Source organism: Macaca mulatta, chromosome 14, assembly GCF_049350105.2.
Source record: "Macaca mulatta isolate MMU2019108-1 chromosome 14, T2T-MMU8v2.0, whole genome shotgun sequence".
Taxonomy (NCBI): domain Eukaryota; kingdom Metazoa; phylum Chordata; class Mammalia; order Primates; family Cercopithecidae; genus Macaca; species Macaca mulatta.
This window is the reverse complement of record NC_133419.1, coordinates 105,750,114-105,805,285: the sequence shown is the minus strand read 5'-3', so window position 1 is coordinate 105,805,285 and position 55,172 is coordinate 105,750,114. Positions and strand designations below refer to the sequence as shown.

The 55,172-nt window shown below is 37.3% G+C and overlaps 1 protein-coding gene across 3 annotated transcripts; it reads left to right on the top strand.

Moving 5' to 3' along the window:
* Positions 1 to 7,463: 7,463 nt before the first annotated feature.
* On the top strand, positions 7,464 to 33,376 carry CASP4 (caspase 4). 3 transcript variants are annotated; one of them, XM_028832625.2, is made up of 10 exons: positions 7,464 to 7,539; positions 18,954 to 18,979; positions 20,985 to 21,239; positions 24,000 to 24,109; positions 24,908 to 25,081; positions 26,217 to 26,451; positions 27,312 to 27,455; positions 28,995 to 29,104; positions 31,390 to 31,493; positions 33,273 to 33,376. In XM_028832625.2, exons 3-9 carry the CDS (start codon positions 21,014 to 21,016, stop codon positions 31,486 to 31,488), a joined length of 1,098 nt encoding a protein of 365 aa, XP_028688458.1. In that variant the 5' UTR covers positions 7,464 to 7,539; positions 18,954 to 18,979; positions 20,985 to 21,013; the 3' UTR covers positions 31,489 to 31,493; positions 33,273 to 33,376.
* Positions 33,377 to 55,172: the final 21,796 nt, after the last annotated feature.

Here is a 55,172-nt window from a genome sequence, read left to right as displayed (position 1 = left end):
CTTCACATTGTCCTACATTTCCAGACCAAATGAATGTAATTATTACATATACTGATTGATGTCTCACGTCTCCCTAAAATGTATAAAACTAAACTGTTCCTCGACCACATTGAGGACATATCATCAGGACTTCCTGAGGCTCTGTCATGGGTGTAAGCATCCTCAATTTTGGCAAAATAAACTTTCTAAATTAACTGAGACCTGTCTCAAATTTGGGGATTTCACAAAGCCAAATCTTTTCTTTCCAGATAACCATGGGTTTGTATGGTTACAAGATTCATTACAGGCCTCTGGAAATACATGCTGACCAAATCCAAAAGACTTTCAAGATGATGCTATTAAGAAAGCCTAGCTGGAGAAGCATTCTGTTGATTTCTGCTCTTTCATATTAGAAAATGTGATTCCACACAGGATATCTTTGTTTGGGCTATCGATGCAGAACCTCACATCAACCCACTAGAGCATGGATACCTGTGTTGAACTTCAGATATGATTTTTGAAGAACGACTAAAGCTTTCCTCCAACTTATACACTCAATTCCCTTTATTAGTGGAGACCACATTTATATACATATTCACTGAAGTAGTAATGATTTATCTCTTCTATGGTGCAAAATACTTTCCGGGAACTGTGAGCCATAACAGAGAATTCAATGGAAAATGATCTATGCTGGAGTACATTAGAATCTGACTCCACACAGAAAAGGTCTGCAATGGTGGGATCATTCAGCAGTGCAATTTGCCCAGACATCAAGTATTTATAGAATAGTAGGAGCAGAGGACAGAGAAGCAGAAAAGCAAGCAAGGCACATTTGGGTCCTACCTTAAAGTGGGTTTTTCCTAGAAGTATGAAGTATATAAAACAATATGTCTGAATAATTCTAAATGTAAGGTTTGGTGTAAGAACCTTGCTTTTATAGACTACACAGCCATTCAGTATTTGGTAAATTCATTTCGCTTATTTAACTTCTCTGGGCTTTCTTTGAGTTCCTTACTAATATATGTAAATATAAATATCATTGTTCTAAGGATTGAATGAGTTAATATATGCAAAATATTTAGCATGACCCAAAGTAAAGAAGGCACTAAATAACTGCTATCATTAAAGATGTTTCTACTTTGTAACTTAACTCAGTTACTTTCCTTATCAATATTTAAATGAAAGCCATTGGAATCTTTTCATCTACCATGTTTGGCAATTTTCTAAGGACTTGCACTCTCATGGTCACCTTGGTCTGAAGGTCTTGGCTCTGCTTAAATAGTTAAATTACATATTGTCTATAATGAGATGCCCTCCCTCAGGAGACAGACTGGTTCCACATTGTGCCGACCATATCCTAAGGTAGAATTTATTTTTTCCATGATAAAAAAACAATACCACACTAAAATCCCATACATTTCCAGCTTGAGTGAATTAATAGGCTGTAATATTAGATGGAACTGTTATTTAAAATCCTTTGAGCCCAGCCTTCCATATGACATTTGTCTATGTCACTATAGCCCATTGTAGGTCACTGATTTCTCAACACCAATCTTGGTGATTTCTGTCTCTTTCTTTTCTTTCACTTTCCTTATCCCACATTTCCAGATGACTATCAGAAACACCAATTTAGTTATCAATAACTCCCATATTACACCTAACTCCATGTTCCACTGCATAAATTCCAAGCACATCATCGTGCTCTCAAGAAAAATAACCATCTATTCCCTCAGTCTCACAAAACATTTGTAGAGACACCTGTCTCTATCCTATCTCTTACCTACTTCCTTTAATTGGAACAAGACTTAGTTAAAGACTTTCTTTAACTGAGATAGCTAAGGTTCTAAATATAATTTTAATTTATTATTCAATATATTTTATTACTGTCACCTTTGACTAAAAGATTGGATTAAACAAAGTGTTCATGATTATATACAAAGCTATTGCTACTGCTTTTCTCTTACACCTTCCTTTGTATAATATTTATATGTCTTCATTAAAACTGTGTTAACTATGTAATAATTAATCTTTCTTCTTTAATATTTCTTTTCTCCATAAGAACTCCTTTCCCCTAATATCATGCAATTTTTTTCCTTATCAATCTATTCTAGATTTGTACTTTCATTCTGTTGTACCATTTTTGTATTTAGTTAACATTTTGTGTAAATACTTTAGGTGAATATTATTTAATTCTAAGTAAAATTATTTTTGAAGTATATAAATTGAGAAGCTATTAATAGAATTACTGTGTAGAGATTGAATCTTACATGTCCTCTATTATCCCATGCACTTTTGGGCTTCAGATATATTTTGTGTATAAATTGTTATCCTCCCCTGTATAGATAAGGCCATTGCATTTCAGAGACCATAATTAACTTAAATCACAGTCCTTAAATACCACTCTTGAGATGCACATTTAAGTATTTCTTTTCCAATGCCCAGTCACTCCCCCTACCCCATTTTTACCTTTCTCTTACTCTCTATGGAAGGTGTACAGGGGATACTGAAAGAACACCTTCCTTCTGGTCAGTGCAGAGTACATTGCTCTTCCCTCAAAGTTCTTTGCTTAAACCACTCCTTTCGAGGGTCAGTTGATGTTGATTTCTGAGGTGGTAATAAGATTACAAATGCTCACTTATAGGTGTTTCTCTCTCATTTCAGCAGGGGAATATCTAGATACAGCATGGGCTCTTTTGTTTTCAGAATGTGTATAGTCCCATTGGTGGTATGATACTATAACTTGCATATGTTTTCATGGAACTTTTCAAAGTGTTTGCTTTATTTCTTTTTCCCACAGGAAGCCAGGGATTCTCTCATTATGCATCTAATTTCTGAGTCATGTCTGTTGAAAAACATATTGTTCCTTAAGCATTCCAATAAGTCTGATATAAAAATGAAGGACTGTCCTATGATTTTTTACCACACTGGAAAAAAAAAAAAGAAGATGAAACTTAGAGCATGTAATGGATTTAGAATCTTTATACTTGATTCATAAGACCTGAACTGGCTAACAGCACCATTTTTTCCTTCAGAAAACCATTTTCAGAGCTTTCTGCTTTAGGAATACAGATACAAATTATAGAAAGTATGTAACTTTAAAGAATTTAGAACTCAGTAGAAGAGGTGGGGAGAAGAAAGACAGTTCTGATAGTGAGAGCATGATGTGAAAAGGGACTTTTTTCCAAATCCTAGAGTTTACAATTGACAAATCCATGAAGGGAACCTGCATATTTCTAACCTATGCTAAGAGTGTTGAGAAATACAAAGTAAATTTTAATTCAAGCATTGATCCCTAATATTTCACAGCCTCCTTAAGAATGTATAACAGTCAACAACATAAACGTAATAGCAGACAGAGTATGAGACTCTGAAGAAACACTACAGTTCATTGAATGCAAAATGATGCACCTGCATTGTGCAGGAGAAATAGTTTGGGGTTCAATCAGTCACTCAGTGATGTGAAGCTTTTGAGAACTGGAAGAACTACAAATTCAGTTGCAATCATGATCCTTTTCAAATCCCAAACTCATTAAAAGTGAAGACGAATTTCTTACCTCTTGCAGTCATTCAATGTTGAACTTCATACTGCCATTTTAATTAAAAAAATTTTTTTAAGTCCTGGAATACATGTGCAGGATGTACGGGTTTGTTACATAGGTAAACGTGTGCCATGGTGGTTTGCTGCACAGACCAACCCATCACCTAGTTATTAAGCCAAGCAGGCATTGTCTCTTTTCTCTAACGCTCTCCGCCATCCCCCATCCTCGTATCTGGCCCCCATGTGTGTTGTTCCCATCCCTGAGTCCATGTGTTCTTATCTCTCAGCTCCCACTTGTAAGTGAGAACAGGCAGGGTTTGGTTTTCTGTTCCTGCATTAGACTGCTGAGGATAATGGCTTCCAGCTTCATCCTTGTCCTTGCAAAGGACATGATCTCATTCGTTTTTATGGCTGCATTGTATTCCATGGTGTATACGTGTCACATTTTCTCTATCCAGCATATCATTGATGGGCATTTTGGTTGATTTCATGTCTTTGCTATTGTGAATAGTGCTGCAATGAACATATGCATACATGTAATGTATCTTTATAATAGAATGATTTATACTCCTCTGTGTATATACCCAGTAATGGTATTTCTTGGTCAAATGGTATTTTTGTTCTAAATCTTTGATGAATCACCATACACTCTTCCACAATCATTGACCTAATTTACATTCTCACCAACAGTGTCTATTAAATACAGCACACTGATGAGTCCTGTCTTTTTGTCCAGCTTGCCATTCTGTGTCTTTTGATTGGGGCAGTTAGCCCATTTATTTTATGGTTAATATTGGTATGTGTGAATTTGATCCTGTCATCATGATGTTGCCTGGTTAATTTTGCAGACTTTTTAATGTAGTTGCTTCATAGTGTCATTGGCCTGTGTATTTTAGTGTGTTTTTATAGTGGCTGCTAACAGATTTTCCTTTCGATGACTATTGTTTCCTGCAGGACCTCTTTCAAGGAAAGCCTGGTGGTGACAAAATCCCTCAGCATTTGCTTGTCTGAAAAGGATTTTATTTCTCCTTCACTTATGAAACTTAGTTTGGCCAGATATGAAATTCTGGGTTGGAAATTATTTTCTTTGTGAATGTTGAATATCGGTCCCCAGTCTTTTCTGGCTTGTAAGGTTTCTGCTGAGAAGTCCACTGCTAGTCTGATGGGCTTCCCTCTGTAGGTGACCTGGCCTCTCTCTCTGGATGCCTTAACATTTTTTCCCTTCATTTCAACCTTGGAGAATCTGATGATTATGTTTCTTGGGATTGATCTTCTTGTGGAGTATCTTACTGCGGTTTTCTAAAATTCCTGAATTTGAATGTTGACCTGTCTTGCTAGGTTGGGGATGTTCTCCTGGATGATATCCTGAAGTGTTTTTTGATTTGGTTCCATTCTCCCCATCTCTTTCAGGTACTTCAATCAGTCATACGTTTGGTCTTTTTACATAGTCCCATAGTTCTTGAAGGTTTTGTTCAAGCTTTTTATTTTTTTCTCTAGTCTTTTCTACCTGCCTTATTTTAGCAAGATAGTCTTCAAGCTCTTATACTCTTTCTTCTGCCTGGTTGATTTGGCTATTGATACTTGTGTTTGCGTCATGAAGCTCTCATGCTGTGTTTCTCAGCTCCATCAGGTCAATTGCATTCCTCTCTAAACTGGTTATTCTAATTAACAGTTCCTGTAATCTTTTATCATGGTTCTTAACTTCTTCCTCTTGGGCTAGAACATAATCCTTTAGCTCTGCAAAGTTCGTTATTACCCACTTTCTGATGTCTACTTCTGTGAGTTCACCCATCTCAGCTTCAGTCCTATTCTGTGCCCTTGCTGGAGAAGTGTTGAAATCATTTGAGGAGAAAAGGCATTCCAGCTTTTGCAATTTTCAATGGTTTTGCATTGATTTTTCATCATCTTTGTGGATTTATCTACCTTTAATCTTTGAAGCTGTTGACCTTTGGATGGGACTTTTGTAGGGTCTTTTTTGTTGATGTTGTGTTATTGTTGCTTTCTGATTTTTGTTTTTCCTCTAACATTCAGGCCCCTCTTCTGCAGGTCTGCTGCAGTGTGCTGAGGGTCCACTCCAGACACCGTTCACCTGGGTATCACCAATGGAGGCTGCAGAACAGCAAAGAGTGCTGCCTGCTCCTTCCTCTGGAAGCTTCTTCCCAGAGGGGCACTAACCTGATGCCAGTTGGAACTCTCCTGTATGAGGTGCCTGGCAACCCCTGTTGAAAGGTCTAACCCAGTCAGGAGGTCCGGGATCAGGAACCCACTTAAGGAAGCAGTCTGGCTATCCTTTAGCAGAGCTAGTGCACTAGGCTGGGGGAATCCCCCTTGTCTGGATCACTGATACTCTTCAGAGCCAGCAGGCAGGAAGATTGAGTTGGCTGAACCTGAGACCACAGTAACCCCTATCTGCAGGTGCTCTGTCCGAGGGAAATGAGAGCTCTGTCTGTAAACTCCTGGCTGGAGTTTCTGGAATTCCTGCAACGATTTCTTTCTGGGCGAGGAGGGATGGATCTCGGTCCCACCTAAAGAAGCAGTCTGGCCATAATCTGCCACAGTGGCTGTGCTGCACTGTGAAGACTTTTGCCCAATCCAATCTGCCCAGCCTCCATAGCACTGGTAGGGGAAAACCGCTGACAAGAGCTGCAGTAATGGCAGTCGCCCCTCCCCTGTGGAACTCGGTCATCTTTGGCCCACTCCAGGCTGCTCTGCTGGCTAGAGGGGATGCTAATCCAGTGGATCTAAGCTTGCAGGCTTCTGTGAGAGTGGATCTGCTGAGCGAGGCCATTTTGCTCCCTGCCTTCAGCCCCCTTTCCATGGGAGTGGATGGGACTCTGCCTCACTAGAGTTCTGGGAGCTGCTGGACTATGTAAAAACTCCTGCAGCTCAGTCAGTGCCTGCCCAAACAGCCGCCAACCAGAACAGCAGACCTGGGTCTGCCCAGTTTTGTGCTGAGACCAAAGGCCCTGATAGTGTGCACTCACGTGAGGAACTCCTGAACCCTGGATTGCAAAATCCTGGAAAACACAGTAGCCCGGGAGGGCAACACAGTTCCTCACTGTCTCCCTTGCCTGAGGGAAGGAAGTCCCTTTGTCCCATGTAGCTCCTGGGTGAACTGCCACCCCACCCTGCTTTTCTTTGCTTTCTGTGGGTTGCACCAACTGCCTAGATAGTCCCAATGAGAGGACTTGGGTACCTCAGTTTAAAATGCAAACATCACTCGCCTTGTGTGTTTTTCTGTGGGAGCTGCAGACTGGAGCTGTTTCTACTTGGCCATCCTCGCCTTTTTCTTTCTCCTTTTGCTAACTGTTCTTCCAGACATATCACCTTTGTAAAATCAAACATTAATTCTACTATAGCCTGAGCTTCCTTCTACAAGCAGCTTTCATTGAGGGGATATCAAAAAGCAAAGGTGAACTTCCACCCTCAGTAAAAATTAAATGTTATGGCCATCTCAGGTAGTAAAGGAAAGCATGCCGGGGAGTAGAGCACAGGGTTCTTGCAGCACTATCTCCAACAAAAGGTTAAGACCACAGGGAGACAGAGAGGGGAAGACATCGTGACGATTCATCAACACAGTTTAAGCAGGAAATATGAACTATTTGGTTAATTCTTATGAGGAAATGAAAGGAGACTTGTTATATTAAACTCCTTCAGGATTTGTGGTTTTATGTGATCAGAGAAAGAAAAACTGATAGATCAGGAAGAGAAGAGACAGTTGGATAGAAGAAGTTAGAGTGGCCACAGGAAACAAGAAACAGGCTAAGGTGTCAAACCACAGGACAATGTTTTATCATTTTTTTTTCACCACGTCAGAAACTAAATTCCAGTAATTGCATGCCAATTTGCTGACGACAAGGCACTCCCTGATAATGAGCCTGGAAGTCTGAACGGCAGTTTCACAATCTGTAATTACATGTTTCCGCCCTTTACAATAAGGAAAGACATAGTTTACTTTCATTTTTGAGTCTGAGGCTCTTTTCAACGCTGTAGAAAAGGACAGAAGCTGTTAACTATGGCGGGTGAGTCCTTTTCTGACTAGCAGCTTGGGAGTAGGATCTTAGAAAACACTTGATTTATTGCTCTGTAATAAACACAAGAAAGGAAGTGAGCCACTAGCACACATTCTGAATTCCTTTTCTTACTGATTGTGTGTAGTTTGAATCATGGGATCTGTTGTTAGAGAGATCATATGTTTTCCAGATGTCTTCTAGCCAGAAAGAAGTTAATTCTTTTCTTTTAGTTTCTGGTAATCATTCTTTTCTTTTAGTTTCTGGTAATCAAAGGGAGGGTAAAGAAAGCCAGAGGAAGTTATTTGCGTGTTCTAGAAGTTTCAAAATGCATTCTGAAATATTTCTTTTGATTCCAAATTAATTGCCCATATCATAAACCTTTCTCCCAGAATCAGATCTGAGAGCCTCTGAAGTGTTACCCTCTTTGACATCTCTTATTGTGAATTACATTTTTTCTCTGTTTAAAGTGATTCAATTTTTCCCCTTTCTCTTTGTTCCTGGTACTGACTACTTTAATGTAATATTTCATGGATTAATATCACTGTTGTTTTGTTTTGCTGTTGTTGTCGTTTTTAACTGATCTCCTTCTCTCCAGGACTTAACTCTCCAATCCATTCTGCACACAACTTTCAGGTCATCTGTCTTATACACAGAAGCTGAAAAAGCCTAAGGGATAGAGTCATGAGTTACTTAGGCAGCTAGTATTGCAGCAGGTAATATGCTTCCTTGGCTTCATTCTCCTCGTAGGCAAAGGGAGAGATTGGACTAGATCAGTGGATTCTAAACCTTCTAACATATCACAGTAATCTGTAGTCATATAAAAAAGTCAGATGACTACCCCCTTTCTCACCGTGAATAGCTCAATCTTAAATACCCTGCAGGCATTTATTACCTTTGAAGATTGTCACATAATTCTTATGAAACTGACTTGACATAGGTTTGTGTACAGATTAGTGTTATTAGGAAAGTTGACCAGTTAGTTAACACTCTCTGCTTACCTGTTAGTGATCTATTAATGTAATTAATTAACTTTGCTCAGGGACATACAGTGGCTCCCTATTGCCTTTTTAAAAAAATATTTGAACTTTCAGACAAGTTCTTCTACCTTTTGAAACATGTGTATCCATTTTTTCCACTAATCTTTGTAAAGCATGATTTCAGCTTCATAAAAAAATACTGTATTTACTTCACTTATATTACCTTGTTGTTGAGTTTCTTTACTCCTTTGATTCTCCCTGTAGAACAATTCTCTCCGAGGTTTATGTCTCACTTCACAACATTTAACTTAAGCTCCGGAATCAAGGGATCATTAGATAAAGATAGGGGAAATTGAAAGCCACTAGTCAAAAACAAGTCGTGGTTTGATAATTATAAACAACCAAATGTAGTCAGTTATTGCTACCTTAAACTCCTGAGGAATTGTATCCTATAATATGTTTAAGTATTACTTCACTTACCTGGAACCAAAACTGTGGTACTGATGAGTTTTTCCCTCTAATTGATTCCTTCCATTTTTATTATCACTGCTGCTTTCATTCAGTGATTATAATAACAAAAAAAAAATTCTATAGTAACCGTCTCTTTAAAAAATACTTAGCGTATGATAGCTATTTCATGCACTCTCTCTGATTTAATATTTAAAATCAATGAACACAGTTTGCTATTATTGCCATATTATAGTTGAAGGGGATACTTAGAGAATGCCTTCAAAATATGCTTTAGGTCAAAAGTCTGTTAGGAGGAGTGGTCTCAGGTGGGCATGACTCTCAAACTCTGCTATTACTCTACCTTTCTGCAAACATCTTCAAATACTTGCCCTGTCTCTGATCACTGCCACTTCAGTCCTGGCTTCATATTTCTATTTTTTCTAAAGCCCAGCTCTTCCAGTTTTCTGGTTACACCAGATACCCGCACGTCTTTGTGCTTCTTTCTTCACTGCTCTCTGCCAAGAGACCAGCCCCTAGTTTTCCAAGGGCCAAATTCCTACCAGTCCTTCAGGTCTCAGTGCCAAACCCTGCCTTCTCTGGAAAGCTATCTTCTACCTGAGTCACACTTTGCTTATGCTTTTCTTGAGCTTCTGCTAATGATTTACATTCTTATAATATTTTTCATTTTACTTATTTGCATATCTATTTTCCCACTTGACTGCAAACGTTAAAGTGTACAAACATGCTTCAAAAGTGGTACCCCCAATACTAGCAGAGTTAGTTTCAAGAATTTATGCTGATTAAATGTACCTGAATGGACAGGGGAATGAACACGCCTTCCTTCTGCTGAAACGTCCAATATGCAACTATCGTCTGTTAAATGAAATCAAACTTACCTGATTTGCTATTAAGAATTTGTAATCGCCAGGCGGGTTCACCTTGCCCACTGCTTAGACAGAGCCAATTTATAAAGACAGGGGAATTGCAATGGTGTAAGAATAATTCACACAGAGTCGGCTGTTCAGGAGACGGAAGTGTTATTATTACTTAAATCAGTCTCCCTGAGCATTCAGAAATCACAGTGTTTAAAGATAATTTGGCAGGTAGGGGCTTGCGAAGTAGGGATTATTGATTAGAATCATAGGGTATCAAAGTGAGGTTTTCTTGCTGTCTTCTCTTCCTGGGTATGATGGCAGAACTGGTTGGGTTAGATTACTGCTCTGGGTGGTGTCAGCTGATCCACTGAGTAGTGTCTGCAAAATATATTAAGTGCTGATACTAGGTTTTAAAAAGTGATATTATCCCTGGGAGCACAAGGGGGACGTTCCGACTCTAGGAGCCAGAGGCTGCATGACCCTTAAATAGTAATTTTTAATCTTGTAGCTAATTTGTTAGTCCTGCAAAGGGAGACTGGACCCCAGACAAGAAGAGTGTTTTCGAGAAAAGGCTGTTATCAGTTTTGTTTCAGTCAAACCATGAACTGAATGTTCGGCCTATACCCAGGAATGAATAAGAACAGCTTAAGGGATAGAAGCAAGATAGAGTCGGTTAGGTCTTATTTCTTCACTGTTGCAATTACCTCAGTTATAATTTTGCAAAGGCATTTTCAATCCCTCCATTTGGGTTTTCTAATAGCTTAATCTGAAGGTGTAGGCTATGAAGATGGGAAAAGGCCATCGATCACTCTGGCTTCTTCCTGCTGACAGGGGACATGGTGGAAATTAGAGTGAACCTCAAGGTGAGAAGAATGGAACCACTTTGCAATTGTATGAGCACACTCATGCAGGACTGACTGGGTTTCCAATGCTTGCAATGCAAAAACATTAGTACGCTCCTCTGTAGTTTTACTGTGATATTTAACCCAATAGCCTCCTGTAAGGTAAATAACAAATCCTAGGATGAAGAGGACAATTCTCAATTTTAAAAGCAAAGATTTGAAAGCATTAATTTGGGGACTTCTAATCCACAAAGAATTTAGGATTTAGTCCAAACTGTAGAAAAAACTCAAGGACAACTAACAACAGATGTATTTATATGTTTTCTTTTGAAGCATAATTTTTCTCTCCAGATCCCATTTTTATTAAAAATAAATTATGATAGAACAAATGTGTTTACCAAAATAAGTTTTAGTCTTATTGTACTTGGCCTGACTATTTGCATAAAGTGCAGTAAGAATAATTATTTTTTATTTAAGCTGTTCATTGTTTAAATTGGCTTTAATGGAACTCTGTTTCATGAGGAATCTCAGATAAGACTTTTTAAGAGCCGATCCCAGCCACACATTTGTACCCTTAAATACCTATGGGTTGGGTAAATTCCTTTTCTCTCAAGGTCCCAAGATAACCTGGAGCTCATGAACCTGTTAGAAAGTGATATTCTTTACTTACTACAGATCAAAAACCTTGTACAATGACTCTGTGTAGACAAGGTATGAGGCCAGATTCCCCAAAGGGCTTTTATTGACTGTATAAATCAACTTTGATTCTTTAAGGGAAGTGTGACATTCCAGTCAAAGCCTTGGTAAAATAACCAATTTTTCCAATTGTGTCGTGTTACAAAAGAAAACAGATTTTTATTGTACTTACGGAATTAACCATGTTGCCATAAATTGAGAATACTTACAAAGAGTTTCCAAATTCTGGAGAAATCAGGTAGAGAGAAACAAATATGCTTCAAAATTTTTTCACAGGAGTGTATTTTACCTACTTGTTAAAAGTTGCAAATATCTCTAAAGAAATAAGTTATCTTGACTCTGAAAACAAAAGGATTGGTAACTTTTAAGACATCAGCTCTCTGTAAGAGTCCTGGAAGTTTCATTTTTTTCCTCTATTCCAATAGCACAATTTTTTAAAGTTATCTGAGACCTGCACTCAGAGTCCTATATCTGATTATTTACTGCCTTTTGAAAAGGACCAAAGCAAGACAAAATGTCTGTGGATGACAAAAGTCTATAGACCCTATTAAAGCCATAATCAACTAGGAATTTTGCTTACTTCTGTGGCATCCAACAATTTTTACATAACAATAATTACCAATAATGTACACTAAATAATATCAGAATTATAGAAGTTAATATAAATATACAGAAGACAGAAAATTCAGTACTTCAAAGATTTTTTATTTGCCAGTTGTTAACCGGATTACTGGCTTCAGAGGGGAGCCCTCGGAGGAACGGGGCCAGAAAAGCATGCATTTTTTTCCGAGCCAAATAAGCAGCCACGGCTGAAGGCAAAAACAGATCTCCAAAATGAAGGGTGCCATTTTATACTGGACCCTTGATCCCCCAAAGGAGGGAAATATTACTGGAGAAGAGAGAACAGTGCTTCTAACCTGCATTTTATTGCAAGGCAACCTAAAGCCAATCAGCCCATTTTGAAATCAGGCCATCCCCCAAGGAAGTCTCATCTCTCAGTCAGTTATGGGGATGTTTCCACATCTTCCAGGTGGCCTGGAGCATGCTTCTCTAATTCAAGTGTGCAAAGAGCCAAGTATCCCTCTGAAAATACTATTAGCCATCCCTTAAAGTATATTTCCTACCTAGTTATTACATACCAAAGCCCTCTCATAATGCAAAGTAATTTCTGATATCCTCAAAACTCAAACTGTCAGACAACACAATGCAAAACAGAACAGAGCCTTTGATTTTGAGAGGGATCTATCTACTTTTAATTCCTTGGGTGTCATGAAGAAAACAGAGGGTTTTTTGTTTGTTTTTTTGTTGTTTGTTTTTGCCGAAATGGGGTCTGTGGTGCCTCCTCTGTTTTTTCCAAGGAGTCCCAGGCTATCAGAAGTTATCTTAGGGCCTCTCATGTGTGCATTAAGAGTGGCAAGACAAAAAAAATGGAGAAAAATAATTCAGTTGACTAAGAAGAAAAAAACATTTTATGGCTAAATGAGATCCAAGAAGAGAAAAACATTAAAGCCTTTTAAAATTATCCATAACTTGTTTATTCACTTTTAATTAAGCTGACTTTTAACCATAGTGCTCTTAAAAAAATCCTTTTAAATTTCTTATTACCCAACTTTAGCCATGCAGGCAATATTTCTGGCTTTTGAACTTTACCAAAAGTAACCTCCCAGGTGCTTCAAAGACATGGTAAGCAGTTTCTTTTTACAAGATTTAGAATTTCCCCAAGGTAGTTCAGAGAAAGGAAAATTCAAGAGAGGAAATCAGAAGCTATCCATGGAGTTTTGGGGGAACCTCATTAAATGGCAAAGTTATGCAAATAGTAAGCCAGAAAGAAATCATTCCAGAAGTCAAGAATAGAACCTGGGCAGCTATTGTCAAAAGGCAAAGTCTTAGCTACTGAGTTACAGTCTTGAGAAGTTTCCATTGCTATTCCAAGAAGGATACTAGAGAAGCCATTTTTAACGTTACCAAGGTTTTTAACTGCTCAAGAAAAATTTTTAGGGCTGGATGGTGTAAACCAAAAGAAAGTATCCACATTTGGTCACAAGATTAAGATCTTAAGGAGACCAAACAAGACAGAAATTCCATACAGTATTGGTTTCAGGGACCCATAGCAAAGTTTATAATTGTCCAGCCTGCTGAGCTGGCTTGAAAAGCAGGTTTAAAGGGGTCCTAAACCCATATTATATCCTGCAATACCCCTCTTTCTGTTACAGAACACTGAAAGACAAATTCTTAGCAGAAAATACACCAGATTTGCTACAGGCTAGGACTAGTCTTGCAAATTCTTTTTTCTATTAATCAAACCCTTACAGAGAGACAAAGAGTGGTATTTACTGTTTACACAGATGGAGAAAGAGAGTGAGACCAGAAACCTAGCTTGTAAGAATGTCTTACTCTTTTTGCTGGCATACCAGATTTCTGGGTTCCCTTCCTCTGCAACTTCCAGAAGAATGGAATGCCTTCTGATCACCCTGCTCACCTCACGATGGTTGTGGGATTCAAGCCACTTTACAAGAAAAAATCACCATTTTCTATCGTATGGAACCATAGGCAAGATTCTTAAAATGCAAGATACTGCCCAACCGGCTGCATGGGGAACTGTTTAACATTTTCCATCCCAGCAGAATTCACATAACAAAACAGACACTAGTCACCTCGTTCAGCACCCAATACCAACCTGGCAAAGGTCAAACTTTTTCCTGTTGGTCCCTGTTGTCTTTGATCCACTCCAGATGGGGAGGGATGACCTCAGAACAGTAATTCACAATGGAGTATCTGGGTAAGGCAAAGAGCAGATAGTCACCATGAGACAGGCCTGTTGAGCTTTCTCCAGGGCTCATCAAATGTAACAGGTAAGAAGAGTTCTCTGAGTTAGGTCTGCTGGACTTCCTCCAGCAATTCCATCTGAGATTCCCTCCACATATACAAACACGCACAAAGATGGGACAGACAGGGGGCCTTCCAAATCAGATGATCCCTAACCAGGAACTCTAAGAGTATCCCTTCCAAACTATCCTCCTGTTCTCTGTCTGAGAAATCTCAAAATCTTCCTGATTGAGGAGAAGTCTCCTGAACCAAGACTCTTCCTACTAGTTAGAGCCAACTGAGATCCCAGTGGAGCCATACATATACCCCGTGGTGGAGCGACAAAAGATACCCTGCAATGGGGCTACAGACACCTCATCATATAGCTACAGACCAGTCAAGAGAAGGAAGGAGGCATTAGCAATGCCTAGTATATTCACCAGTTCTGACACCCTGCAATGGGGCTACAGACAGACACCCCACTATGGTGTCACAGAACCAGTAAGGAGAAGGAAGGAGGCATTGGCGCACCTAGATTACTCACCAGTCCAGACACCCTGCAATGTGACTACAGACAGAAACCCTGTGATAGGGCTACAGTTAGAGGACATCTATCCAGGATTATTTCTCCACTGCAATTAAATGCATGCACACTGGGTTGGCAGTGCCTGCCAGTGGAGATAGTACCAGAGCCAGCCCCCAGTCCAAGAGAACTAGGCGGCAACTTGGGCTAGCTTCTGGATCCATCGCTGGACAGAAGGCACCAAACCGCAGACAGGTAGCCACAAAGGCTTTCCCAGTCTGATTTCTTTCACTGTTGTAATTTCCTCCGTTATAATTTTGCAAAAGTGGTTTTCATATTCTTCAAGAGTTGAACCATACTTAAATTTTATTCATTTGTTCCTACATTGCCTTGACTACTGATTCAGTAAATAATTAATAAATATCCCCTGAATGCCAAAAATAGTGCAGGTGTATTTCATGGCCCCTGTCCTCACAGAGCATAAAATCTAACAGTGGGTAGTGATAAGTAGGCTGGAAATCACAATTAAATGGAGAAATGAAAAAAAAAAAGTCTGGACGTGGTGGCTCACACCTGTAATCCAATGCCAGCAATTTGGGAGGCCAAGATGGGTGGATCACCTGAGGTCAGGAGTTCGAGATCAGCCTGGCCAACATGGTGAAACCCCATCTCTACTAAAAATACAAAAATTAGCCAGGCGTGGTTGCATGCACCTGTAGTCCTAGCTACTCAGAAGGCTGAGGCAGGAGAATTGCTTGAATCCGGGAGGCAAAGGTTGCAGTGAGCCGAGATAGCACCACTGCACTTCAGCCTGGGTGACAGAGTGAGACTGTCTCACAAAAATATATAAATACATAAATAAATAAATGGAAAAAAATATGCTACTCTAAGGAGTTACAAGGCGCCCTAGGGGCATATACCTCTGACCATGTCTCCTCTGGAAAAATCAGAGAGGATTCCCTTAAGAAAATACCATCTAATCTGATACTTGGAGGATGGACAGAGAACAGTACAAAAACCGGAAGAAATTAGAAACGGGGTTGCTGAAAATATACAGATCCCTAAGAAGAGACTTGATTACCTGGAATAAAAAGCCATCTAATCTGAGACTTGAAGGTTAGACAGACAGCAGTAGGAAAACAAGAAGGAATGAGAAGGTGGGGGCTGGAAATTCTATTTAGAGATCCCTAAATAGAAGCTTTCTAGAAACTAAATGAAAGGCGGAATGTTTTGAATGTAATGAGCAGAGTGGGAACAGTATCAGAAGACGAGTGAATGAGAAGGCCTAGATTAGAACAGGCTGAAAGTTTTCATGGTCAAATCTAGATATTGGAACACTCCTCATTATGAAGAGTAGAAAGGGTGGAGAGTAGGTTGATAAAGTTCTTATGAATTTATTTCTTCAGAAAGAAAGGATGTTGGCCTGAATAGAAGTAATGAACAATTAGAATTGAGAGAAGTGGTCAGATTCTGAAAATATTTAGCAAATAAAATTGATGCAATGTGAATTAAGAAGGGAAATAAGATATAGGGAAGGCCAAAGAGGTTGAATATCACCAGCTTTTGCTGCTTTTTTTGTACATGGAGTATAGGTATTATTTACTAGTATATGGAAAAGAGAATGAAGGATGGAAATGAAAAAACGAACAGTTCATCTTTGTAAGTTGGGTTGAATGAGATTGTGAGATGTAGTTGAGATACCTCTTTGTATATTGGATGTATGGGCTTCAATACCGACATCCACATCTGGGCTGAATCCATAAATTTGAGGGTGATTTATTTATTATTTTAAGCATATAATGGATGCCATCAGAATGTGCAGATTATACCTCAGGCCATACTTTTAATTTACTTATTTATTTTTTTATTTGACAAATAAATATTGTATGTATTTTCTATGTGCAACTTTCTGCTTTTATGAGTTTAGCCTGTTTAGATTCTACGTATAAGCGAGATAATGTGATATTTTGTCTTTTGGTGCCTGGCCTGGCTTATTTTACTTAATACAATGTTCTTCATGTTCATCAATATTGTCAGAAACAATAGGATTTGCTTCCATTTAAAAGCTGAATAGTGTTACATTGTGTATATAAACCACATTTTCTTCATCTATTCATCTGTCGGCAGACATTTAGGTTGATTTTGTATCTTGGCTATTGTGAATAATGCTGCAATGGAAATAGAAGTTCAGATATCTCCTTGAGGCACTTATTTTCAAATTTGTGATGTATACTAAATAGTGGGATTTCTTGATCATATCTTTAGCTCTATTTTTAACTTTCAGAGGTGTCTCCATATAGGTTTCCATAAAGACCATGCTAATTTACTTTTTCTTTTTTTTTTGAGACAGAGTCTCACTCTGTTGCCCAGGCTGGAGGGCAGTCGTGGAATCTCGGCTCACTGCAACCTCCACTTCTAGGGTTCCAGCCATTCTACTGCCTCTGCCTGCTGAGTAGCTAAGATTACAGGTGCCCACTGCCACGCTCGGCTAATTTTGTATTTTTAGTAGAAGCAGGGTTTCATCATGTTGTCCAGCCTGGTCTAGAACTCCTGACCTCAGGTGATCCGCCAGCCTTGGCCTCACAAAGTGCTGGGATTACAGTCGTGAGCCACCACGCAGGGCCTAATTTATGTTTTTACAAACAGGGTGTAAGAGTTTCTTTTTTTCTACATCCTCTCCACCATTTGTTATCTTTTGTCTTTTTGGTAATAGCCATTCCAACAGATAGGAAGTGGTATTTCATTGTGGCTTCAATTTCCCTGATGGCTAGAGAGGTTGATCATTTTTCATATACATATTATCTGTATGTCTTCTTTTGAAAAATGTTTATTCTGGTCCTTTGCTTATTTTTAAATCAGTTTATTTTCTTTCTATTGAATTGTTTGTGTTCTTTGTATTTTGCATATTAATTCCTTATCAGATGTATGGTTTGCAAATCTTTTCTCCCATACTGTTGATTATCTCTTTAATCTTTTGATTGTTTCTTTGGCTGTGTAAAAGCTTTTTAGTTTATCATGTAATTTCATTTGCACATGTTAGCTTTTGTTTCCTGTCCTTTTGGGTCATATCCAAAAATTATTGTCTAGACCAATGTCATGAAGTTGTTCCCCTCTGTTTTCTTCCAGTAGTTTCACAGTTTGCATCCTTACATTTACATATTTAACTCATTTTGAGTTTATTTTTGTATATGTTTAGAGATTTTTATTCTTCTGCATGTGGTTATTCAATTTTTCCAATACCATTTATTGAAGAATTTGTTCTTTCCTGATTGTGTGTTCATGAAACCTTCGTTGAAAAGTCAAATTAATGTAAATAGTTGGGTTTATTTCTGGGTTTTCTGTCCTGTTCATTTGCTCTCTGTTTCTATTTTTATGCCACTATCGTGCTATTTGGATGACCGTATCTTTGTAGTCTATTTTGAACTCAGGTAGTGTGATGCCTGCATCTTTGTTCCCTTTACTCAAAATAGCTTTGCATATTCAGGGTTTTTATTTTGTGATTCCATATAAATTTTAGGATTTGTTTCTGTTTTTGTAAAAGCTGCCATTAGAATTTTGATAGGAATTGCATTGTATCTTTAGATTTCTTTGGGTATTATGGACATTTTAATAATAGTAATTTTCTCGTCCATCAACTCAAAATATATTTCTACTTATTTTTGTCTTCTTCAATTTCTTCTATCAATATTTTATAGTTTTGAGATTTGTTATTATTGTTGTTATTTTTGAGACAAGTTCTTGTTCTGTAGCCAAGACTAGAGTGTAGTGTCACAATTATTGCTCACTATAATCTCAAATTCCTGGGCTTAAGCAATCCTCCCACCTCAGACTTCCAAGAAGCAAGGACTATAGGCACATTGCTACGATGGCCAGCCAACTTTTTAAATTTTTTATACAGACAGAGTCTCAGCATGTTGATCAGGTTGGAATTTTATACTTTTATGTGTACATGGTTTTTTTTTTTTTACCCACTTGGTTAATTGATTTCTAAGTATTTTTGTAGCAATTTTAAATAGAAATTTATTTATTTTTAAAGATGGTTTATTGTTATACAGAAACACTACAGATTTTTATGTTTATTTTTTTATCCTGCAATTTTCTTGAATCTGTTTATTTGTTCCAAAATATTTTTGTGGATCCTTTAGGGTTTTCTGTATATAAGACCACTTCATTTTTAAACAGGCACAATTAAACTTCTTCCTTTCCAATTTTGATGCCTTTTATTTATTTTTTGTTGTCGAATTGCTCTGGCCAGAACTACGTTGAATAGAAGTGGTGAATGTGAGTATCTTTGTCTTCTTCCCTATCTTAGAGAAAGGGTTTTCAACTTTTCACCATTGAATATGTTAGCTGTGTGTTTGTCATACGTGGCATTTTCCGTGAAAAGCTCTTCAATTTTATTGCTTATTATATTTCTTCACATATCATTTATTCAGTCAACACCATATTAGTTTACTGAGCACACAAATAAATAAAACAGAAGCCCAGAACTCAGGCAGATTGGATATCCCACAAACTAATCTGTGTACTGTTTGCAAATCACAATGTGTTCCAACATCTGTACATGATGTTGCAAGACTAATATTTTTGCTACCTGTTCTCAGAAGCCTTTGTGATCTCACCTGTTGGAATGTACTAATGTTTACTGAGCCCCTTAAACATCCTGTCTACATTCTCTTAAGAAGCTCTTCACCAACTGTCAGGCAATGTAGTTTGATGAATTAAGAATGGGGGCTCTGGATTCTGAATCACTAGATTTCAATTCTTATTTCCAGTTACTATATACTCGGTGTTCTTTCACATTATTTGAGTTAATTACTTATTACCTTTCATTTTCCATATAAGAGAGGTTAATATATGTTTTACATGGAATTTTTGTGAAATTTCAGTAATGCACTTGGCATGATGAGGACTCAATGAATATTAACTATTTTAATTGAACCATATCATGATTAACTATATAGAATATGGTGGAAAAAACCAAGATTTGAATCCTAATTCATGTGATATGAAGCAAGTTATTATTTAAATGGTAAATATAAAATAGGGAATGTAATAACTACCCCACTGGCTTACTGTGAGGGTCCAGTATATTAAAATTTGTAAAACCCTTGGTACAGTGATTTGTAAATAATAATGATAATTATAATGATGATTTATATTGCTTTATATGCATTCATTTTTTATTTATAATAGGTACATGGGAGATGTTACCCTTTATTAAGTTAATTTATGTTAGGTAACTTTTTTCCTGGTTTGTAATATCTAATGTCTTTCTCATAATAGTTGCCCAATAAACATTTATGAAAATATGAATTCAAGATAACCCAGACAATGAGGCTGGTGCTTCTGTGCCAAAGCTTTTGTGCAATGTCCTGACATGATTTCTTTAGATGTCATTTTGTGTCAACACTATCCTTACATCTACACGGATTGTATAATTGTCTTCATAGCATTGATTGAGAATTGATAAGACATCCAGCATTTCTCTGTACAATCTGCCAAAATCATATCTGTTGTATTGAAATAAAGGGTGTATTATTTTGATATCTATATTTCCTCATAAATATTCAAATTACTGTAAGGAGTAATACATTAACATGGTGTCAAATTAAATTAATCGACTACACTGGAAGATTAGTAATCAGGTTACTTTCCATTTTAAATTTTCATTGACAGCAAGATTTGAAAGAATTATAAGTATGGATGCACTCATCCATTTATTCTTTAATTTATGTATTTAGCAAGCATATTAAGTACTTTTAAACATTTTGAATATAAAGATGGGGGTATAGGATGTATGTTAAAAAGTGCAAATTCAAATATATAGTTCTTTAACCAAGAAAACTAAATACAGAAAAGAGTAAAAATCATATAGTCTAGTAGGAAGAATTTATATTCTAGACAAGAGCATTGACTTTCCCAGGAATATATATTTTAGGCAGATCATTATCACTATGGGTTGTGAACCAGTAAAAGAGAAAAATGAATGCAGTGATGACCAGGAAGTTAGCATGAGGTCCAATGCCACAGAAGGAAGATGAGAAGCTAAAAGCAAAGAAAAGAAAAAGGAAAAAAAAGAAAATAAAAAGTATTAAGTGGCAATAAATTGTTAAACAACCGGGTGGGAATTTGATGAATGACAGAAATCTACGGGTACAGGAAGACAGATGGTGAAGTAGGACATACTTTCAGAAGCATTTCACATTGTAGAACTACATCTAAAGTGACGGTGAAACTCTTTAAGCTGTGCCCATAGTTAAAGGAGTCTTTCTATTTCTAACAGAGGGCAACCAGAGAAAAAAGCCACTTAAGATGTTGGAATCCCTGGGCAAAGATTTCCTCACTGGCGTTTTGGATAACTTGGTGGAACAGAATGTGCTGAACTGGAAGGAAGAGGAAAAAAAGAAGTATTATGATGCAAAAACTGAAGACAAAGTTCGGGTCATGGCAGACTCTATCCAAGAGAAACAACGTATGGCAGGTCAAATGCTTCTTCAAACCTTTTTTAACATAGACCAAATATCCCCCAGTAAAAAAGGTAAGACTGGTCTTTTACAATGAATGTCTCAATTTTCCCAGAATCTATTTAACTCCAAGGCCTAAGCAGTGTCTTCTGTGATACCCTTATCTTTCCCTTCCTCAACTATCATTTTCACTAAACCTATCATTGTCCTTTTAGAGACCACTTCACCTTTTGTAGGGTGGAATCCAGTTTACAATCACATAAAAGGCTGAGTCCTTGTGTTTAGATTTTGTACAAAAATAGTTAATAGTTCACACCTTGTAGTAAGAGATACATAGAACTAAACCTAGATTCTGTCACCTGTGACCTATGCAACTTCCTGCAAGTTGCTTAACTTCCCAAGCTCCCTATTTGTTAGTCTTACCATCTGTGAAATGAAGACAATTCCAGTACTTTCTCATAAGATCGTCAAGGCCTAGAAACATTATAATGACAGGCACCACATGCCAACAACTCCCAAGATATTAGCTCTCATCTGGAACTCTCTCCTCTGAACTCCAGACTCATTTAGCTCTAGCAGTATATTCAACAGGTCTACTTGAGTGTTTTGCTGGCATCACAAAACAAATACAGCTAAAACTATACACTTTGTTCTCCAGAATAAAACTGTTTCATTTTTATTCCCTTTTCATCTCAGTAAACAGAAACAACATCTACCAAGTTTCTCCTACCAGAACGCAACTGGTTTCTTCACCAATTAATAACAGTAATCAGTAGTTTTCTTGGCACACAGTGGATGCCTAAATAACATAGGATGAATAAATAAATAAAGTATTATGCATTCAATAAATATTAGTTTTCATAATTATTATGTGGATGCTATGAACTAGACTTTTCCAGTGCTTACTTATTTCTGCGAGTTACAAAATATGATAAGGAGAATCTCTATAAAGTGTCTAAAATTTTAAAACTTCTTTTCGGAACTTTTGCCCCAGATTGAATTATGTATTATTAGAGGTTAAACATTCTCACATTGAAGTTCACCAGAGACAGACTCAATTCCCCCCCAGAATTTAAGCTTAAAGATTGAGCCATGAAGTATTACAGATTACCAATAATGATAAATAGTAATAAACAAAAGGAAATATAAATTGTTGAGACCTCACCATATCAAATGAGCTTTTTCAATCAGCACTCCTCTGTGAAGAAGGGGTGTTCCTACCAACAGGGAGCACGTGATAGCATGACAGTTGTTCAAGATTATAAGAAGGTAGCATCCTCATTCATATTTAAACTGGTCCCTTCGCAGGGCTTTTTGTTTGTTTGTTTTGTTTTTTTCTCAAACCTGGGATGGCATGGAAACAATCTCCGTTTTCAAAAAGTCAGTGATAGTGCAACTAATGGGAATTAGAGTAGAAGTCATAGAGGTTTCAGAATGGTTTTAGCAAACCCAGATATTACAATGAGCATTCGATTCTAAACTGAAGTAACCTATCTGATGAGCAGAGGCTGTGGCAGGAATAAGACAGCTGCAGCCCCTCACAGGCGGGGTCTAGTAGCTCCCTGGGCTCTATCTTCAGATGGAGTCTCCAGAGTGATCCCAGAAAAATTTAGGTACACTGCCAGTGTACCTACAGTGTACCCAGCTCTCTTTGGGCAGCAGTCTGTACTATAATATGTACTATCTTGTAATGAAATGATTTGCTTTCATGCTAATTTTACTATTGGATGTAAGATAGAAATTCTATCTCATTTTTAATTTTACCCGAAAACACTGTATCTACACATACACACATAATTATCATTAGGAGATGACTAAGTTAGGAAGTTCTCCAAACCTGTAAGTGAACTGGAAACAGAAAACCTTGGACTAGAAAACATACCCTCTAACCAGGGAATATCCAAGGATCCAGCATGTCTTCACATTGGCAGAATTTTCTGAAATAGGACCAAAGGTCATATATTACTGTGTAATCTATGAAAAGAGATGCTCAGAAGGTCTGACATTCATAGATACTCTTACAAGTTGTTACATCTCCAGAGCTCAGACTGACTGGCTTTACAAATAGCTGGCTTTACAATTTGCACAGGGATAATTGAAGTTCATTTGTTCTAGAATCATTAAAAATTAACAGCAAAGTTGCTAAAAAATAATGCCTTGAAAGTACAAGATTCAATATTCTGTGGTTTGGTGTATGTATGTATCAGTATATGTAGTGGGGATTAGGAGGGGACGATTACTCCAAGATGGGATTTTGTTCCATCCTATATGGGATAACTATTAAGCATTTGGCTTGTGGTTAAAAACACATGTTAAAATAATACTTTTTATATGTTATGTTAAATAAATGTTATTAGAATTAATGTTACCTGTTTAATTTTACCTTTTACGTGTGATAGTAGAAATTAAATTTTGGACATGGAACACACATTAAATTTGTAGTAGATAGCACTCTGACAACTATTTACTCAGTATACTCTTGCACAGACACAATACAAAGTCCACACAGATAAATGAGTATCCCGGAGTAAAACCTTTGGAAAAATCAAATTCTTTCGACCGTATAAAGAAAGGCCAAATTTAACCCCAACATCATCGAAATGTTTTCCCCAGAATGATCAGAATCTATGATTACATGTTTGGGTAGATCTTCTTTTCTATCTTTTCCAGTAGCAATACATCTCCTGATGTGGAATACTAGATATGAGATACCACTAAAACCCCTGTATGTAAAGAAATCTTCTTCCCAGGACGTCTTCTCTCTCGAGCTTCTTAGGTGATAAATTGGGTCACAGAGGCAGAAATCACAACTTATGTTATGTGATATCCTGCAGCTCATCTGAATATGGAGGCTAGACCACCTGAGTCAGGAGAATCTGCAGATGCCCTCAAGCTTTGCCCTCATGAAGAGTTCCTGAGACTATGTAAAGAAAGAGCTGAAGAGGTGCTATGCTATCTGCATTAAACAGCAAAAAAGAAGAGAAATCATTGCTTTCCTTCAGTGCACCATTTCTTACAGCACTAAATGATTGGGGGTGGGGATGGCAGTAACCATTTGCAATACTGCTTTTAGTAAGGGAAAGATTATGTGACTTCACAATGATACCAATCCTCTCTCAACCCATAATGCAGATCATTTTATCATGAGTTGAGAGAAAATTGGTATTTCTATGGCTCATGTATTTATTCTTGTAATTATTTGGATTTTATGAAAATTGTAGCATTAGTCATGGAATAAACATATTTACAAGATAAGATAGCTGACTAGTAATTGGTTGCACTCTAGTTGAAAAGTCTAGACATGAAGGATACTTGGGAAATATAATTAAAGCTTGAAAAACAGTATACATTTATGTGTTAAAAATAGTAACAAAATAGCTATGCTTCCAAAGGCAAAGACTTTTGCTGTATTCATTTTTCAATGGAGCCAATGACAACATCTCTTGCTTTGTATGAAATTTGACCTGAACTTTGAATGCTAAGAAAGATTGGAGTAGTTGAAGAAGAAAAGAGAGAAGAAAAGGGGTAGAAATTATCTAGTTTCCTCAAGATTCTCGAATAACCATTTCAGATATGTCCTGGTTCTTTCCCTGGGTTCCTCAGAGAGAGAAAGTCAGTGTCTTTGATGCAAGTTAGAGCAGAAAGCAGCTGCATGAAGACTTAAAAAGCAACATTGATAGGCATAAGGGGGCTGAAAGAAGACTTGAGTAAATTAAATTTACTGCATCTCCATATCCTGCAGATCTATCCAATAAAGGAGAGAAATGACCGCACACGCCTGGCTCTCATCATATGCAATACAGAGTTTGATCATCTGCCTCCAAGGAATGGAGCTGACTTTGACATCACAGGGATGAAGGAGCTGCTTGAGGGTCTGGACTATAGTGTGGATGTAGAAGAGAATCTGACAGCCAAGGTAAGAACCCCTCAGTCGCCACAAACACATACGTATTCAACACACATCCTTGTAATAACTACTTAGTTTCAACGAGCTCAACAAAGTTTAACAACCTGTGTGTGTGTGTGTGTGTGTGTATGCAAAATGAGAGTACTAGATTGGTAAATCTATGTCTCTTTGGTCCTCCAAATATCCTCAATTCTGGAAAACTAGACTAAACATGATTGGCACATGTTTTCATGTTTCTTATTGAATTCCAAAATCATGTGATTGGGATGCAGCCCCAAGAATCCCCAGAAAATTACAGACTAATGAATGCTAAATGGGAGTACACTTGTAAAACAAATATTAAGTCCTAAACCTGGTGCCAAGAGCTATTCTTAACATTGGGAATAGGTCTGTAAATGAGACAGGAAGCTCCCAGCCGGCATTCATCTAGGTTACAGTGGAGAGAAACAGTGAAATTTTAAGAAAAAAGGCAACTTCAAGCACCAGGTGTGCATGTGTGTGCCTATAAAACAGTGACAAGACAGCCAAAAGTAAGCAAAAAGAAAAGAAAAAGGAAACATAAGACAGAATTGCAGGGTGGGGAGCCATGTTTTTGGTTGGAGACGGCTTTGGAAAGACACGAATGCAGTGCCTTCAAAGTAGGAGACGCTACTGTGAAAGAGCTGAGCTGAAAATGAACCTGGCACATGAGAAGCACAAAGAGAAGACCAGTGTGACTAGAGGTTGAAGGAGAATGGACACAGTATGAGGGTGGAGTATGGTCAGTCCAGAAGTTTGATTCTATTCTAAGCATAGTGGGATGGATTTTACAAAGAAAGTGCTGTGTTGCATTTATAACACACGACTCTTGGTAGGTAGGAAGAGAAAAGATTGAGATGGAAAAGAAAAAGTAACATGAGTAACACATAACAATATACAATATACTAAGAAGAGAGTATGTCAGCAGGAAGAGAAAATGGGAACCCACAGCCCCATAGAGAAGGAAAAATAAAACCATAAAACAGTTGTTGTGACTGAGTAAGCAATATGTGAAGCACCATGACCCGGATGTCACATATGTTTCTTGTTTCACTCATGGTAAATCTGGGACGTCCTATTAATTGTGATGCTTCTCTGACTGAAGTTAGACATTGCTCTTTTACAGGATATGGAGTCAGCGCTGAGGGCATTTGCTGCCCGACCAGAGCACAAGTCCTCCGATAGCACATTCCTGGTGCTCATGTCTCATGGCATCCTGGAGGGAATCTGCGGAACTGCACATGATGAGAAAAACCCAGATGTGCTGCTTTATGACACCGTCTTCCAGATATTCAACAACCGAAACTGCCTCAGTCTAAAGGACAAACCCAAGGTCATCATTGTCCAGGCCTGCAGAGGGGGTGAGTGCTGAGACTGAACATCTAACAGTTATGAAGGTGTATGCAGAGAATTGTGATGTTTGGTTTATATTTAGGGGAAACAATGTTAGACCCCATCCAGTGCAAACAAAGTACAATGAATTCTAAAGAAACTCTACCTAAGGGTCTGGTATAATAAGAAATTGTCTCATCAGCAGAGAAATTTCTGTACAGTTTTATCCACAGTAAGCGGTGAAGGAGATCATCAGAATCCCTAAATCAAAGTTAGACAGAAATACTGAAACTTTGGAATGGAATCATTTTCATGATAGCTTGATTTGTAAATGTTTTACAGACATTTGGACATTGTGTGGTTTGAGAAGAATTTCCTTTGAAACTGGGGCCATTATGTAAAACAGCTTCCCTTTTTCTTATAATTATTGAGGGGGAAATTAGTAAACAGATCAGGGAACTTTAGAATGTTGCAGTTCAGTTTTGCTCCAGAGATTCAATTGTCTCATGGCTGGCTGAGGATGGTGGTTCATGCCTATAATCCCAACACTTTGGGAGGCCAAGACAGGAGGATGGCTTGAGGTCAGGAATTTGAGACCAATTGTCTCATAGCTCTTGGAAGCTATTTTTCGAAAGAAAACAGAGGTTTTTTTCTAAAAATGGTAAATTCAAGATGATTTCACTATCAGTAGCCACATTGTTGAATGACACTGGAGAGAAAGCAAAGTGGGGTGTGTATGTGTGTGTGTGTCTGTGTGTGTATTTGTATCTGTGTGGCTCTGTATGTATGAAACTAGTAAGAATGAATATTCAAAAAGAACAAGGTGGGCAATTGTGATAGCCATTCTGTGGGAGGCACAGCAGTGTGCAGAAAGTTAATGTCTCTACAGCAAACCGTGGGGAACTGTGGGTCAGAGACTCTCCAGCATCCTTGGAAGTGGCCTCTTCACAGTCACCTGAGAACCTGGAGGAAGACGCTGTTTACAAGACCCATGTGGAGAAGGACTTCATTGCTTTCTGCTCTTCAACCCCACGTATGTATCTTTTAGTGGCAGTAAGGGACTTGTGGGCCTGAGGCTACCTTTTGAATGAATCTACAAAATCAAGAATCTCTATGAAACAATGATCTGATAGAATGTTGTGTGCTGTCCACATATTTTACATGATCTTATGTGTGATATGAAAACAGATTCCTACCCCCTCCAAAACACACATTTTTGAAAATTGTACTTTTATTATAAGTGTTACACTTTACAGTCAGAGGCATACCAAATATTAAAGCAACCCAATACATGGGAACCCATTCACCACTCACCATTTAAACATATGATGAATTCTGTTTTTTTTTTTTATTAAGCCCATTTAACATTTTACATAGTGTTTTTATGGATTCCAGGAATGACATCTCTTTCTCAAATGATCAACTTCAAGTCTTCTTCTCCATATTTCCCATGTGATTCTACAATGACCAGTGCCATTGCATGCCCTACTAGAACTGTGGATACCCTTTAAAACAAGTAGAAGAATTCAGTGGAATTATTCCACTTTACAGAGGAAGGAATAGAAGCTCAGAAAGATGAAGGAACTCCCCAATGTTCACAGTGAGTAAGCAACAAAAAATTGCTACCAGGCTCCAAAGTTGTGGGGTTGATTAGGTCTAGTCTCAGGGAACATTGGTTAGTATTTCACTTCTAGGTAATTATCTTAAGGAGCGTACATTTGGCCGTTTTTGATTTGTATATTTTTTAAATCTTATTTTTTAAAACCACTTTATTGAGGTAAGGTTGACATAAATAATGGTACATATTTAATGTGTACAACTTAATGAGTTTGGAGATATGTATGTACTTCTGAAATCATCACCACTATCTATGCCATGAACATATGTCTCTTCTCCTAAAGATTCTTCCACTTCTCTGTTTATTATTATCATCATTCCGTGATTGTGTGTAAGAAGTATACTTAGCATAAAATCTACTCTTTTAGCAAATTTCAAGTACATAAAACAGTATTGGTTACTATTGGCACCATCCTGTACAGTAGATTTTTATCACGTTTTTTGTCTTCTATAACTGAAACTTGTCATGTGTTCATCATTTTGTTTACTATATGGTGAAAGACAGTGTGGCATAATCTGCAAACAACCATAGAGCCTGGTAGCAATTTTTTGTTGGTTACTCAATGTGTGAACATGGGGAAGTTGCTTCATCTTTCTGAGCTTCTATTCCTTCCTCTGTAAAGTGGGATAATTCCAGTTATTTCTCAAGCCCCTATAAAAGCCGAGAGAATGAGCGTGAGTTTTGTAGTAGAAAGTCAATCCCAAGAATCAAAATTCATTCATTACACAGTCTCTTGCAATGCTTATGAACTGCAACTTTTGGTCACCTTTTGCTAGGCTTTCTGTTTACTTTTTGTGGAAAGTGGGTAAATGTCAGGTTGTAAGTGCTTCCTACAAATCTGTAAAGATAATTCCCAAGCTATGCTTTTCTTTTTAAAAAATTCTCAAAATGGAAATATAAACAAAAACATAGTGAAAGTCATAGCCCAAGGCATATCCATCTGTATCATCATAGATAACGTGTCCTGGAGAGACAGCACAATGGGCTCCGTCTTCATCACACAGCTCATCACGTGCTTCCAGAAATATTCTTGGTGCTGCCACCTAGAGGAAGTATTTCGGAAGGTAAGTGTCTCTTTCTTTTCTAGTTATTCATTTATTTCTTCAGGAAGAATTTGTCATAATTCGCCTTTCACTTCACAATGACAATCTTTGTCAGGGAAGTGAAAGTAGAGAGGTACCTAGTTTCTGTCATTTGGCTGTTTGAAATATGGCTAAGGAAAAGACAATTCCAATGTATCCCAGCAGAAGATCAAAGTAAAATAAAAAAATGTCAATCATAAGCTTTATGTTATGGACTATAAGTTCTTAAGTTTTAGAGAAGGAAAAATATTTTGAAATAATTTTTATTACTTAGTTTATCAAATGAATGAAATCTGAGTGGTCCGCTAGGTCATGGAGTTCCTCCTAGTGATAGAGGGGTAAATGAGGCCTATGTGACGTAAGCCTATCTTCTAGGACTCACATTTTCGTGGGAGATATGGATACTGAAAATGTGGGTTAACCAACGAACATGCGCTTACAGATTGTGATAGGATCCATGAAGACATGTGAGAGGGAACAAAATGAAGTCATTCTTTCAATAAAATGTGTAGAAGGAAAGGTTTTCTATTCCTTGCCCAACTTGGGACATTCCTTATTCCCACTACTTCCTATATTATTTTTCTCCATAGCTTGTACCTCCACCCACTCAGCATATATTAATAGTTTATTCATGTGTCTGTTTTTTATAACTTGTATTTACTCATTAGCATGCAAACTTCAGGATGGCAGGGATTTGCTCAGTAATTCAACAAACCGGGCATGTAGCAGATACTCAACTAATAATTATTGAATAAATAGATGCATAAATACGTAGATAAATGCTCCCTCTTGTTTAGGGAGAAAATAGGATTGGCATTAACATAGAATAGTATAATTATTAGTAAAGTAAAAATTGTAGAAAACAGTAAAACTCCTATGGGAAAGAAAGATACACCTTGGCATTTAAAGAAGAAATCATCCAGGACCAGCACAGTCACTCATTCCTGTAATCCCAGCACTTTAGGAGCCCGAAGAAGGGTGGAGTGGCTTGAATCCAGGAATTTGAGGCCAGCCTAGGCAACATGGTGAAACCTGTCTCTACAAAAAATACAAAAGTTAGCCAGGCATATTGACTAGAGCCTGTAATCTGAGCTACCTGAGAGCTGAGGTGGAAGAATCACTGGAGCCCAGGAAGCAGAAGTTGCAATGAGCTGAGATTGCACCACTACCCTCTAGCTTCGACAACAGAGTAAGACCCTGTCTTTAAAAAAAAAAAAAAAAAAAAAAAAAAAAGTACTGAAAGGAGGAGGATGAGGAGGAGGATGAGAAGGAGGAGGAGGAGGAGGAGAAGGAGGAGGAGGAGGAGGAAATGCAGCATAAATTGAGACAGAGTTCCTGTGAATAGAGATCTAGGAAGCTAAATCTTTTAAATCTTTTTGGATAATTAGGAGTTAGATATCGTACTTTCAAGGATGTTCATAGAAAAAGGAACTGAAAATTCTGGATTTAGGATAAGTAGACTCTTACCAATTAGTTGACGCAGAAAAACTTCAAGATCAGCTTAGTGGTGGAGATATGAAAGTTGTTCAGTGTTTGGGTCTTAAAGATAAGATACTGGGGCTGGGTGCGGTGATTCACCCCTGTAATCCCAGCACTTTGGGAGGCCGAGGTGGGTGGATCACAAGGTCAGGAGTTTGAGACCAGCCTGGTCAACATAGTGAAACCATGTCTCTACTAGAAATACAAAAAAACACAATTAGCTAGGCTTGGTGGCGGGCACCTGTAATCCCAGCTACTTGGGAGACTGAGGCAGGAGAATTGCTTGAACTCGGGAGGCAGAGGTTGCAGTGAGCTGAGGTCGCACCATTGCACTCCAGCCCAGGAGACAGTGCAAGACTTCAACTCAAAAAAAAAAAAAAAAAAAAAAAAAGATAAGATACTTAGATTTAATTCTCCTTCAGTTGAGGAATCAGCTTTGGTGGGCATTGAAACTACAGAGTCCTTCCTTATCCAGTTTTCATGAACAATTTCCAAGGAATAACTTATTGACAGATCTGTAGGTCAGAAATCGAAAATAGAGAAAACGAATGTTGAAAGACGTTGGATTAGACACAAGGTGTTTATTTTGATGTAAAGAGTGCAGTCTGACAGGGAGTGTTAATTCTAAGAGGCAGGGTGCAATGTTGAGGAGTTAGAATGCCCATGGGCTTGGTTCTATGAAACCTGCAAGCTCTTTTCATTCCAGGTGTTGTCTGGTTCATGGTGCAAGATGCTTTCTGAGACCTGAAAAGAGTCTTATCTCATTTACAGCCTATTTTATTTTTCAGGTACAGCAATCATTTGAAACTCCAAGGGCTAAAGCCCAAATGCCCACCATAGAACGACTGTCCATGACAAGATATTTCTACCTCTTTCCGGGCAATTGAAAATGGTTAAGTATTGAGAGTTGTTGGTGGTGTGTGAAATAAATGAGAGAGTGATATTGGTGGTTAGGTCCAATGACAAATGACAGCTGAGTACTTGGATGGTCAAATTGGTGTTTTTGTTGATATAGTCTGGTGATTATCTGCTACTTTTTTTCTGACTTATATGCATTTGGACTCCTCCAACTCTACAATTAATCAGGCAATCAATCAATCAAGGAAGTAAGAAAAGCTGCAGCAGAGTGTGATAATGAAAAACTAAGGATAACAATTATTAAAATGGAAACATGCTCATGCTTCCATTACTATTTATATTCATTTATCTCTCATAGTCTTTCTCTTTTACTCTCCCTTTCTTACGTACACACACACACACACACACACACACACACACAGAGAGAGAGAGAGAGAGAGAGACACTAAGTAACCAAACACTGCATCAAACCCTGAACAAAATGCAGTAAACAAAGGAGCTAACTCTGGAGAAAGCAGCATTTTGATCCTCTGAGTGAGGATGTCACAGCAAATACCACATTACCGACATCCGGGTACCATTACCAGATAGTAGAAAATACATCCTACACTGTAGAGTTTGTACTGATCTAGGCTCTGGTTCTCAGACTGTTCTCACAATGCAGATCACCAATCACTCAGAGTTGGCTTCTGAATCCTCAATCACAGTCAAGAAGTTCCTTCAAGCTCCAACGTAACTTTTGTTATTATTTTGATTACAATGTTATAGAATGGGTACATTGAGTCTGTACCAAATGATTACTTTCTTCACTCATAACAGCTTTATTTCACACTAGATTATAAGACTATTATCAGTTTCTCTCCAACATGCATACTTAAAATTATATTTTATAGTGAATTATATAAAGTTGTTCTCAATACTTCCAACATTTACCACATAATTTTTTCTCTTGGTTTCTGACACTTCAGTCACAATATTGCATCATTTCAGCGTAACAGCTTTCAGTGCCTAATCCATCCAATGGGGCGACATTTGGACATGGAACTGTTTGTTGACCAATATTTGCCAACACTAACTGTGCACCAGGTTGTGTTCTAGATGCTTGGAATATGCCAATTAACAAAGTAAATAGATTTCTTACACTCAGACAGCGTATATTCTAGTGAGTAGAAACAGAATCTGAAAACATAAAGTGGTAAATACATCACAGGTCAGAAAGCAAAAAAAGATAAAAGGAAGAATAAAGGAAGAGAAAGGAAAATGCAGAATGATGGATACTGTACTCCTATAGATATTTCACTCAAAAGCTTTTCTTGAAATAATGAAATCAGAACAAAGAATGGAGAGAGTTGGGGAGTGAATAACATGGTTCTTATACAGGGAAGGTGTTCCAGCACAGAATACAGCCAGTGCAAATGCCCTGGGGTAGCAATGCACTAAACATATTTAAATAACTGCAAGGAGACAGTGTGACCAAAAGAGAACGTTACTGGGGAAAATGGCAGAGACAAATTAGGAGAAGCAGTGAGAAGTCAGATCTCATGGTTCTATGCTATCACATGGTAAACCTTTAAAAATTATTACCTGAGTGAGACAGGAAGCCTTTCTAGCGCTTTAGAAAAAAGAAGTGATATGCTTTAAATTAGGTCTTACAAAGATCACATTTTGGTAAATAGACTAAGATGTCACAAATGGAAATCAAGGGAAGTGGCAAGAACACATGGAAGAGGATGCAAGAAAAATCATGATGAGGGATGGGATGAAGGCAACAAGGGTGACCATCTTGACATTCTGTTCTTTCTCTCCCCTGCAGGAAGCCACAAGCAGCCCAGTCCTCCTTTATCAACTTCAAGGAGCACCTTCATTAGTACAGCTTGCATATTTAACATTTTGTATTTCAATAAAAGTGAAGACCAATGAATGGTGTCTTTTTCTAATAGTGAATATAATTTCAATGAAAACGGTGGGTGAGTGGAAATGGAGGAAGCTAACTGGATTTTCGAGTTTTATGGCTCATGAAATATCTATACTTGGTTGATGAAGAAAACTGACTGCGACTTACCCCCAACAACAGGATGAAAGAAGATGTTACTGAAAACTATAGTGGGATACTGCCTCATACCCATTTGAATGACTCCCATCAAAGAAAACCCCCAACAAACAGAAAATAACAAGAGTTTTCAGGGATGTAGAATAATTGGAATCCTGTGCTCTGTTGGTGAGAATTTCAAATGGTATAGCCATCATGGAAACCTGTATGGTAGTGCCTCATAAAATTAGAAGCAGAGTTACCATATGCTCCAGAAATTCCACCTATAGGTACATAACTAAAGTAATTGAAAGCAGGGTCTCAAAGATATATTTATATACCCACATTTATAGCAGCATTGTTCACAATATCTAAAATGTGGAACTATCCAATAACTGATGAATGAATAAGCAAAATGTGGTATATAAACATAATGGAATTTTATTCAGCCTTAAAAGAGAAGGAAGTTCTGACGTTTGTTACAATATGAATGAACCTTGACATTATGCTATGTGAAATAAGGCAGCAATAGAAAATTCATACCGTATGATTTCCCTTACATGAGGTACCTAGGGTATTCAAATTCATAGAGACAGAAAGTAGAAGGGTGACGGCCAGGGACTGTGGGGAGGAGGAAATGGGGAGTTATTATTTAATGATATAGAATTTGAGCTTTGCCAGATAAAGAGGAATTCTGCAGGAAAATGGGGGTGACTGTTATATGACATTATGAATGGATTTAGCATCAAATACTACATTTAAAAATGTTAAGATGGTCAATTTTGTGGTATGTATTTTTAAGACAATAAGGCATTGGGGAAAAAGGGGATAATCGGAGGTGAGAAAAGATGGAATAAATTGCACCCAGGAAATTCTGATCAACTTACACAAAAGAGAATTAAGCTACTATGCAAAACTGATGAAAGAAGACATGAGAGTAAATTATAGTATTTATTATTTCAAAATGAATCAAGGAAATAATTGGAAATCACACCACCATCAAATATTATGTAGAACAGGAGAGGAATTTGGCAGTGTGAATGAGCTACATTTCATTTTTCATATGAGACCGTTAACCACTTTCTGCTGTGATAAATCTTAGCAAAACTAGGAGTCCAAGCATATATGTCTTTTTTTCCCCCAGAGTGTTAATCAAACTGAGTTAGGCAACTTTACTTTCACACACCTGTGATGCCTCAGGAGCCACCTCGACATACACATGTCAAGAGAATTATTAATTCTATATCTGACGATGTCTCAATTCCACTTTCACCATACAAAGCAGAGATCAAAGGTGTCACTCACAGACACTCATCTATTCTGCCTTAGCTGTTAAATAACTGTCCAGTCATTCATGTGAAGACCCTCTTGTTTCCCAAATGATGTACATGGTTTCAAGTGACTTACATCTTGAACAGGATTTATTATCAATCAGTCAAGTAAGTGGAAAAAAATTTAGTAGAGTAGAGAGTATGCTATTTCAATGTCCATCTTTCTTTAGGTCCACTAGGAAGTTATCTTAACACACACGACTCTTAAGCAGTGTTTTCTCCTTCCTAGTTAATGGTGCTTCTAAGGAAATAGCATTCTTTGAATCTCATATAGGATAATCCCAGGGTAAGAGGGTTATGGGTAATTCTCAGGGATTGACCATATTATTTTTTCTCTTCTTAATCTATTCTGCTTCCACAGAGGCTATTCCGATAGTTTCACTACTCCTGTGTACACATTTATATGAACAAATTTTGAATTTGTGTATTAAATCCTGATTCCCACTTAAGTGCCAGACTTTACAATTCAAGTGTCTACTGAACATATTCACTCACATCTCCCAGAGACGCCTTTGTCTGAACATTCCCACAGTTGAATGTGCCATTTTCCCCCCATGCTGCTTCTCTTTCAGTTTCTCCTATCTTGGTTAATGATGTCCCCATTACCAGTTATTCAAATCAGAAACCCGAAACTCATCTTGAGCTTTCTTCTCACTCTCGTCCAACATTTAAGCTTTTGCCAAGTTTACGGATTTATTGTTCAAATTGGGATCTCTCTCTCCATTTCTACTTCTACTACTATATTTCAGAGCCCCTATTCCTGAAATGCCCTATAATTCCTTAGCCATAACTTTTACTACATGTTTTGGTAATTTAAAAAATAAATTCAGTTTCCCCCACTAGACTTTAAGCTTTAAGATAAAATTTTTAAATGTCTGACTTATTCATAGGTATGGTCTCATCTAACAGTTGGTTGCCCGTAGTATGCATTCAATAAATACCTGTTAAAAGAACACTTCACTAAATAATTTCATTAGAATTAATATTACTTACTAGGCCACTAGAAAAAGAATTATCACATGCCAACTGTATTCTGAACCCTGTTCTATGGACTAGATAGAGAAAAATGCATATGATAAACAATGTTTCCATTTTTATTGCACTCACATGAATACGTAAATCATTAATGAATAGGTAATTAAAAATATCTATCCTTAAATTAAAGCATTCCAATAATTTAGGGATATAAATGAGACTACACACGCCTGTATCCGTTAATGCAGGATGTTTTAAAAAGGTGAAACATTTATAATGGCTCAGATATGGTGGAAACTTATTTCTCATTCATGAAAATTCTAAAATCGTCATTCTTTTCTAATAGGCAGCTCTTCTAAACCCAGAAGCTTAGACCTCTTCTATTCTATGGCTCTGATAATCTGCAACATGACAATGTTAAAATAACTGATGTGTACTAAGAAGAAATCCTAAAGGTTGGCACGAAGGCTCATTAAAACAATGTCTAATGATTGCTATCATGACTAGTAAGTAAATAAATAGGCAAGCATATATTTTTTAAAGAAACATTTAATTAAGTACTACTTCCATTAAATTATATCTTAGTGTTTTCTGGGTGTTTAATTATGCATGGCCTTGGAAAGCTCTCTTTTTCTCTAAAATATTTGTAAAAATGCTGATTCTAAGATATGAAAGTAGATGCCTGTATTGCACCACTGGAAATCTCCTCTGGCTTGGAATGTGTTCCATTAGCAGTGAGTTCACTCAGTGGTGTTAATGACTAGATCAAGATTGTCCTCTCAAGAATGTACCTCTTTCTTTATGGCTTCACACATAGATGATGATGTAAGAAACACAAAGTGGGACAGAGAAGAATGCCATTATCCATGAGGAATGCCATTCTTCCTGGGAGGGTCAGAACTGAAGTTGATGTCAGAGATATAAAGACGCTGGTGGAAACTCTGGGGTACAGCATGGATATGAAAGAAAATGTCACTGCTTCAGTAAGTTTTATCACACATAGAGACAATGGTAATGGCTTTCATATTCCTAAATAATCTTAGAAAGCTTAGTCGTATGACCAGGAAATGTAACCTCTTGATAATCTAAAATCCAAACTTGCCAATGGAGGGTTCTGGATGCTACATGTTCTCTTTTAACATAAGAGTCATTCAGCAAGAGCCTGGTAAAACTTAATTGGGAAATGTTTTATTAACTCAATAGTCCCACCTTCTCTCTATAAGAAATCTCAGGATGATCTCTGTAACACTCTCTTTACTTTTCTCTAAATTAAGACTAGAATTTTCCTTGCCACTCGCTGTTTGTCATGGACTTCCTTAAGAAATCCTTTAGGTATTTATTTATTTGATTTCTAAGGTGCCATAATAGTGAATCACATAGTGCAAAATCAGTAGTATGGATCTCTTTCAGGACATGACTACAGAACTGAAGACATTTGCTTATTGCCCAGAGCACAAGACCTTTGGCAGTACCTTCCTGGTGTTCATGTCTCATGGTATTCAGGAAGGATTTATGGGAAGAAGTAGTCTCAGCAAGTCCCAGATCTATTAGAAGTCAAAGAAGTCTTTCAAATGTTGAATATCAGGAACTGTCCAAGTTTGAAGGACAAACCCAAGGTGATCATCATCCAGGCCTGCCGTGGTGGTGAGTGCTGATGTCTTTGAGAACACCAGACATTAAAATACTGACTTCATCCGTATGCATCCAGGATTTTTCCCTTTCTTTATGTTTGATGCTTAATGTGAAAGAACACATACCGTCAGTATGCAATAATATGGCTTCTGTGAATTATATTGCTGTTTGGGAGATGTTTGTTCTATATTTGTATTAGGGTTCTCTAGAGGGGCAGAACTAATAGGATATATATATATACACACACACCCCACATACCCCATATATATATGATTTTATGGGATAATTAACTCATGTGATCACAAAGTGAAGTCCCAAAATAAGTCGTCAGCAAGCTGAGGAGCAAGGAAATCAGTCCGAGTCCCAAAACTTCAAAAGTAGGGATGTCAACAGTGCAGCCTTCTGTCCATGGCCAAAGGCCCAAAAGTCCCTGGAAAGTCTCTGGTGTAACTCCAAGAGACCAAACATTGAAGAACTTGGAGTTTGATGTTTGAGGGCAGGAAACATGCAGCATGGAAGAAAGATGGAGACTGGAAGACTCAGCAAGTTAAGTCCTTCCAACTTCTGCCTCCTTTATTCTAGCTGTGTTGGCAGCTGAGTAGATGGTGCCCATCCAGATTTAGGATGGGTCTGCCTCTCCCAGTTCACTGACTCAAATGGTAATCTCCTTGGGCAGCACCCTCACAGACACACCCAGGAACAATTGTTTGCATCCTTCAATCCAATCAAGTTTACATTCAATACTAACCATCACAGTATTTAAATTTGAGACTTTGATGTTGGAATGTTGTTAAAATTTGAGGATTAGAAAAGGTAAAATTTGTTGAAAAGATTGTTACTGGGATGTATGTATTTAGGGGCATATGAATAAATGATAAAGTCAACACTTTGATAAATACGATTGAACACAGGTTAAGAGGAGAATGTGGTTCTCTTGGCAGTTGCTAGTTGTAGAAGACAAATCTTGTATTTCCTGAGAACCGTGGGGTTGTGTGATTAAAAGATTCAATAGAAGCCTCTGGAAACACAGGCTGACCAAATCTAGAAGACTTTCAGAATGATGCTATTAAAAAAGCCCACAAAGAGGAGGATTTTATTTCTTTCTGCTCTTTTACACCAGATAATGAGTTTCTACACAGGATATCTTTTGTTGGGGTTATCAATACAGAAACACACACTCACCCGCTAGAGCACAGATACTGGTGTTGACTTTAGATAAGATTTTTGAAGACCAACTCAAGCTTGGCTCCAAGTTATAAACTCAATTCCCTTTATCCAAGGAGATTATATATATATTCACTGAATTAGTAATCATTGAATTTCTCTGAGGTGCAAAATATTTTCCCTAAACTGTGAGCAACAATAGAGAATTTGGTGGAAAATGATCTATGCTGGAGTACATTAGAATCTGACTCCACATAGAAAAGGTCTGCAATGTTGGGATCATTCAGCAGTCCAATTTGCCCAGACTTCAAGTATTTATTGAATAGTGGGAGCAGAGGGTAGAGAAGCAGAAAAGCAAAAGAAGCACATTGGAACCCTACCTTAAAGTGGCTTTTACCTAGAAGTATGAAGTACATAAAACATAATACATCTGAATAATTCTAAATGTGAACTTTGGTGTAATAACTTTGCTTTTATAGACTGACACAACCATCTAGTACTTGGTAAGTTGATTTCATTTTTCTTAGCTTCTCTGGGCTTTCTTTGAGTTCCTTACTAATAGATGTGAATGTAGATATCATTGTTCTAAGGATTGAATGAGTTAATGTATGCAAAATATTTAGCATGGTCCAGAGTAAAGAAGGTATTAAACAACTGCTATCATTGAAGATGTTTATACTTTGTAACTTAACTCAGTTAACTTCCTTATCAAGGTTTAAATAAAAGTCATTTGAATCTTTTCATTCACTATGTTTGGCAGCTTCCTGGGACTTGCATTCTCGTGGCCACCTATGGCCTGAAGGTCTTGGCTCTGCTCATATAGTTAAATTACATATTGTCTATAATGAGATGCCCTCCCTCAGGAGAGAGACTGGTTCCATATTGTGCTGACCTTATCCTAAGTTAGAATTATTTTTTTCCATGATCAAAAACAATGATACCACACAAAAGACCCAGACATTTCTAGCTTGAGTGTAATTAGTAGACTTTAATATTAGATGGAACTGTTCTTTAAAATCATTTGATCCCAGCCTTCCATGTGACATTTGCCTCTGTCTTTGAAGCCCTTTGTTGGTCCACTGTTTTCTCAACATCAATCTTGCTGATTTCTGTGTCTTTCTTTTCTTTCACATTTTTTTACTCCTCCTTTCCAGATGACTATCAGAAACTCCAATTTAGTTATCTATAACTCCCATATTACACCTAGCTCCACATTCCACTGTGTAAATTCCAACCATATCATGGTGCTCTCCTGAAGAAAAATAACCATCTACTTCCTTAATTTCACAAAACATTTGCAGAGACACCTGTCTCCATCCTATCTCTTACCTACTTCACTTAACTGAAACAAGACTTAGTTAAAACTTTCCTTTAACTGTGACAGACATAGTTCTATACAAAATTTCAATTTATTATTCAATACATTTTATTACCATTACCACTGAATAAAAGATTAGACTAAAGGAGTGTCCATGATTGTATACAGAGCTATTGCCATTACTTTTCCCTTACACCTTCCTTTGTATAATAATGTCTTCATTACTTCTGTGTCAACTATGTAATAAATTATTAATTCTTCTTTACTATTTCTGTTGTCCATAAGAACTTTTTTCCTCCAATATTATGTATTTCTTCCCTAGTCAACCTTTTCTAGATTTTCACTTTTGTTCTGTTGCACCATTTTTGTATTTAGTTAAAATTTTGTGTAAATATTTTTTGTGAATATTGTTTAATTAATTCTAATTAAAATTATTTTTAAGTTGGTAAATTGAGAAGCTATTAATAGAATTATACTGTAGAGATTGAGTATATTATCCCATACACTTGTGATGTTTCAGAAATCTTTTGTGTATGAATTATTATCCTCCCCTTTATAGATGAGGCAATTGCATTTCAGAGCTCATAATTAACTTAAATCACAGTTGGTAAATATCACTCTTGAAATGCACATTTAAGCATGTCTTTTCCATGGACCACTTTCCTCTGCCCCATTTTACCTTTCTCTTACTCTCTACTAAATTGATGACTTCTTGAACTCAGGGAATATGCTACTCTAATATCTGCACCACATACAGCATGCTTGTCAAATATCAGTAACAATATACTCACTGAATTTTGAATATATTCACTAGAAATATAATCCAATGTCTAGAAAACAGTGAATTCCATTGCATGCTTTAGCTGACTTAGAAAAAAAGCAATATTTCTTCTTTTTCTTCAGGCAAGAGCCAGTCTTGGGATTTGTGATGTGGTTTATTCACATATAATGTTTCTTGCCAACATTTCACAAGTGACTTTTTACTCTGACACTTATCAAATATTGGCAAGAATATCCCTTATCCAGTGACAAGGAGGATATTTTCTGAACAGTGGGCTAAAGATGCTTCTACCACTTGACTACCCTGGATGCTAGACTATTGCAGTTGGAAACATAGAAAGCAGATCTGGCCTTCTCTGAAGAGATGGAATGAATGGACTAATTTGCCTGTATCCTTCACGGCTATCAGATCCAGAGTAGATTTTAAAAACCCTGAGGAGGGTCATTCAATGCTTAGATATTCCTATTGCTATACTTGTTGCAGGTTCAAGTACTTTTTTATTTTTGTTATTCATTTTGCTGTATTTGTTGCAGTTTTTCTGGCTAAAGATTCTACATCAGAGAAAAGGTCTACAGACTTTCTCTTTTTAGGTCTGATTTTCATTTGAGCTTCCAGATTGGATGGCACAGATGCTCATCACTGAATGATATTGACAAGATGTTTCTAAATCTTCCTAGGACATTAAAAGAAGTAGGCTGTATGAATGCCTGTGGGCAGATGTGCATGTGTGTTCACGAGTTGAAGCGGTTGGAGAGGAGTACTGAAATTCCATTCTGGTCAAGATATCTGGCCCTAAATGTAGTTATTCCTCATCCAAAAATTCAAAATACAAAATTCTCCAAAATCTAATTTTTTTTCCCATTACCTTCCACATTTTTTAATTGAAAAGTTACGTTAAGAGGTACATGTGCACTTCTGTGACCTAAGAATATTGCATGGTGCTGGGGTTTTGTTGACAATTGGTCCTGTCATCCAAGTCGTGAGCACAGTACACAATAAGTAGCTTTTCAACCCTTGTCTATCTCCCTCCTTCCTCTAGTAGACCCCAGTGTCCATTGTTTCCCATCTTTCTATGTGTACCCAGCGTTTAGCTCTCACTTATAACTGAGAACACACAGTATTTGGTTTTCTGTTTCTGAGTAAATATGCTTAGGATAATGTCCTCCAGAAGCATTCATGTCACTCCAAAGGATATAATTTCATTCTTTGTATAACTGTGTAGTATTCTATGTTGTATGTGCACCACATTTTCTTATCCAATCCACCCTTGATAACACCTAGGTTGATTCCTTGTCTTTGCTATTACGAATAGTGCTATGATGAGTATATGACTGCCTGTGTCTTTTTGGAAGAATGAGATATTTTCTTTTGAATATATACTGCATAAGAGGATTCCTATGTTAAATGATGGTCCAGTTTTTTTTTTCTCTATCTCTTTAATTTTCCATTTTAGGTGTATGTTTATGTGCATACATGTAGCATATTTGAGACATTTTGATACAGGCATGCAACACATAATAGTTACATCATGAAAAGTGAGGCATCTATATCCTCAAGTATTTGTCTTTTGTATTACAAATAATTCAGTTATGTTCTTTTAGTTATTTTTAAATGCACAATTAAATTATTATTGACTTTAGTCACCCTGTTTTGCCAGCAAATACTAGGTCTTAATCCTTCTTTTTAACAGTTTTTGGAGGAATTAACCCTCCCCAATTCCCCTGCACCCCACACTACACTTCCTAGCCTCTGGTAACCATTCTTCTTCTCTGTATTTCACTGAGTTCAATTATTTTAATGTTTAGTTCCTACAAATAAGAACACATGATCTTGTCTTTCTGTGCCTCACATATTTTACTTAACCTAATGACTTCCAGTTCTATCCATGTTGTTGCCAATGACAGAATCTCACTCTTTTTTGTGGCTGAATAGTATTCCACTATTTCTTTATTTTAGGTACCACATTTTCTTTATTCATTTATCTGTTCATGAACACTTAGTTGGCTTCCAAATCTCGGCTATTGTGAATAGTGCTGCAATATTCATAGGAATGTAGACATCTCTTTGATATACTGATTTCCTTTCTTTTGAGTATATGCCCAGCAATGGAATTGCTAGATCATATGGTAGCTCTATTTTTAGTTTTCTGAAGAACCTCCAAACTGTTCTTTATAGTGATTGTACTAACTTACATTATCCCCAAGAGTGTATGAGGGTTTCCTTTTTCCAAATCCTAGCTAGCACTTGTTATTCCCTGTTACATAAAAGCCATTTTAGCTAACATGAGATAGTACCTTATTGTAGTTGCGATTTGCATTTCTCTAATGTTGTGCACCTTTTCATATACCTGTTTGCCATTTATATGTATTCTTTTGAGAAATGTCTATTCAGATCTTTTGCCCATTTTTAAATCAAATTATTAAAATTTTATCCTATAGAGTTGTTTGAGCTCCTTATATATTCTGGTTTTTAATCCCTTGTCAGATGAAGAGTTTGCAAATTTTTTTGCCCATTCTGTGGGTTTTGTCTTTTTGTTGATTGTTTCCTTTGCTGTGCAGAAGGTATTTAACTTGATATAATTCCATTTGTCCATTTTTGCTTTGGTTGCCCATGCTTCCTGAGTGTTACTCAAAAACTCTTTGCCCAGTCCAAAGGACTGGAGAGTTTCTCCATTTTTTTGTTATAGTTCCATACTTTGAGGTCTTTGATTTAAGCCTTTGATTCATTTTGATTTGATTTTTGTATATGGCAAGAGTTGGGGGTCTGGGTTCATATAGATATCTAGTTTTATTTTCCAGCACCGTTTATTGATGAGACTGTCCTCTCACCAATGTATGAATGTTCTTGGCACCATTGTCAAAAATGAGTTCACTGTGGATGTATGAATTTATCTCTGCGTTTTGTAACCTGTTCTATTTACGTGTCTGTTTTTACACCAGTACTATGACATTTTGATAACTACAGTTCTGTAGTGTAATTTAAAGTCAGGTATTGTGATTCCTACAGTTTTGTTCTTTTTGCTCAGGATGGCTTTGGCTATTTCAGGTCTTTTGTGGTTTCATATACATTTTAGATTTTTTATTTTTTTTATTCTGTGAAGAATGTCAATGGTATCTTGGTAAGGGCTGCATTGAATCTGGAGATTGCTTTGGGTAGTATGAACAAGTTAACAATATTGATTCTTCCAACCCACAAACAAGGAATTTTAAATTTTTTTTTCACATCCTCTTTAATTTCTTGCATTGATGTTTTATAGTTTTCATTGTAAGGGTCTTCTACTTCTTTGGTTAATGTAATGTCTAGGTATTTAATTTTATTTGTAGCTGTTGTAAATGAAATTTTTAAATTTCTTTTTCAGATTGTTTACCATTGGCCGATAGAAACGTTACCAATTTTTGTATATTGATTTTTGTATCCTGCAATCTTACTGAATTTGTCTATCGGCTATAATAGATTTTTTGGTGGAGTCCTCAGGTTTTTCCAAATATAAGAACATATAATATGGAAACAAGGGTAATTTGACTTTTTCCCCTCCAATCTGGATGCACTTTCTTTCTTTATCTTGTCTGATTGCTCTGCCTAGAATTTCCAACACTATGTTGAATAACAGTGTTGAAAGTGGGCCCCCTTGCCATGTTTTTGATCTTAGAGAAGAGGCTTTGAGTTTTTCCCGCTCAGTATAATACTATATTTGGGTCTGTTGTATACGATTTTTATTATTATGAAGTATTTCTTTTCTACCTGGTTTTTTGAGAATTTTCATGATGATGGCATTTTTAATCTTGTCAAATGATTTTTCAGGATCAATTGAAATGATTGTATGGTTTTTGTTCTTTCTTCTGTTGATACAATGTATTACAATAAATTGATTTGCATATATTGAAGCATTTTTGAATCCCTAGGATAAATCTTACTTGGTCATGAGGAATACTTTTTTAATGTGTTGTTGAATTTGCTAGTATTTGCATCAATATTCATCAATCATATTGGCCAATAGTTTTCTTTCTTTTTTTATGTATCTTGGTTTGGTTTTGGTATCAGAGTAATATTGTACTTGTAGGGTGAGTTTGGAAGTGTTTTTTGCTTCTCTGGCAGTTCTGTTTTAAGTTCTTTTTTCTTTTTCCAAGCTATTTTAAGTTCTGAGGTACATGTGCAGGATGTTCACATTTGTTACAAAGGAAATGGTGGTTTCTTGCTGAGATCAACCCATCACCTAGGTATTAAGTTCAGCATCCACTAGCTATTCTTCCTGATGCTCTCCCTTCCCCTGAGCCCCTCACAAGCCTCAATGTGTCTTGTTTCCCTCCCTGTTGTCCATGTGTTCTTATTGTTCATATTCCACTTATAAGTGAGAAGATGCACTTTTTGGTTGGTTGTTCCTGTGTTAGTTTGCTGAGGATAATGGCTTCCAGCTCCATCCATGTCCATGTCCCTGCAAAGAACATGATCTCATTCCTGTTTAGGGCTAATTAGTATTCCATGGTGTATATGTACCACCTTTTCTTTATCCATTCTATTATTGATGGGCATTTGGGTTGATTCCATGTGTTTGCTAGTATGAATAGTGCTGCAATGAACATTGCTTGCATGTATCTTTATAATAGAATGGTTTGTATTTCTTTGGATAAAAAAATCTCCAAACTACTTTCCACAGTGGCTGAACCAATTTATGTTCCCACCAACAATGTATAGGCATTCCTTATCTATCTATCTATCTATCTATCTATCTATCTATCTATCTATCTATTTTTGAGATGGAGTCTGACTCTCTCACACAGGCTGTAATGCAGTGGTACAATCTTGGCTCACTGCAATCTCTGTCTCCCAGGTTCAAGTGATTATCCTGCCTCAGCCTCCCAAGTAGTTGGGGCTACAGGCATGTGTCACCACTCCTGGCTACATTTTATATTTTTAGTAGAGATGGGGTTTCACCATGTTGGCCAGGCTGGTCTCGAACTCCTGACTTCAAGTGATCCACCTGCCTCAGCCTCTCAAAGTGCTGGGATTACAGGCATAAGCCATCATGCTGGATAGCATTCCTTTTTCTTCACAATCTTGCCACCATTCATTCTGTTTTGACTTTCATTTTCACAAAAATTATGAGAGGAGTAAACACTTCCCAGTTTACTTGATGAGACTAATATTTCCTTGATATCAGAACCAGATGAAAATATCACATGTAAAGAATAGTATGGACGATTACTGGGTATATATACCTAGAGGAATATAAATCATTCTATTATGAAGATACATTACATGCATGCTACCAAATTTTGTATATTGGAAGATATACTTCTTTTCCTATTTGGATGCCTTTTGTTTCCTTCTGTTGTCTGATCACTCTGGCTAGAACTTCCAGTTCTACATGGAATAGTTGTAGTGAGAGAAGCCATCCTTGTCTTGTGCTGGTTTTCAAGAGGAATGCTTCCACCTTTTGTCCATTCACTACGATTGGCTATGAATTTGGTTATGAGTTTGTCATAGAGGGCTCTTTTTGAATCTTACTTTAAGTTTTGGGGTACATGTGCAGTACGTGCAGGTTTGTTACATAGGTATACATGTGCCATGGTGGTTTGCTGCACCCATTGACTTGTCTTCTATGTTCCTTCCCTTTCCCCTCCACCCCCCAAAAGGCCTTGGTGTGTGTTGTTCCCCACCCTGTGTTCATGTGTTCTCATTGTTCCACTTCCACTTTTGATTGAGAACATGAAGTGTTTGGTTTTCTGTTCCTGTTTTTGTTTGCTGAGGGTAATGACCTTCAGCTTCTTCCATGTAAAGGGCATGATCTCACTCCTTTTAAATAGTATTCCATGGAGTATATGTACCACATTTTCTTTATCCACTCTATCATTGCTGAACACTTGGGTTGGTTCCATGACTTTGCTATCATACATAGTGCTGCAATAAACATATGTGTGCATATGTCTTTAGAGTAGATTGAGTTATATTCATTTGGGTATATACCCAGTAATGGGATTGCCTGGTTGAATGGTATTTCTGGCTCCAGATCCTTGAGGAATTACCATGCTGTCCTCTACAATTGTTGAACTAATTTACATTCCCACTGGAAAAGCGTTCCTATTTCTCCACAGCCTCACCAGCATCTATTGTTTCTTGACTTTTTAATAATCGCCTTTCTGACTGGCATGAAATTGTATCTCATTGTGGTTTTGATTTGCATTTCTCTAATGATCAGTGATGTTGAGTTTTTTTTTCTTTCGTGTTTGTTGTCTGTATAAATGTCTTCTTTTGAGAAGTGTCTGTTTATATTTTTTGCTCACTTTTTACGGGGATTGTTTGCTTGTTTCCTTGTAAATTCGTGTAAGTTCCTTGTAAATTCTGGATATTAGACCTTTGTCAGGTGGGTAGATTGCAAAAATTTTCTCCAATTCTGTAGTTTGCTTGCTCACTCTGATGATAGTTTCTGTTGCTGTGCAGAAGCTCTTTAGTGGAATTAGATCCCATCTGTCAATTTTGGCTTCTGTTGCAAATGTTTTTGGCTTTTTCACCATGAAGTCTTTGCCCATGTCTATGTCCTGAATGGCATTGCCTAGGTTTTCTTCTAAGGTTTTTATTGTTTTGGGTTTTACATTTAAGCCTTTAATCCATATTGAGTTAATTTTTATATGAAGGGTAAGGGACAGGTCCAATTTCAGTTTTCTGCATATGGCTAGCCAGTTTTCCCAGCACCATTTAGTGAACAGGAGATCTTTTCCCCATTCCTTGTGTTTGTCAGGTTCGTAGACAAACCTGACAGATTTGTCGTAGATATGTGGGGTTATTTCTGAGGTCTCTGTTCTGTTACATTGGTCTATATATCTTTATGGTATGAGTATCATGCTGTTTTCGTTACTGTAGTCTTGTAGGAGAGTTTGAATTCAGGTAGCATGATGCTTCCAGCTTTGTTCTTTTGCTTAAGATTGTCTTGGCTAGCCAGGGTCTTCTTTGATTCCACATGAAATTAAAGTAGTTTTTTTCTAATTCTGTGAAGAATGTCAATGGTAGTTTGATGGAAATTGCACTGAATCTATAAATTACATTTGTGTTGTCGTTTTTTACCCCCTGGAAAAACAGGAGCTGAAACGTAGAATGGGTTATGGATTTAGTCTTTAGGGTTGATTCCTAAGACCTGAACTGGCTAATAGCACCATTTTTTTCCTTAATAAACCATTTTCTGGGCTTTCTCTTTTAGGAACACAGATATAAGTTACAGCAGGTACCTGACTTCAAAGAATTTAGAACTCGGCAGGAGAGATGGGGAGAAGAAAGACAGTTATGACAATGGCAGCATGATGTGCAAAGGGGATCTTTTTTCCCCAAATACCAGAGCCTACTATTGAAAAATCCATGAAGAGAATCTGCATATTTGTACCTTTAGCTAAGGGAATTGAGAAATACTAAGTAAATTTTTATTAAACCCTTGATCCCTAATAGCTCACAGTCTCCTTGAGAAGGTATGACAGTCAACAAACATAGAAGTATTAGCAGACAGAACATACAACTCTGAGGAAACACTACAGTGTACTGAATGCAAAATTATGCACCTGCATCACCTGCATTGTGCAAGGAAAAAGAGTTTAGGGTCAAATCAGTCACTCAGTGCTGTGAAGATTTTGAAGGACTGGAAGAACAACCAGTTCGGTCGCAATCATGAGCCTTTACTAATCCTAAACTCAAAAGAGGTAAGGTGAATTTCAGATCTCTTGAAAACTTTCAGAGCTCAACACCTCACTGTTTTTTACTTGCTCCTTTTACTAATTATTCTTCTGGGCGTATCTCTTTTGTACAATCACACATTAATTCTACTACAGCTTGAGATTGCTTCTACAATCAGTGTTTTTTCAGGGACTATCAAAAAGCAGAGGTAAAGTTTCACTCTTTGTAAAAATTAAATATTATGGCCATATTAGGTAGCTAAAGGAAAGCATGCTATGGAGTAGAGAAGAGGGTTTCTTCAGCACTATCTCCACCAAAGGTTAAGACAACAATGAGACAGAAAGGGGAAGGCACCGTCAGGATCCAATAACACAGTTTAAACAGGAAATACAAACTATCTGGTTAATTCTTATGAGGAAATAAAAGGAGGCTTGTTAGATTAAACTCCTTCAGAATTTGTGTTTTTATGTGAGTAGAGAAACAAAAACTGAGTGATCAAAAAGAGAAGAGACAGATGGATAGAAGAAGGTATGGGGACCACAGAGCAGGAAAAGGAAAAGGAGGAAAAAAACAATCATTGTCATTCAAGCGAAAGTAGAGAGATACCTAGTTTTTTCTGTCATTCAAGTGTTTAAAATACGGTTTAGGGAAAAAAACAAAAAAACAAAAAAACAGTTCCAGGAGATCAAAGTAAAACAAAATAATGCCAACCATAATCTTTACGTATTAGACTATACGTTCTTAAGTTTTAGAGAATGAAAAATATTTTGAAATAATTTTACTTACTTCATTTATGAAATGAATAAAAACTGAGAGTGGTCTGCTAGGTCATTGGGTCCATCCTGGTGACAGAAGGGTACGTGAGGCATGCATGACGTCAGCCTATCTAGGACTCACATTTTGGTGGGAGATACAGATACTGAAAATGTGGGTTAATGGACAAATATGTGTTTACAGACTGTGATATGATCCATAAAGGCATGTGAAAGGGAATAAAAAAAGTCAATCTTTCAATGGAGAATTGCAGAAGGAGAGGCTTGCTCCTCCTTGCCCAACTTGGGACATTCCTTATTCCCACTGCTTCCCATGATATTTTTCTTCATAGTTATTACCTTCCCGCACTCAGCATATATTAATAGTTTATGTATTTGTTTGTTTGTTGTTTTACCCGTACTTACTTTCTAACATGCAAACTTCAGGATGATGGGGATTTGCTCAGCACCCCAACAAACCTGGCATACAGTATTCAATAAATCATTGAATAAAGAGAAGCATAAATTAATAGAGAATCTATTCTATCTAATCTAAATATATTCTATTTTTTAAAGAGAAAAAAGGATTGGTATTAAAACAAAATAGTGTGGTTGTTTATAAAGTAAAACCTGTAGAGAACAGTATGACTCCTGTGGGAAAAGAAGAATAAACTTGCGACGTTTAAAGAAGAAAGTCATCCAGGACTGGCACCGCGGGTCATACCTGCAATCCCAGCAGTTTGCAAGGCCAAAGAGGGCCAATTGCTTGAGTCCAAGAATTTGAGACCAGCCTGGGAAACATGGCAATACCCCGTCTCTACATAAAATACAAAATTGTGCTGGGCATGAGAGTGGGCGCCTGTAATCCCAGCTACTTGGGCGCTGAGGTGAGAGGATTGCTTGAGCGACGGAAGACGAGGTTGTAGTGAGTGGAGATCATGCCACTGCACTCCAGCTCGGGTGACAGAATAAGACCCTGTCTCAAAAAATTAAAAGATAAAAAAGAAGGAGTATGAGAAGATTGCAGCATAAGTTGAGACAGAGTTTCTGTGAATAGAGACCTAAGAAAATAATTGTTTTAGGATAATTAGGAATTAGACATTTTACTTTCAAGGGTATTCTCAGAAAAAAGAGCTAAACATTCTGGATTTAGGGTAAGTAGCATCTCAGCATCTCATCAATTGGTTCATCCAACAGACTACAAGATCAGCTTGGTGGTGAAGAAGTGAAAGTTGTTCAGTGTTCAAGTGTCAAAGTTAAGGTATTGAGACTTAATTCTCATTCAGTGGAGGAATCAGCCTTCGTGGGAGTTGAAAACAAAGAGTCATTCCCTATCCTGGTCTCATGAACAACTTCCAAGGGATAACTGATTGTCTGATCTGTAGGTCAGAAATGGAAAACAGAGGAAATGAATGTTGAAAGTCTTTGGATTAGACATGAGGTGTTTATTTTGATGTAAAGGGTACAGTCTGACATGGAGGGTCAATTCTAAGAGGTAGTCTACAATGTTGAGAAGATAGAATGTCTATGGGCTTGGTCCTTTGAAACCTGCAAGCTCTCTTCATTCCAGGACTTTCCTGGTTCATGGTGCAAGATGCTTTCTGAGACTCGAAAAGAGTTATGTCTTATCTACAACCTACTTTCTTTTTCAGGTACAGCAAGCGTTTGAAAGTCCAGAGACAACAGTCTAAATGCCCACCATAGAACAAGTGTTCGTGACAATATATTTCTACCTCTTTCCTGGCAATTGAAAATGGTTAAGTATTGAGAGTTGTTGGTGGTGTATGAAATAAATGAGAGTGTGATATTGGAGGTGAGGTCCGATGACCAATGACAGTTGAGTACTTGGACGGCCAAATTAGTGTACCTTGTTGATGCAGTCTGGTGATTATCTGGTATTTTTTTATTTGATTTTTTTTTACATTTGGGTTCCCCCAACTCTACAATTAATTAGGCAATCAATCAATCAAGGATGTAAGGAAAATCAAGACTGAATGTGATAATGAAAAGCCCAGGGTAGCATTTATTAAAATAGAAACATACTCCTGCATCCATTACTATTTATATTCATTTATATCTCATACTCTATCCTTATCTTTTTCTCTCTTTTTCTTACACACACACACACACACACACACACACACACACAGAGAGAGAGAGAGAGAGAGAGAGAGAGAGTTACCAAACATTGCATCAAACTCTGAACAAAAATGAGAAAACAGAGGCACTAACTCTGCAGAAAGCAGTATGTTGATTTTCTGAGTGAGGATACCACAGCAAATACCACATTACTGGTATTCAGGTACCCTTATCAGATAGTACAAAATAAACCCTACAGTGTACAGTTTGTGTTGATCCAGTCTCTCGTTCTCAGAATGCTCTCACAACACAGATCACAAATCACTCAGAGATTGTTTTCAGACCCTCAGCCCTTTCCAGAAGTTCCTTCAAGCTCTCATGTTAATAGATATACTTTATTTTTGTTCTTTTAATCAAAATGTTATAGATTGGGTACATTGAATCTGGACCAAAAGAGTAGTTTATTCACTCATAGCATCTTCATTTAACACTACATTATAAGCCTATTATCAATCTCCATCTCAGATACATACTTAAATTATTATTATTATTATTATTTTTGAGATGGAGTCTTGCTCTGTCGCCCAGGCTGGAGTGCAGTGGCATGATCTCGGCTCACTGCAAGCTCCACCTCCCGGGTTCACGCCATTCTCCTACCTCAGCCTTCCGAGTAGCTGGGACTACAGGCGCCTGCCACCAGGCCGGGCTAATTGCTTTTTGTATTTTTAGCAGAGACGGAGTGTCACGTGTTAGCCAGGATGGCTACGATCTTCCGACCTAGTGATCCGCCCGCCTTGGCCTCCCAAAGTGCTGGGATACAGGCGTGAGCCACCTCGCCTGGCCTATATTTTATACTCAACTGTGTAAAGGTTTTCTCAATACTTCCAATATTTGCCATGCACTCTTTTACTCTTGGTTTCTGACACTCCAGTCACAATATTGCATCATTTCAGCATAAGAGTTTTCAGTGCTTAATCCATCCAATGGGGCTACATTTGTACGTTTAATTGTTTGTTTGACTAATATTTGCAACATTAACCATGTACCAGGTTCTGTTCTAGATGCTTGGAATATGCCAGTCAACAAAGTAGCTAGATTCCTTACACTCAGAAAGTTTATATACTAGTGAAGAGAAACATTCTCTGAATACATAAATAGGTAGATATATCACAAGCTAGATGCAAAAAATAAATAAATAAATAAATAAATAAATAAATAAATAAAATAAGAGGAAAAATAAATGAAGACAAAGAAACATACAAAATGATGGATGCTGTACTCCTATAGATATTGCACTCAGGAAAGCCTTCCTTGAAATAATGAAATGAGAACAAAGAATGGACAGAGTTGGAAAGTGAATCATATGGTTCTTATTCAGGAAAAGTGTCCCAGCACAGAATATAGCCAGTGCAAATGCCCTAGGGTAGCAATGCACTAAACACGTTTAAAGAACTGCAAGGAGACAGTGTGACCAAAAGAGAATGTGAGTGGGGAAAATGGCAGAGACAAATTAGGAGAAGCAGTGTGAGGCCAGATCTCATGGTTCTTGGTTATCACATGGTAAACCTTTAAAAACTACTATCTCAGTGAGACAAGAAGCCTTTCTAGTGCTTTAGAAAAAAGAAGTAACATAATTTTACTTAGATTTTATGAAGATCACATTTTAGTGAAAAGATTAACAGGTTCACAGATGGAAGTCAAGGGAAGTGTCAAGAGCACATGGAAGAGGATGGAAGAAGAATCATGATGAGGAATGGGAAGAAGGAAGCAAGGGGTGACTGTCTTGACCTTCTGTTCTTTCTCTCCCCAGCAGGAAACCACAAGCAGCCAAGCCCTCCTTTATCAACTTCAAGAAACACCTTTACTGGTACAGATTGCATGCTTAACATTTTGTATTTCAATAAAGGTGAAGACAAATGAACTGTGTCTTTTTCTTTTTCTAATAGAGAATATAATTTCACTGAAAATGGTGGGTGAGTCTAAATGAAGTGGAAGAAGCTAACCGGAGTTTTTATCTTTATGGCTCGCATAATATCCAATTAAGAAAACCGACTGCGACTTAGCCCCAACAATAGGATGAAAGCAGATGATGCCGAAAACTATAGTGACATAGCACCTCGTACCCATTAGAATGACTCCCATCAAAACAAACAAACAGAAAATAACAAGTGTTTGTAGGGATGTAGAATAATTAGAACCCTGTGATCTGTCGGAGAGAATTTCAATTGGTACAGCTACTGTGGAAAGTTGTATGATGGTTCTGCACAAATCAGAAGTGGAGTTACCCTATGATCCAGAAATTCCATCTATGGGTACGTACCTAAAATAATTGAATGCAGGATCTCAAAGATGTATTTATACACCCACAATCATAGCAGCATAGTTCACAATATCTAAAATGTGGAAGCCACACAACTAACGAATAAATGATAAATGGATAAGCAAAATGTGGTATATACTCATAATGGAATTTTAGCCTTGAAAACGAAGTTCTGACATTTGTTGCAATATGAATGAAACTTGAGAACATTAGGCTATGTGAAATAAGGCAGCAACAGAAAAACAAGCACTGTATGATTTCACTTACGTATAAGGTACCTAGGGTATCCTATTCATAAGGAGAGAAAGTAGAATGGTGATAGTCAGGGACAGTGGGGAGGAAGAAATGGGGAGTTATTATTTAATGATATAGAATTTCAGTTTTACAAGATAAAGAGGAATTCTGGAGGTAGATGGGAGTGACTGTTATGATATTATGAATATATTTAGTATCACCAAACACTACATGTAAAAATGTTAAGATGGTCAATTTGGGAGTATGTATTTTTACTACAATAGGAAATTGGGAAAAAATGGTGCAGAGGTGAGAATAGATGGAGTAAATTGTACCTGGGAAACTCTGATCAACTTACACAGAGGAGAATTAAGCTACTATGCAAAATTGATGAAAGAAGAAGTGTGAGTTAAGTTATTATATTTCAAAATGAATCAAGGAAATAATTGGAAATCACACTATTATCAAATATTAGATAGAATAGGAGAAAGAACTGGCAGTGTGAATGAGCTACATTTCATTTTTCATATGAGACAGATAGCATTGTTTGTAATCTTTATATCATGAAATAGATCAAACAGGCATTATTGGTTGTTTCAAAGACTGTCATTAAAAAGTAAGGCAAATAACTTAGAGAAATTACACCTCGTTTGTGGGACCAAAGATAAAAATCATAAAAATCTGATTTTTATTGCAGTCTTTTCTGTACTACTGACAAAACTTTTTAAAATTATAATCTATCCACATTTTAAATAGTATACAGCCATCAAAAATCAGATAGTGTTTGATGTGTTGAGTTTTTTAAATGTTTGTCACATATTGTGGAAGTTAAATTAAGCAAATTATCAGCAATATAATTTTAAGATACTGCCACTATAGAAAAAAAATCTGTAGGTGATTATGTGTCTGTTAGTTATCTAGTGTTGAGTATCGAAACGCCCTGAAATACAGTGGCTTCACACAAGAAGCATTTATTATTGTTACAAGGTAGCCGGTCAGCTGAATATTTCTTTTCATCACTGCTGGGATTGTGTCTGAGACCATCTGTGTGTAGGGTAGGCATCTCTGCTGACAAGGCTGGGATATCTCATAGGTTGGGAAAACACCTGGCTGGAGGCTGGTCTAGGATGGCCTTGGCTGAGATGACTGGGCTCTTCTCCACACGAGGTCTCTATTCAGCTAGGAATCTAGCCCAGGCTTATCCTCATTTAGCTTCAGGTGTTCAAGAGGGAGAAGGGCACAAGGATTTGTAAAACTCAGGCTGGAAACTCCATCAGATCGCTCTGCTGCATCATGTTGGCCAAAACCTAGTCATAAGGTTAGTTCACAATTAAAGTGAAGGCCAAAAAGGCTAGGAGGCCAATGATTAGAGGCATGAATAAAATCAGTGTCATATTAAGTGTTTTATAAAATTATAGAAAAAATTACACACAAAGATGCAA

Bases quoted from the DNA above. Each gene is read 5' to 3' on its own strand.
- CASP4 (XM_028832625.2), top strand. From the start codon at position 21,014: ATGTTGGAATCCCTGGGCAAAGATTTCCTCACTGGCGTTTTGGATAAC. The intron at 25,082-26,216 runs GTAAGAACCCCT...GCTCTTTTACAG, and splicing joins AAGAGAATCTGACAGCCAAG to GATATGGAGTCAGCGCTGAG. The intron at 27,456-28,994 runs GTATGTATCTTT...GTATCATCATAG, and splicing joins TTTCTGCTCTTCAACCCCAC to ATAACGTGTCCTGGAGAGAC.